The 72,089-nt window shown below is 35.4% G+C and overlaps 1 protein-coding gene and 1 long non-coding RNA gene across 4 annotated transcripts; one reads left to right on the top strand and one right to left on the bottom strand.

The window, feature by feature from the left end:
* Positions 1–18,904: 18,904 nt before the first annotated feature.
* LOC110109669 (two-component response regulator ORR24) lies at positions 18,905–44,076 on the top strand. 3 transcript variants are annotated; one of them, XM_020840855.2, is made up of 7 exons: positions 18,905–19,225; positions 29,247–29,399; positions 29,492–29,833; positions 29,910–29,986; positions 30,157–30,799; positions 30,916–31,142; positions 43,952–44,076. In XM_020840855.2, exons 1-7 carry the CDS (start codon positions 19,099–19,101, stop codon positions 43,964–43,966), a joined length of 1,584 nt encoding a protein of 527 aa, XP_020696514.1. In that variant the 5' UTR covers positions 18,905–19,098; the 3' UTR covers positions 43,967–44,076. The 3 variants fall into 3 exon arrangements, with proteins under 3 accessions (XP_020696514.1, XP_020696513.1, XP_020696512.1); XM_020840854.2 differs by having other exon boundaries at positions 29,480–29,833; positions 30,160–30,799; XM_020840853.2 differs by having other exon boundaries at positions 29,480–29,833.
* On the bottom strand, positions 31,816–32,735 carry LOC114579446. The gene is made up of 2 exons (XR_003700417.1): positions 32,611–32,735; positions 31,816–32,459 (listed from the first exon to the last, which is right to left on the bottom strand). It is a non-coding gene; the product is annotated as an uncharacterized LOC114579446 (long non-coding RNA).
* Positions 44,077–72,089: the final 28,013 nt, after the last annotated feature.

Raw genomic sequence — 72,089 nt, 5'->3', positions numbered from 1 at the left:
AATATTTTATGAAATTACCCCCTATCATGATGGGTTAAAAAAAAAAAATCTTCTTCCTCGCATATCGGCCGCGGATTCACAAACAGATGTTTTTACTTCCATCGCAATCAGTTTTGGAATACCTTCCTCTGAGCTGTGTCGACACTATAATTAGACTGCTTTCATCTTCTCCCTCTCCATGATAATTCTATTAGGTGCTTCAGTTTAGGGGTGTCAATTTCGGGTCACGGGTCGGATTCGGGTCGAATCAAAACTGATCTGGCATAATTCGGTCAATCCGAACTTAACCCGTTTTTGCAAACGAGTCAGTTTTCCAGACTCGAACTCGACCCGCTTCGGGTCCGGTTCAACCCGACACGACCGGAATGACCCGATGCCAACAAAAGGCTTCTAGTTTTTTGGTCCAAAAATGGATCAATATTCGCTTTTCGGGTCAAAAACGGGTCAAACTCGATTTGCCGAGCCAAAACGAGTTTTTAGGTCAAACGGGTCAATTTCAGGTCAAAGGGTCAACCCGAACCCGACCCAATTTTTTGAAATAGGTCAAACTTTGAACCCAAACCCGACTCGTTTCGTGGTAGGGTTGACCTAACCTGAAATTTTCGAGTCGGATTCAAATTGAATATTTGGGTTGTGTCAAATATTGGCACCCCTACTCCATTTCAATCACTAGCTCATTTGATCAATGAAGACTTCTCCAATTCTTTATTTTTCATGTATTTTTATATATTATCATTTTCATTTACTAAATTTTGATCTTTATATTGTTTTTTTCTTAATTTGATGTATTTTTTTAACATAAATTAAACAGTAAAATCAGTTGTTAAATATAGTTAGCCATCATATTTTATCATCTTCATGCTTGGATCATAGTATGAATCATCTAGGTCTAATTAATCCCAATATTTTTTTAATATTTTTGGGCATTTTAATGAGTGGATGTTCTTAATGAGATTTGGTTTTTATCAGGAAGATCGAGTAATGCTTGGCCTGATATATAGAAAATAACAGAAATAACAACTTGCTAATATTAATTACTTTTTTTTATGTAGCCTACAGTAGGGGTGTCAATTCGGGTCAACGGGTCGGGTTCGAGTCGAATCCGGAACTGACCCGGCACTGTTCGGGTCAACCCGAACCCGACCCGTTTTTAAAAACGGGTCAGGTTTCCGGACCCGACCCCGACCCGATTCGGGTCCGGGTCAACCCGACCCGACACAAATGACCTGGAATTGACCCAAAATTGCAAGTTTTCGGGTCAAAAATTGGGTCAATCTTCGTTTTTCGGGTCAAAATCGGGTCAAACTCGGATTTTCAGGTCAAATATGAGTTTTCGTGTCACTTTCGGGTCACTTTCGTGTTTCCGTGTCAACCCGAACCCGACCCGATTTTTTAAACGGGTTGATTTCTTCAACCCAAACCCGACCTGTTTCGGGTTTGGGTTGACCCGAACCCGAATTTTTCCGGATCGGATTCGGATCGTGTTTTGTGTCGTGTCAACAATTGACACCCCTAGCCTACAGCATAATTTTCTATGAAGTTATTCTAAATTTTATAGAAGTATGCATAAATGAGTTTTTGATCTACAAGTATAATTTTGATGTTTAATTTTTTCTATCTATTGTGCGTCACTATGAGACAAAATCTGCATGAAGATGTTTTATTCCTTTTAATCATATATAGGGGTAACATCATTGAGGTTTATCAATATCAAACAATTGTATTTTAACTCATTATTTTTCCTTTAAAAAGCTCAAATAAATATTTCATCTATGCACAAAATGCGGATACATAAATCGCAATTTAAAAAATTTTAATAATTTTATCAAGAATATGTTTAAAACTTTTTTTGTAGATAGCATGTACCATTTTTGCAATAGTAATTGTTAAACATAGACTACGCACTTAAATGAGTCATGATCGGGTCAACAATTATCTAGTGTCATATAATGAAAAAGAAGTGATACGGCATCACAAAATTAGCTTGATCGGGCACGAATCTCGAGGCAAAAGCTAGTTGGAAACTTAAAAAATTAATTCTGAGAGCACTCGAACTCCGATTTCAACGAGCTTATAGTCAAACTGAGCGTCTCGGAAATACGAATCCAACGACACCAAGATCAATCGAATCCAAGCCCAAATAAGTCTGAATCAAGGGCTCAAAGCGCTGTCGGAAGGTTCAAACAGAAAATTGAGTTACCAAACAATCTCCGATTTTGACGAATTTATACTCTAATCGAACGGCTCGACGAGATGAATCCAACGAGCCCAAGACTGCTAAATTCCGGCATCATTAAGGCCTCCAAATGGCCAACGAACGGTGCACGATCGAAGGGCTCACTATCGGCCGTCCATTCGAGCCACTCCTTATTCGCCCTTGATCTCACACCTATTTACGGACCATGCCACTCCAGAAAATCTATAAATAGAGCCCTCATTCTTCACAAGTGAGGACCCAAGAAAGAAGAGAAGAGGAGAAGAGAAGGAAGAGGAGGAAGAAGCTCCTCCTCGATCACCGCCGGAACCTCGCCGGACCACCGCAGGAGCCTTGCCGGACCACCGCCGAAGCCTCGCCGAACCACCGCCGGAGCCTCGCCGGACCACCGCCGTAGTTTCTCCGCACCACCATCTCAAGGCTTGACGTTTAGGCCCGATGTTCAGGCCCGATGTTCTACTGAAGGTCCGACATTCAGGCCCGACGTTCAGCTGAAGACCCGACGTCCTGCTTAAGGCCCGACGTTCAGTCCCTACGTCCTGCTGAAGACCCGACGTCCTGTTTAAGGCCTGACATCCAGCTGAAGACCCGACATCCTGCTTAAGGCCTGATATTCAGTCCCTACGTCCTGCTGAAGACCCGACGTCCTGCTTAAGGCCCGATATTCAGACCCTACGTCCTGCTGAAGACCCAACGTCCTGCTTAAGGCCCGACATTCAAACCCGACATCCAGCTGATGACCCGACGTCCTGCTTAAGGCCCGACATTCAGACCCCGGTCTCCTGTCGACTACGGTCTTCCCGACCTCCGTCGCATACTATGGTCATTCCGACCTTCATTAACAGACAACGGTCTTTCTGACCCCAGTCTCCTGCCGACTACGGTCCTTCCGACCAAACGAACATGTATATGTAACTCCTACCATGTAATGCAATCTATATGATGTACATTTGCTACATCAATCCAAAGCCTTCTCCCAAGAAAGGGCCTCATTTGTAATCGACTACAAATACTAGTGGATTCATTCAAACTGGGCTTGGCCCCGTGATTTTTCCCCCTTTCAGGGGTTTTCCACGTAAAAAACTCTGGTGCCTCTTAAGAATGTTCAGCCCCTCTCTTTTTCTGTGTGTGTGCTGGATCTTCGTACAACGCTAAGACGATAAACTTTATATTCTCTACCGCCGCGAATACTCCAGGACGCAATAAGAAGTATTGGATTTTATTCCAAATAAAATTATAATACAACATTATTAAAAAATACAAAATAAAATGCAAAGCTCTTAATTTTGTTATGTAGCTATTTTAATACAATATAAGAACTTGTTTTGAATTTTGTCTTATAAATATTTTTATTTTTTATAAGTTTCCTCCTCCCCCAAGAACTAGAATTTTTATTACATCCGGTGTCCTGACGTAGCTCTACGTTCGGATGCCAATAACATGTCGCCACGTGCTCCTACTCTTTACCGCGTGGCCCGACGACCTAACCTAGACCGGAACCCGGTATTGCTATATTCGTGTATTGCTAGGTATTGCTTGGTATTGCTAGGTATTAACAAAAAATACCACTCTATCAAGACTAATACCTAGCAATACGAAGCAATACCTAGCAATACCGAGCATTACTTAGTAAAACCGGGGTATTGCTTGGTATTGCTCGGTATTGCTAAGTATTGGTCTTGATAGAATGGTATTTCTCATTACCGAGCAATACCTAGCAAAATTCCGGTCTGCACAAATCAGCCAATACATAGCAATACCGGATCAATGTCAAGGTCGGGTCGTCGGGTAACGCCGTAAAGAGTAGGAACACGTGGTACCATTTTACTGGCGTCCGAACGTAGAGCTACATCAGGACACCGGTTGTAATAAAAAATTCCAAGAACTAAGTCTAGTTCCTCACCTCGTGGTGCTCGCACCTGTCAATAGTAGATATAAACTTGCATATCATCAAATATGATTATCAATCCTAATAAATACCAATTGGTTCAAGAACAATGTCACAAGAAGTTGCACTTTTTTTATTGAAAGAATATATAGAATTGTGTACTGCTGAGGGAGGAGGGGCAATTGCCCCCCTAAAAAATTAAAAGTCTTAATATAGAAAGGGTTATTTGCAATAAATTAAAAAAAATAATGTAATTGCACAATAATTAAGTTATTGTGCTTATAATTTTATTCTCTATAAACCTCTTGTCCAATTATTTTTTTTAATTTTGATAAATTTAATAATACATATTGCTAAAACTTTCATTGATCTACTACTCTTATTACTACTATTTTATTAAAATATTAATGCATTTGTCTTAAATTGGGTTATAGTTGTTGTCACAATTACTTATAATGATAATTTTATTTATTTATTTTCCTTATAAATATTTTGAATTAATTAAATATTATTTAAAAGCATAAATTTTATTAATATACATTTAATGCATATGCAATTATTCTAGTAATGATAAGTGTCCAAATTAGAAGCTAATGAAATTTAAACATCTCTAGATGGAAAGAAGTAATGGCATCTCTCCCATTATTGACAGATTGTTCTGCGTATATAACGCACTAAAAAATACCCCTTGCATCAGTTAATGCATCTTATCCAACAAAATTGGAAAGGAGTTTCTGATATAAATTTATATAAAAAAAATAAAAATACATAAAATACATTATTAAATGATAAATATCAAAGTTTTATATTGGGTCCTGGTTGGGTACCCACACGCTGTGTGGGCGGGCTTCGCCCACTCGCGCCCACCTTTGGTAACTTTCGGAATGCCTTACCAACCCACCCACTTTTCACACTTTTTGAAAGCAATCTGTCACGGACAGATAGCCTTAAGGATTGATGTCATTTGATCTGACTGCAAACTTTCAAGCTGCATATCAGAATTTACTGTGGTCGCAACGCGGTTCAGTGTTGAGCATTGTGTAGTGGTCAGGATTGCAGCATACGATCATTAGCAATGTAAATTGGTTTATCCTCCAATGTTGCGTACCCAACTATATCCATCCATGAGGCCATGGGCATACCCATACCCATTTGTCGGTGGGTGTGACTATGAATATCCAATGGACGGCACTGATAAATGTATATGATCAACTTAAAAATAAAATATAATATAGTTTTTGTTTGAGTATAAAAAAACAAATTCTAGTGATATTTAATAATTATATTGGAATAGAAATAATTGCTTTTTTTTATTTAATATTTTTTTTAATATTCTTCTATTTCCATTTTATTTTGAATTTATAATATCAAATATGTATGAGGGTATCAATGTAATTTAATACTACACAGCAACAGCAAAACAATATGATAGCAACGGCTTCTTCGAGTAACGGCTGCCTTTCAACGTTCGAAAGCTCTTTTTTTAAATTTAGGCCTCATTTGTATGCCCCTTTTTTGTGCTTATTCCGTCTGCCAACGTCAAAGCAAAAAAAAAAATTGTTTGAAAAACCCGCTTTTTCTTATTTCGTTCTTAATACCGGTGTTTTGACTAAAAAAGTGAAAGCAAAAAGTGAGCGCCATTTTCAAAAACGTTCCGCAAACTGCCCTGGTTTTCTCCTTTTTACCCTCTCACGACACGCAGGAACTCACGTATCCTCTTCTTCGAGCATCCCATTCACCGCGACAAAGGAGGAATCATCAACTCAGAAATTTGTTGAAGATTCCTCCTCCTTCATGCTTTGCTCCTTTCTGCAAATACAACTCCATTTCGAACAGCATCCATCCGATTTTTGGCAACATTCATCATCCATATGTACGCCCTCTTCTATTAGACCAAATACAACCTTATCTCGTCAGAAGTAGGACAACAAATGAGTTTTTTCTGGCAACTGGGCGGTGGCATTAGTGGGTTACCGTCGCTGCCGTGGATGGAATCCAACAGGGATTCACCTTCTCGTTCTGGATAAAGTTACAAAAAAAAAGGATTTTTTCAGAAGAAGTGTTTTTTTTTTTTTTTTTATGAAGTGTTTTTTTTTTTTTTTGGTTGAAGATTAGCGATGAAGTTAGGTTAGAAAAGGATTTGGTAGGTTCATTTGATCACCTTGCATTTTTTTATAAGTTCGTTGACCGAAAAGAGTTTTGGATAGGTGTTGATCGGTTGTTTGAGAAGGTGATACTTACTGAAGTAGATGCTTAATCCTGCAAAAAAAAAAAAACTTTCGAAGAGGTGATGCTTATTGAAGTAGCAGGTAATTCCATAAAGATTATGGTAAAAAATTCTATGTAAAACTTATCAATTGAAGTTGGCAAGGGCTCTACGGCTTATAAATCAAATAAGAAAGATTGTTCTTTTACTCAGTATAAATTCTGTCCTAATAAGATTTATATGGATCTGGATAAATCTTATATAAGGAATGAGCCTTCTTATGGACCTTAGATCTTAGTGAATAACACTAAAAAGAGACTCAGATAAGCTAGTGGAACTTCTAATTTCAAAGAATTAGTAAATGTTAGGAAGGATAATAACAAGTTTCCAACTGGTAGATCATTTATTGCTCTTATTAATGTTGTTCAAGGGGATGCTAAAGTCATTGATACTGATAAAGTTCATTGATGCTAAAGGCATTTCACTTTCCTTATTATATTTTCTTACAATATGTAAATGTTTTTATCTCATTATAGTATTGTAATCAGTATAAATATTATATACCAGATTTCCGATGAGGAATTCGAACTACTACAGGCCATCGGGAGGTCTTCAATAGGAGGCATTCCTCGTTAAGAAGGGTAATAGAAAGGGCATTTGGCGTATGGAAAAAGAAATGGAGAATTCTCCGAGATATGCCGAATTATTCTTTCAAAAAACAACGGCTTATTGTAGTGGCTACAATGGCACTACATAACTACATAAGAAGACATAATTCAAGGATTGATCCAGAATTCGAAATGATTATTTCTTTATGCACGAAGTTACAAGATTATCCCACTAAAAATAAGATTGTTTACATAATTTTCCTTTCAAATTCCATGTTGATTGGGCTCTGATCAGACACTGCTGCTACCTTTAAATGGATTGAAACTTATGACCGTTAATAACATCATGAACTCCACCTGCACCAAGGAGGAATGAAATGATTGTTCTCATCTTCGAAATGATTGTTCCCCACTTCCATAAGATAGGAGAGAACTTTTACCGTAAGGAAATATAACTGCTCTACATCCGGTTTCTTACATTAGAGTTGCTCGCTCCTCTTGCCCTCATGCTCTTGACCTCATCGTCAAAATTTAAGATAATAAAAAATACCTTATTTAAATTTTATGTATATTTTCATTTATGTAATTAGTAAAATTTTTTTGTAAATTTGTGTTCAATATATGGGTAGCTTCGTAATTTATGATGAAAAAGCTGAAGTTGTTAATCGTACCAAACACTATTTATCTATTTTAAAGTTTGAATAAGCACATAAAAAGCAATATAACCAAACAAGATTATCTAATAACTCCATTCTAAAGAACGTTATTTCTGAAACTCCATTCTCTCTACAACCGCTTTAAAACAAGCTTTTTCTAGAACATCGACCAACCAAACGAGGCCTTAATGAAGTGGAAAACCTTTCGTGCATGCATTTCCCTCCATAAAAGCGCAACGGATAAACAAGTTGCTAATAGATCACAGACGACCATGTAGAGAGCACTCTCATTGTGGCAGAATCCTAGCCATCCATATTCCGAATGCTTCTTCAATCTTCTTTTCTCCTGTAATAACTCTGTTTGTATTGCATCATTGGATGAAAGAGAAGATTTTATGGGCTCTCTTTGATTGAAACTATTAATAATACATAGTTTTTTCAAAATAAAGTTAATGCAATATACTTTAAAAATTCAGTTATTTATTTGATGACTAATAAAATAAAGATTAAAAATGTTTTTTTTTTTTAAATTTTATTTGAGAAATTCTAACTTATACCACTTAATGTATTTATTTGAACAAATATGTTCTTTATATTTTTATAATATGTCCAAAAGTTCATTTTACATGAAAATATTATTATGTTAAAATATGAGGAATATTCTGTCATGCTAATTTAAACATCATAACAAAACTATAGGTAAAACTTCTCTTTTTCAAGCATCTTCTCTAGTGGTTATCAAACTCATTTGATCGGACTCACACTCATCTTCGTATAACCTATGTGTCGAAGCTTTCAATAACCAATCTTTTCTTATCCCTTCTAATGCTTGGAAGGGATTGTGTTAGTGTATTTTTTTTATTAAGATTCCAATGTATTCATCATTCATGTCAACACTGGTAATAGGGGTGTCAATAAGTGACACGGCCCAAAAACTCGTCCCGAAAAATCTGGGATAGGGTCAACCCGTTAAAGAAACAGGTCGGGTTTGGGTCTAATTTCTGGACCGTTTAGAATTTGAGTCGGTTCGAGTCGCATTAAGCCATTAATATGATTCGTAGGCCTAGCATGATCCCCCCCCCCCCCCCCCCCCCCACACCCACCACGCCCCCCCCACACACACACACACAGAGGAGCTCTAAGCTCATTTTACAATTTTAGGGTTTCACTTTCACCCTTTTTGTGTGAAAAGAGAGCGGAGGCTGGAGTGTGGAGTGATTAGAGTCCTCGCAGCTCATTAGGCCTTCTGGAGTTCTTGACTTCTCATCGTCTCGTGATTCCTCTAGTAGTATGGTTTCTATGTGGTCTATAAACTCATGAATAACTTTGGTATTTCGGATGTTGTCGATTTAGCGATTTCTATTGAACACGTGAACAATTTTTTTTAGATTTCAATTTTTGATTTTTGATCGAAGATCTATTCTTTTGGTTTTTGACACTTTACCCATTTGGATTTTTGTATTTGAAAGTGAAGTTGATATGCTTTTGGAGATTATGCTTCATAATTTGACTGTTTTAGATGTTTTAGACTTTAGCTAATTTGTTATTAGGGAGTTTCCTGGTTTGTTGACTTGTTATTTAAGATGTTGTTGACATGTAACATGTTGGTCTGGAGATTAGGTTTACTATTGTGACCTTATTATATTGGTCCAAACTATGGAGATTAGGGTTTTCTATCATGGCATAAAGCTGTTGATCTGGAGATTAAGATTTAGTCGTTTACTGTTATGTTTTGCAATTTGCAGTTTATGGTTGCTAATATGTTTTCTTATTATGTTTTACACTTTTGTTGTTGTGAAATCGTGATGACTATGTTATGTTTATACTGAGCTGCTCTATTGCATAGTTGTAAACTTATAGGGTGGTGTAGTGTTGCTGTTGAGATTTGGGTTTGTTGATTTCTATAGTATTCATGTACTAATATTAATACTTGTTTAGTATATTAAATTCATTATTGTGTATGAATTTTCAAGTTTTCCATATCTAATATTCTTAAAATGCACATTCTTTGTGTTTAGATGGAAGATTCTAATATAGTTGTGGCAAGTAATCCTTCTGAGCTAATAAGCATGTGCCTGTTGATAATGATGTAAAAATTAATAGTGATGACTATAACAATGTGTATGTGGGGGAAATTGGTGATGATAATATAGTTATAAATGAAGAATGAATTTAAAAAAAAAAAAGAGGTTGACCTGTACTGTCTTGGGACATTATACAATATTTCCACTCACAAACGTTGGCAAACAACATTGTAAATTTAATAACTATAGGCCAACATACCTATGTGATAGTAAAAATAATATAGGCAAATTGAGATGTCACCTTCAAAACTATAAGAAATAGGGCTCTCATGATATTAGACAACTTATTCTTAAAAGTAACTCAAGCACTTCTATTTCTATGGTTGAAAATAAGTTTGATTATCATGAATTTCATAGCTTATTTATTTCATGCATAGTTATACATGATTTACCATTTTAGTATGTGGAATAGGCCAGTGTTAGGGCATTACTTTGTTACTTGCATCTTAATTTACAATTCGTGTCAAGAAATACTGTACGAAATGACTGTAAGAAATTATTTATTAAGGAAAAAGTTCAAATACAAGCCCTTTTATCTAGTTATAAGAGTAGAGTTTCTTTAATTTTTTTTTTTGTGGAATTCCATCAACATAGATGATTTTATTTATTTAATTATATATATTTTTTATTGACAATAATTGATAGTTACAAAAAAAAAAGATTATAAATTTTGGTTTCATGCCACCTCCCTATGATGGGTTAGCATGTTTGAGAAACACTAATAGCTTTTGCTTGATTTGAAACTTGATAGCAAACTTTTCAGCATTACTCTAGATAATGCTTTAGCTAATACTATTTATGCTGATTTTCTACAACATCATTTGAATTTGAAATAATGGTGAATTCTTTCATATTAGATTGATTCAACTATTGTGAATGTTTGTGAGAGTATAAAATATGTTAAAGGCTCTCAATCAAGAAAATAAAAGTTTATTGAATTTGTAAGGCAAAGTTTGCTTTAAACTAATAGATGCTTGAGGCAATACATACCAACTAGATGGAATTCTACTTTTGTTATGCTAGAGAGTGTAATATACTTCAGACATGCTTTCATGCATTTCTAGTTAGATTGATTTCAACTATAAGTCTTATCCTTCTAGTTTTGAGTGGGAAAAAATGATTAATATCTGCAAGTTCTTAGCATACTTCTATTAAATTACTTGTGGTTTTTTTGTATCAAAGTACCCAACTGCAAAACTTTATTTCCACTATGTCACCACTGCATATGATATATTAAACACTACAGGAAAATCACCCATTTCCGGCGGCCTTTTCCGGCGGAAATTGAGCCTTTTCCGGCGGTTTAGTAATTTTCCGGCGGTTTTTCGGTGGTTAAAATTCCTCCGTAAAAAATGGCACCGGAAAATAAATTCCGGCGGTTTTTTCCGGCTGCAAAATATTCTGGCGGCTTGCCGGCGGTCTAAGACCGCCTGTCAAATTAAAAAAAAATCTATCCCACTCCCAGTGTCGCGTCAGCTCCCCCGCACTGTTGTTCCCGGTGACACACTCCAGCGCAGCGCCAGCGCCCTTGCGCGCTTGTGCCCGCGTCTTCTGTGAGATTCGAACCGCGTCTCTTGGGAAAAGAATCAGGCAACCGACCAATTAGCTGATTGTGTAAACACGTAATATTTGTCAATATTTATTATTTATACTATATTCTTAATTTTTAATTATTTTAAAAATGGAACTGATTAATTTAAAATAAAAATTAATATTTAATATAAAATAAAAATTAACTAACTAATTAATTTTAAAATGAATATTAATTGAATAGTTAATATAACTATTAATATTTATTTGTTAAATCATTTAAATATTTTAAAATTTATTCATTTTTCTTTAAATTTTTAAAAGCCGCCGGAAAATTGGAAAAGCCGCAGGAAAAACCGCCGGTAAATCGATGGAAGAGCCGCCGGAAACCGTCGGAAACAAAACCGTCGTAAAACTGCCGGTAAGTCGCCGGAAAACCGTCGAAAATTTTTCTGAAATTTAAGCCGCCGGAAAGCCGACGGAATTCTGTCGGAAAAGTCGGCCGCCGGCAAGCCGCCGGAAAAAATCGTCGGTAATTAACAATTTTCCTGTAGTGAAATTATGAAATATCATATGGGGAGGAGTATATAAGGATTTGATGATTATTCCAAGTAAGGAGAAATTTAAAGGGGGTGATTAGGAGCAAAAGGCTTTTTGGAAATTATTTGAATCATTATAGAAAGGTTAGCAATTTGCAGTGAATTTATAGTGAAAATTCTTTTCTTAGAAAATTGCAATGGATTTGCGACTGGAATATACGTAGTTTCTTTTGCAGTATACTTGCAGTAGGTTTGCGATGGAAATTCTACAACAAAATTGTGGCAAATTTTTTGTCGCAAGTCCACTTCAAATCCGATGCAAACTACCCTATCTAACCGCCTGGTTGGGCATTCATTTCAATTGTTTATTATATTCTTATCCTCTCTCCTTCATGCTGGACTTAGCTAGGCTTCTTCAATGACTTTCCCTCCCAGTTATATTACCTCCTTTGATGGCGTTCATTCATATCGCATCCAAAGTCATGCTTCCTCATCGTTCTTCTTCGTAGCAACTGTTTCACATTCTTCTCATTCTTCTTCACAACCATCGCACCTCCTTCTTGATCTTCTTTGCAGCCACAGTCAAAGACAGAGCTTGCTCGTTGAGAAGGTATCCATCTTTCTTTCTTTTGCACCCTTCTTTGTCCAAAATGTTGCATCAAAATTCATACCTCCTCAACCATTCTTTTATAGCAGTTGAAATTGAGGAGATGGTTGGCAGCCTGATTATTGCACACGTATCCATCTTTCTTCTTTTCACATGCATCTTCATCCAAACCCTAAATCAACCGCCATCACAAGGTATGCATTTTGATGATGATTACTTCCTTTTTGATAAGACTAAAGAAGGAGTTTAATGTAAACTTCATTTATAGAAGTTAATCTTAGACTGTAATGAGAGGGATGGTGAATTTGGGCTAACAATTCACTAATAAGAGTAACCTTTTAGATATCTTGAGTTTACGGTTCATACTGATGGTGTAATAAATGGAGATATTCTTAGCATAATTCATATTGGATGGTTAAACTGGTGGATTGTATTGGGATTATTGTATGATAGAAAAGTCCCCCTCAAACTTAAGAAAAAAATATATAAGATGTGGTGAGACCTGTTATGCTTTTATGGTACAGAATGTTAGCCATTAAAAGGGATGTGTAATATTAAGTTAAGTGTTACTGATGAGGATGCTAAGGTGGATGAGCGATTTTACTGTTAGAGATAAGATACAAAATGAGCATATTCATGAAATGGTTAGAGTAGCTCAAGTGGAAGAGATAATATTATAGAGAATCGCCTCAGATAGTTTGGTCATATATATGCTCATTTTGTATGGATGAAGTGGAGGACTGCATCTGGCTTATTGTGTGATAGAAAATCCTCCCTCAAACTTAAGGGAAAATTCTATAAGATGTGGTGAGACCTATACTGCTTTATGGTACAGAATGTTGGCAATTCAAAAAGAAGCATAATTTTAAGTTAAGTGTTGTAGAGATGAGGATTCGCAAGTGGATGAGTGGCTTTACTCTTAAAGACAAGATACGAAATAATCATATAAGTGAAAAGGTTGGAGTAGCTCCAATGGAAGATAATATTAAAGAGAGTCGTCTTAGATGAATATGTCACATATATGCTCATTTTGTATTGTTGAAGTGGAGGAATGCATCGAGCTTGTGTTATAGAAAAATGTAGCTCAAACTTAAGAAAAAATTCTATAATATGTGGTGAAATCTACACTACCTTATGGGGCAGAATGTTAGTCATTCAAAAAGAAGTGTGATATTAAGTTAAGTGTTAAGGAGATGATGATACCTTACATTTGAAGAACATATTTAATTCTTAAAAAAATTAATATAAATCTCATTACTTGGTTGTAGGAATTTATAGCTCAAGTGTATTATAGATATTCAAAACTATAGAAGTTGGATGTATAATTGGCTGTTGTCTGGAAATAAGATATCAACAGATGAATTTTTGAAAGAGTAAATTATTTCATTCAGACAGACTGTCAATTACTTTCCTTTATATCAGAAAGAAAGCTTCATTGTATATGTTTCAAACACATAATTAAGCCTACCTCACACCAAATAAGATTATCATTGATCTATATCGTAGAAGATTCATACGAGAATATTGGTATTTGAATTCACATGATGAATACGAGCATCATTTTGACTCTCAGTGTGGCCTATCTCAATGTAGCCTATCTACATGTTCCAACATAGTTGAGAAAGATAGAATTAAGACATTTAAGGACTTAGTTTATGATGCAACTGGGCCATAATTTCAATAATATATAGAAAAGTCCTTGAATAATGAGGCATAAAACTTCTATGATTTGTTATACGCTACCCAACAACGAATTTGGAATGGGTATACTACTCACTTAAAGCTATCTATTACTATGAAGATGTTAAACATAAAGATAAAATACAATATACTCAAAGAATGACTTAATTAATTTATTAGTCTATTTAAGGAGACCAACTTGGTAGATAATATAATTCCAACAATTTATACCATATAAGAAAATTGGTTTGACACCTATAAAAATAGATTGTTAGGTTGTGTTAATAGATACATATTATACTATTAGAATAATTTATCAGAAATGAGCCCCCAGACAGTCAATCACAAATATTTTCAAGTTCAAGAAGAATATTGGTGGATTATCCAGTAATGGTAGGGTACTGAGGAGACCTCCTCTTTACAATCTGCCAGTCATACCCAGCCTAGTCGTCCTTTGCCTACAAATCTTATAAGGAGTCCTCAGTTTCACTCTATAAACCTCCACTTTTTGTCACAAAACCCTACATAGACAGATCCCTTTTACTTGGACTACCGCCAACCCCCCCCCCCCAAACAATCTTTTCAAGGAGTCCTTACTACTTATTGTTATACGCCATACATTCTACCATTTTATTACCTACCACCCCCTTAGCCCTTTGTAGCTGGACCTTCCACTCCGACTGCAATTGGACCATCCATATAAACTGCCACAACATCAACTAAAAAAGGGCTCATATTGATTCATCCTGAGGGTGACACATACATAAATATATAAAGTTTATATTACATATATATTTAAGAAATAATATTTTATAACTAAATATTTTGTGCAAATTTTGCTCGTCAAAGTAGTCCATGTACATGATACGAGATATCATATGGAGTATGTTTGATGCTCCATATGTCTCTTAAAAGAAAATCCCAAAGGAAGTGCGTGACATATGGTTTAAGGAGTTTGAGATTAGTAAGTTGTAATATTATTAACATCTATCCATATTTTAATAATCTAATAAAGAATAGTTTTTATTCTAATTTGGTATATACAAGGAAATTTGTATTGGCTTTTTAAGCATAATACTTGAATCAGAATAAATTTTGAGAAATGCATAGTAACTCACCGGCGAGACATATTCACATGCATTAGGAGGATAGGTAATTGACCGCTTTGGATTACAAAGGGTGTATGGACTGAGCTCAGTAGTAATTGGGGCAGCCCATATTATATAGTGATGAGGGGGTAGAACAGACAGATTTGAGCTTCTGATGTCGAGGGCATGGGTAACTCCCTCTATACTGGGGGCTGAGTTCCACACATTTAGCACAAATGATTTGGTAAGAATTTTAAAAGATTTTTTTTTATGTTTCTAATTATGAAAGATAATCTAAGTATATTATAGAATGAGATACTTGATAAAGAACTCATAGTAGTTAAGTTATATGGTCACACTTGTAAGTGGTAGAGGACCAGTAATTAGCGGATGAGCGAGCGAGGAGGGCATATATAAGTATATAAGATTACAATACTTATAGAAATATTATAAGTTACGATTATACGATTATTAATCTTATGTTATATTTTATAGGATGAGTATGCATGACTTTGAGAGAGCCAGTTATAGTTGGAGAGGGATCCTCTGGATTTTGACTATCACACGTAGTCGCATGTAGTATGTGGAATGCAGAAGGGATGAGCTTGCAGATTAGGCTCATAGGCCTATGCATATGAGAGACAATCATCTTCTTCCATCAACTTCTCTACAAACTACCAGGAGAGTTTGTATAGCCAACAAGTGGATAATTTGACAACAGAGCAAGAAAATATCCAAAATTTATAAGAAGACATTAACATTTAGATATTAAATGAGCTTCAGAGAATAAGAGAGCATATTGGTGGAAATCAATCTGTGCTTGCATCTGTTATCACTCAAAATTTTAAAAACTACATTTTTTTCCTACAACAACTAAGAATTTATGAAGGAGTCATTATAAGCCCAAATCATAAATCTTCTTCTCCATAAAATCTTTATTATTATGTTTTAATATTCCTAAATTTTTTATAATGTTTTGGGCACTAGAAATTTCCTTAAGAAATTGGGATTAGTTGATACAAGTGAGGATTTTGAGACCGTTAGATATTTATTTTGCAAACCGATTTCACCATTATTTTTTTTTAAAAAAATGAGCTATTTTATGATTTCTTTTTTTTTTTTTTTGGTCTTCTTAAAATAATTTCTATGAATTCTATACTGAAAATTATTAGGATATTATTATTTTATTATTATTTTATAAAGTATCTAAAGTCACTTAAGTTTAAAGTCAATTAAATTCCTTTTATTCATTTCATATGTTTAACAGAAGATTTTTGGAAAATTGAGAAGAAAGTGAGCAGAGAGAAGGAAAGAAGCTAAGTTTTAATAGCCGTAGAGTGGTTTTCGTTTGTCAGCCCAGTTGAAAAATTTGCTTGTCTCAAGGTATGTTACATTTTTCCTATTTTAGAATTCAATAATTTTATATATATATTTTTTTTATCAAATTTATATTTCCGTTATAGAAAAATGAGGATAACTTTATTTTTTAAAAACTTTTACCACGTAACTCTTTATATGCTATAAAAATTATGATAACACATATTTTGAGTATATTTTAGAAAATTTTCACTAATTGATTTTATAAAAATATCAATTTTTACCAACTAAATTTTTTTTTTTCTGATATCTAAAAATATTACTTCATTCAATTAAAGCTTTAGAATGATGTTTTACACAAACTCTAGTAATTTGGTTATAATTGAAAATTATAAATTTTTGCTCATCCAAATTATGCTTTAATTAATAAAATGCATTGAAAAATTTATTATGAAGTGTTGTAATGTGATGTCGGCTCTAGTGGGCGACCGAGGTAGAATTATGTTATGCCAACACTAGTGGGCGGTTGATGTGAGATTCTATTATGCTGGCTCCAATGGACGACCGAGGTATGATTCTATTATGCAGGTGGGATTTTGTTATGGAAGTGTTGTTATGTCGGAGCCAATGGGCTACCGAGATAGGATTCTGTTATGAAGTGTTTGCTTATAATTCAGTTCATTTCAATATTTATTTAATTTTAGTATATGATTCAACATAATGTTCTCAATTCTTTTGGTTTTAATTATTGATTTCTATTTTATGCTATAATAGACTACCGAGTCATGTTAACTCATCCCTAGTTTTGCTTTTATTTTCCGGTCTGATGAAGGGTAAGGAGTGAGCTGAGTAATTTGGATAGTAGACTCCGATCTATGTTGTAGGAATATTTTGGTTAGTTTTGATTTTTTCAGGCTTGTCTTTTAGTTTTTTTTATGCTCTTAGTTGCAAATCTCTATTATAGATATATTTCAGATTATATATCTTTTGGATGATATATAAAAAATCATGTTGAGATTCAGTAGTATTTCATTTTATATTGTATTCAATAATGGCTCTATGTAGTATATAAATTAGAAGTTTTATTTTAGTACTTCTCCAACCAGATCTTGTGGTCACTCATGCCATAATCAAACACGGTATGACCATTGTGGTATCGGGTCATATCAAGTTGGGATGTGACAGCATTAGCCGTGCAAGAGAGTGAGAATAGAAAACTCGCTTATATTGTATGTAAAGGATTTTTGATGCATTTTATTTCTTTTGATATATAAGAACTATTGATACTTTAGCAGCATTGTAGTAATTGTAGAATTCTATGAAATGGGGCTATCTATTTGAGCAATTGGAATGTGATTGTACAAAAGCGTGTTTCTTATGTTTATTTTAGCATTACTTGTTGAAATATTAGCATTATTAACTATGACTTTAAACTGCTTGGATAATTTTTGTTGAAAAGCTCAATAACTAATTGTATGAGCTTTTTTTTTATTTATGCTATAGGTTTCTGGCGGATTTGCCATGAAAATTTTGCTGCGAACGTTGAAACGACGAACGAGTATTGTATTTTGTGATGGAACAATCCGTCTTAAATTACGAGGGATTTGTTGGGGGAATATCCACCAAAAATTCATGACGACATTTCCACTGCAAATCCATCGTAATTTGCGATGGAATTTGCAACATTTGAAAAAAGGAAGGCGTTGTTTTCTTCAATATAATTCCATCGTAAACCCGCCACAAATTATTTGCGACAAATCCCTTTCGTTGCAAATACTTGTGCGATGTGACTTTTATAGTCAGAATTGAATCCAGTACAAACTGAAATTTGTGATGAATTTCGCTTTCTTTGCGGCAAATTTTTCTGCCCAAAAACCTGACTTTCCTATAGTGAACGGTGATGTAGGCTTTGAAAATGCCTTAATGAATTTTATTAGATAAGATGTCTAAAAGTTAAATTTATATATTTTTTTATCGTCTATGGGCTCCTCAATCATGACAAGAACAATGCCATTTTTACATCTAATAAAGGTAGACTTTTTGGATACTCATTGAAAATAATGTGATTGAAAAAGTTATCAAAATAAAGATATGATATTCATTGAGGAGAATATCATAATGTGATTGAAATTTCTTAAAATCTAATAGGCATGCAGAAAAAATTTACTTTATATCATATTTATTTTTTATTAAATATTAAAAAAAACAATGTATAATATTTTATATTTCATTTACTTTTAATTAAATATTAAAATATATAAAATTTAAAAAAGTAACCTATAATATAGCCATTTTATTTCGGAACAAATATCCGTTAAATAGCTTCTACATTTATTTCCACGTGAAAAATTCACTCCCGCCGCATAAATGGAGCACAAGCCACGTGTTTCTACATGAGTTAAATAAGCCACCTGGCTCGAGGGGCAGCATCCGTAACGTTAGCGCGCCACAGCAATGTTCTTCTCCCCCCACCCGCGGTTCTTCCCCCCGCCCCCTGTTTCCAGAAATGGAAGCAACAGCATTCACTTACCAAACCCCGTGATGAGAGATAGAGAGAGAGGGAATGGGCGAGAGAGTGGGAGTGAGCGAGTGATAGAGAGAGAGATAGCAAACGGTGAAAGACTGCGGTTTTCTAGGGTTTTTATATTTCTCTTCGTTCTCTGCTGTCGTACTCTCTCTCATGGATAAATGCGAAGACTCCATGATTGCCCGCGGGTTTCCCAATGAGTTGCGGGTGCTAGCTGTCGACGACGACGCCTTTTCGCTCAAAATGCTTGAGCGGCTCCTCCTTGAGTGCGGATACAAAGGTCCGGATTTTTCGAACTTCTTATGTTTGCTGATTGATTGGCTTAGTAGTTTTCGCTTAATCTTTGCTGATTTGTCTAGTTTGTTGGTAAATTATCGTATTTGGGTTTGTTGACGTATGGTGAATTACTGTAGTAGGGACTAATGAGACTTAGGTGGCAGAGTTAAGAAAAAATGTAGGATTTTGAAATTTCAGCTGTTTGATGGGAGGAAAAATAAATGAAAAGCAATTTGTTGTGGAATTTGAAACATCTCACTTGGGGTCTATGTGGTTGCAAGTAATCCTATTCTAAAGTAAATCAAATATATGACTTCTGAAAATCTTGATGTTTAAGTGGAAGTAAATAAAATGCAGAGTAAAATTTTAATTTATTTGGAATTCACTATCTAATTCATTTTCATTTTACTTGGAATCCATTTTATTTTGGCAAATGCTAAATACACCGCTAGTGTAAAGCATCGTACGCCATCGATGTCGTTGTCCGTCTCTATTGCCAGCTGTCGCCTAGAGTCACTCCCATTTGTTGCCCACCACCACAGACACCTATGGCCTGCCACCATGACCGCCATCACTACTGCCAGCCCGCCTTGTTGCCAAATTTTATATTGAATTAATTTTTCTTTAAAATAAACACATAAAATAAACTTATGCATTAATAATAACATAACCAAAGAATTCAAAAATATTTTTAATGTATTATATTTACCTTATAATGTATTCATTTTATTCTACATTCTTTTTCAATAAAACAAACATATCCAACTGGCCAACTTCTTTAATCTTGCTCTTTGAGATCACAATGATCCCTTAAAAGTACAAATCACAAGCTCTCTCAATAGCCACAAATACAAATACGAACAATATAAGGTATTAGAGAAACAATAAGACAATATCAAGTGCATGGCCGCAAGGAGAAATCTCACAATGGTTTTTTAAATCAAGCAACAACTTATCTCTCCAAAAAAAAAATTTCTATCCCACCTCTCTCACTAATTTGTTAACTTTCTCCTTTCTCACTAATTTGTTAACTTTCTCCTTTCTCGTGCTCTTTTTAAGATGAGAAAAAATATTTTTATATTTAGTGCCTCTAGAAAAATCCTAATTCAATAATAAAAACAAAGTTCTATGTGATTGTACAATAAGATTTATATCATACAGTATGATTAGTTCAATCTAAATCATATCCCATCGGCTCTTAATTTTAGTTGTTTACCTAGACTAATTAAGAAAACCTATCACATAATATGATGTGCATCATTCAGTCATTCATTTAAAATTTGAATTAATTTAATTAAAGTAATTAATTTGGTGGTTTAGCTCAAATAACACTGATCATATAATATGATTTTTATTGTATAGCATGATTAGTTCAATTTTTGAAAGTTTGTAATTAATACAAATTTTTATCTTATTTAGGAATATAGATTAATACATATTGTGTATTTGTACATTACGATATAATCATATAGAGGGATCCGTTATGATTTGTATTAATATTAAAAAAAAAAACTTATTTTGACTTAAACCTTTTGCACGCGTGTGTGCGCACATTATCTTGTAATATTTAAACCTGAACACATATAATAAAGATTCATTAAAAAATAAAAAATAAAATTTTGATTCCTTACTTGAATTATTCTGGCTAACTTGATTTCCCCAACTTAATTGAATTTTCAATTGCTTTGTTAACTTTAGCTTCAAATAATCTTCAAATCTTGTGTCTACCTAGAAATGTACTTAATATTGTGAATTCTCTACCAATGTATACCTACAATGTTAGTACTAAACATCTACAACAAATATATATTAATTAAAAACAGGTTTATCAAATTATGTTTGTGATCATTAAGCACTATAAATATACGTAGACTCATAGGTAGCAGTAATTATCCAAATATGCTATATGTACTTTACATTATTTAAAATACCCCTGAACTCTAAAAACTTGCCACCAAACAACCCTTAGTGAGGGTGTTGAACCATGTGTTTTTTGTAGCAAACATAAGTTCTTTTATAAGCTAATTGAATATTAGTTAATGTATGATTCTTGTGGATATAAAGATTTTAGTTTCAACAAAGCGATAATAGTGTCAGCAAATAAAGGATGCACCTTTCTAGAGGGCCAAAGGCTTGCCTTAGTGAGGAGGCAATCAAATAGGTTTTCCTGCCATTGGGACAACTTGTCGAGGGCCATGGACTTACCCAAAAAGAAATCTATCTTTAAAATTAGCTCTTTACCTCTACTTGTGAATTCATTTTAGCAATTGTGTGAGAAAAAATGCTTTTAATACTTCATTATGTTATCACTATATGTGCATTTATATGTCACTTGCTTTTCTTTGATAGCTTAAGTTGCTTGATGATCCTTATCTTGGTATTTTGTGATCAATTTTGTTAAGAGAGACGACTATAACAGTTTTTTAATAGTCCTCAACTACTAATATTGAAATGGCTTGTGGTGCTTTATCAATTAATACCTAACAATTGTTGTTTTCCTTGCCTTTGGAAAATTTCTTTGGATTCCTCTATAAGACTTCATGTGGACAGTTCTGATTTGCTCTTTATTCCTCTTGATTTATGGTCAATTGGATTCACAATTCTTCTTGCAATTCTAGTGTCCCATATATGATTTCTTTATTTGCTTCTTGTTAGATGATGACTTTTCCTCTTTAGTGATAGATAATCTTTGGTTGTGTAAGTTATACTTGACTGTTAGCAAGGCTTCTACTCCATGAGAGAATATAAAATGCATCTATTTTATTGAAGATAACATAGTTAGTTGTAATGCCCAAAGCCCTGCAGGCAACATCTATCTTATTGAACTCGTAAGTTCCACTTTTGAAGTCCGACTCTGCATGTCCTCAAGGCGGGGATTGACAAGACTTCCACCTTGTGCTAAATTACCACAATAATAATTTGAGCAGAATTTTCTAACCAAGCAAGTTTGCAATCAAATATTTGATCTTGATACTCACAATGATATTTTATCTTATAAATGCAATTGCAAGTCTTAATAACATATCCAATCCTCTACAAACAAACTAGCAAAGTTGATAAGGTCAAAATCAATAAAATGAAAGCATTCAAACACCCCTATGATGTGCGCAGTCATCATGCATCATAATCAAAGGGGTCAACTTCAAAAAAATTAATCTCTCATTTTTAAATACAAATAATTCAGAGACTCGCCCCCCACTTAGGGCTGCAAACGAACCGAGCCGAGCCGAGTATGTGAGTGTTCATGTTTGTGTTCATTTAATATCAGCTTGTTCAAGTTTGGTTCATGTTTATTCGAGCTTTATTGTTTGTGTTCATGTTTGGTTCATTTAAATTTATGAGTGTTCATGTTCGGTTCATTTTCAGTTCATGTTCGTTCGTTTAGTGCTTATCGAGCTTGTTCGTGAACATATTTAACGAATTTTTTTTAACTATCAAACAAACACGTTCATGAACATATCTATGAACAAACATATTTATAATAAAAGCAATTGTCTATGTAACAAAGGCAATGATTATTTATATTTATTAATTTTATAGTCAAATATTAATTATTTTTATCGATTTTATTCACGAGTTCAAAATCGAACATGAATCGAGCTTTTATCGAGCTTCTTATTGAACTTGTTCACGAACTTCAAATGATGTTGTTCGCGAACATAAATGAGCTGAACGCATTAGTGTCCAAGTTTGTTTATTTAAGAATCGAGTATTTAAAATATTGTTCAAGTTTGTTTGCTTAGTTAATTAAACGATCACAAACGAGCTTTAATCGAACCGAACAACGAGTAGCTCGTTGAACGTTTGGTTCGCTTGCAGCCCTACCCCCACTAATTGTCATGTTGAATGTCAATATCAATAAGAGGGAATCTTATTTTCATAATGCCCCCAAATTCCATAGCTAATCATTTCAGGCTTAAATTCTGGTAAACATTTAAAATCAAATATAATTAAAAAAAATTAAGTGAAATTAACTGCCTCAAATTTTAAGTAACAATCATCCACCCTTCGCAATTATTTTTGTGGGTGACAAATTTAAAAATAACTTTTAGCTTATTAAGAGCTCATATATTGTCAAACGTATCACTGTGTTTACTCTCAAATAATCTCTCTTTAATAGGACATGACATGTGTCCTCTAATCGATTATTCTATCGCCAAATGATACTATAGAAAAACCATTATGATCGGGGCCCTCTGACTCAATAATTGTCATAAAATTGCATCATTAAATTACGGTTATGGCCAGAGCCGATAAGCACTCTAATGGCTTAAAAACCTTTGAGTTGTTAATCATAGAATGCACTTGATAGGGAACAAAGCTTTCTATTAACTATAATTGACTTAAAACTATCTCCTTAGAAAAATATTCACCTAAGGTCTATAAAGTCTCCTTAGACGATACAACCCATAGCTACCAATAAATATTTTTTGGTTAGCTTAGGTGAACTATCTTTTTTGACAAAGTAGACCGAGGTCCATGAGAACTTGGGGCGACATGGTCATACGATCTTAATTCTCTTAGGAAAGCCAATTGTGAATTTTAGGAGCCCACAATTAGTTGTCATTTTCTCCCTCTATGGAGCACCCTCTCCACAACCACTTCTATGTCCCGGATAGCGCATGCAAAGGATGTAAACACTTCATAAGCTCTTGGCCCGAACCCAAACCCAAACTTGAACTCGCCTAATCCATCCCTTAGGGCAAGAAATCAATCTTTTTTAAGTTAGTGTGAATTTTTTTGCATATTATTATTATTAGTTTTTTATAAGGCATAATATCTCCTTAATTTTTTCTCTTACCTTTGTTCATTTAAGTATTATCCATTATGATACTAATTAAGTAAATGCAACCACAAAAGCTTTCAAGATTATATGAATAATAAAGAGGTGCAGCTGTAGCAAAGATAAAGGCAAATACAGAACAGAGATAATTTGGAGAATTGGAATTGTAATTGTTACAACTGTAGTTACTATGAACATGGTATTTATAATAACAGAGTAACATGAGGAGATTAATGGCTAAGATTTAAAGTAGGCATCTAATGAATACCGCTAAAGTAGGTCAAGTCCGTTGAGGAGCAGGGGTTAGTGGAACAGCTTTCTGCAGATAATGATGCCGCATATGCCTGATAACAAATAGATGAGAGATACCATAAGTATGTTGAGAGAAGAAATTAATCAAATCAGAAATGAAGTAAAAGAGAATATCCATTACTCTCCAACATATAGAGAAACAGATCTAATGGGCAACTCCATTCTCCCCGCTACATGTGAAGCAACACCATGTGCATCCCTTATAATTACAATCACACCTCATGATCTTACTTCAATGGATTTTCATTTATAATAATTACTTTAAATTTTATTTAACCAAACTTGCTTGCTGGTGTTATGATAGCGCAGTTTGAAACTCTTACCACCATCTGTGCAAATAACAAGGTTTCTCTTTGAGTTTTCATTGTAATGGAGTATGAAATTTATACTTGAGGGTAGAGGTTATGAAGAGGATTATTCCGGAATTAATCTGTTGCAAAGAAGTTGAAACTTCACTTAGTTTGGCTTGGTGACTAGCCTTTTCTTCCGTTTGGTAAGCTTCAAAATTATCTTGTGTTTTCTTTTATTGCACTCAAATTAGCATTAGCTGTTGTTTTCTTCCTCTCCCAAGCATCCTCAGTGATGGGGACATCAGCAGCGATTTCGACACATGTACCTCCAGGAAATGCCGGAGATCGACGGCCACGATCATGATCTATATTTCCATCATTTTATGTAGTAATTTATTTTTATTTCATGTTTTTCCGTTTTTGCCCTTATGAGTATTTGATAGTTATTGTAGCCCAAGGGGCATTTTAGTACTTTACTTTCTTTGTCATTTTGAGGCCTATTTATATGGCCATTTTCTCATGTAATAGTTTAGTTTTTGATGAATGAAAATTTAACATTTCATGTTCTCTTTGTGAGTGCAAACCTCCACGATCTCTTAGTGAGTTCGTAGGAGAAGCTAGATCTCTTTGTGAGTTCTAGGTTCTTTCTTGCTCTATTATTCTCTTTCATGTCTCTTGACCTCATCGTCATTGTGGGGATTTGGATTGGAACCTCTTGAGGAGGAAGTATTTGAGGCAATTGTTTTTCTTTTCCCTTTTTTCTCCCTGCCTCCGGCCTCTTTGGGACCAACCAAGCATTTGGCCGCCGGCCCCTCAACCCTCTACCGCCGGCCAGCAGCTGTTGCCGGACCACCCAGCCACCGGTGGCCCTCTCTGTACCCCAGCCGCCGGTCTCCTCTCCACGCCGCCCCATAACAACCTCCAAACAACCCACCGGTCACCTGTTGTCAAAACAAATTCAAATTTCACTTGTCAATCGTTAATTTCCTTTCCTTTTTACAAGTTCACCTAGTAGAAAAGTGCCTAATTATTTCCCTAGGCATTTATTGGTGAATTCCAACGTGCCAAGAGAAAAATCCTTTTTGGAAACCTTCGTATTTTAGCCCAAATCTGAAACTGAAAATTCATATTTTGTATGACAGTTATTTATTCTTTAGAGGGCCCACTTAATTAAAATTAATTGCCCTCTAAGCTCCCCCTCATGGCCGGCCATCCTTGGCTCTTTTCTCTCTCCAATCCACACTTTAATCAATAATTAAATATCTCCTAAATACCTCCCCATCTATCACGGGATTTCAGTTTTTTATTTCAAATTTGAAATGTGAGATTTGAAAACAAAGCTTCCCTATTTCCTCTAAATTAAAACTCAAATCAGATTTCAGCTTTCTTTCCTCCCACTAAATAACATCTCTTTTCCTTCTCCCTCCACCACCCCAAGACCGGTCACCTCCTTTTCCCTCTCGGGGACTCCTTCAACCCTAGGCAAGAATGCATGGCGGACCCCGAATTTGAATGGGGACTTGTGTTCGACGCTCACGGCAACCTCGACATCCAACGATCGCCGTTCTTCGATGCGGGATTTGATTCCGACGACGATACCGTTGGAGCCTACTTGGATCGGATCCTACCGACTTTCATAATCGTCATCGACAAAAAATGTCCCGACTCCGAGTGGATCATTGACGGCCGCCACCCGCTCCTCCACATCCGGCTTCTTTCCCGGCGACGAGTCCTCTCAAGATCACTTGTCTACTAGTAGCATCGCTAAGCCTACTTACGATTCTCCTCCGCTAGCCACCACTTTCAAAACGAGTGACGGACCTCAAGGTGAATGATTTATATCTTAAATTTGGGGCTTTGTCATAATTGGCTATTTGCATTACCTAGATCTTTGGTTATTATTTTGCAAATTCTAGTAATCTCAACGTGTAATCTATTGATATTGCTTAATCTTTCAACGCTATATTCTTAAACTTTAACTTGAGCAAACAAAGAGTTATTTGGTATCAAAGTAAAGTTCATCACTTCTATTAATATCTTAATTGCAATTCTTGTTTATCGCATCTTGTTTCACATCACTCAGTCTCTCCACAACCCACCCCAATAGCCCAAGCAAAACTTCTATTCACTTTGGAAGCTCTTGGCCCCAACCTCCCACACAAAATTGAGCCCTCTTAATCCATCACCTTCTTGCCTTCACTCCTCTCACCACCTAACCACAATCCCTAGATCTTATTCCACATCTTAGGGGCTATTTAGCTAGCTTAAAAAGGAATGTAATGTAAAATTAATGCAGTGTATTTGAAATACCTTGATTTAGTTTGGATGAATGTAAAATAAATACGGAAATTAATTTTTTTGTTTGGTTTGAAGTAAAATAAATACAGTGTAAAGTCCAAAGATAGGGTGGTTAGTGGCGGTGGCAGGCAGTGATGGCAACCAACGGCAGTGACCAGCGCTGATGGTGGCTGGCGGCAATGGTTGCATGAATGTAAAATAAATACGGAAATTAATTTTTTTGTTTGGTTTGAAGTAAAATAAATACAGTGTAAAGTCCAAAGATATGGTGGTTAGTGGCGGTGGCAGGCAGTGATGGCAACCAACGGCAGTGACCAGCGCTGATGGTGGCCGGCGGCAATGGCTGCCAGCCGTGGCAGCGGCGACAGCAGTAATAGTGGCGTTTAGGGATGGAGGTGGCGGCAGTAGGCGGTGGTGGCGGTCGGCGGCAGCCGGCAGTTGGCAATGAAGTTCTAGTATATTTGGAAATCACGCAAATCTGATGAATTTCAAATACACCAAGAATAAATTAGAGGAAGAATTCCAAACACACCAAAACTTTACAGTATATTTTGGTTTACTTCAGATCAACATCAATATTTTTCAAACTCCTGCATTTAGAATACTTTACACTCATTTTAATGTAAACCAAATAGCCTCTTAAACTATTCTTAATTGAGCCCTAGTCTTCACCAAAGTTGTCCCAAGCTAGATTTTTCTCTTCAGCTAACCCATAATCCTTTTCCACCCTTAGGTCTAACACTCTGAGCCTCCTTTTTTTCCACATCAACTCACCACCATCATAAAACCATCAGTTGCACCTCATTTATCTCACCACTAGGCGCCCTACTATCTATCAATTTTCATTGCTTGCTTTACCTGATTTGCATGATTTATTTGGCGTGCAGGAAGAGATTACCGACTCTTGGTTATGCTAATTATAGGTCCATTGATGATGTAAACATGAGATATCTTAATTTCAAACCGTATGATAAGGCAAGACATAATTAAATTTTGAAAATATTCCCACAATAACCTTCAAGTACTTTAATAAATTAACTGCAATGAATTAAATAAGTTAAATGTTGTTGAATGCGATAAATTATTTGATGCAACGCATCAAATCATCCATAAGCAAAGCCCTATGATGGTTGAAAGTTAACTGAAAGGTGGCTCTAAGTTGGATCTTATCCAAAGATCCAAGCTCATTTTGGCTGGGCTTTTCTAGTTTAAAAAATTTTAAATTGAAGAGGTGGAACCATTCAAGTTATTTTGTAAGGCTTTTCCAATAAATCAAGTTCAAACTCCACATGAATCAAAGAAGATTTCAATAAATTTTATGCTAGATCCAGGCAAGGTTACAACAAATGTTTGTTTTTGTGTGAAACTTTGTGGTTGAGCACTTGAATAATCTTTGTAATGAGGTTTTCTTCTTCTTATCCTATTATTATCTCTCTCTCCCCTCCATGCCTAAACCCTAAAGGAAGAAATCCAGAAATCACCTGAAAGCTCTTGGCCTCGCCATAGATCCTAAATCCTAAGCTTCTGAGCTCTCAGGTTTCATCCTTACACAAACCCTAAGCCAACACCGCTACCTCCACAAGCCTCCAGACTCCAGTAGCCTTCCCTCTCCATCTACAAAGTGTTATTTACCCTAAACCTTTATCATGCCTCTTGATCTATCCCCTTTTCCAATCATTACCCGAGTCCCACATCTACCTTAGTTTCATAATTAACTTCCTTCATCAAGGTAACCTCTAGGCCTCCACAATTAACCCACCCAAATCTAGCCCTAGCCTCATTCCAAGTCCTCAAGTGTGTACTCAATGATCTTCTATCTTTAGAAGAAAGATCAAGCAATTCCACTATAAAATCCACCACCACCGTTCCACTATAAATTCCACCACAACTCTACTGATATTGGCTGCAAGTTCTTACCATTTAATCCAATCTAAACAATCTAAATATTTTCAATAAAAGGATGATGAAACAAACTTGATGCTACTGAGATTACAAAACACACAAGAAAAAGAATGATAAAAAGCTTGTGGATCTCATAATTGTGCTTGGATATATTTGTTTTGAAGTGGTGAGCTTGTGTGATAATATTTTTTAGAAACGATTAGAGGTGACAGTTTATTTTCTTTGATATGAATTTGTCAGGTAAATTGAATATTTTGAAGGTTCTTTTGGGCATTAAGAATTTGAGCAAAATAAAGTGAAAAAACTGCTGAAAATCTCAAATCAACGAACATTGATTTAGAATCAACTCATAAATTACTTGTAATTCATTTCACTTCCTTTACTTTCCCCTAATCATAACATTGCTCAAGTATTCATAAACAATCTTAATTCTTTTGCAGTTACCATTGCCCAGCATGCACATGATGCTTTGAAACTGCTAAGAGAGAACAAAGATATATATGATCTTGTGATTAGTGACGTTAAAATGCCGGACATGGATGGGTTTAAGCTTTTGGAGATTTTGGGCCTTGAGATGGACTTGCCTGTAATTAGTAAGCAAATAACCCTCCAAAATAATTTCATTCTCTTGTTATTTTATCACTGTATATCCTAGTACCAATTTCTTTTGCAGTGCTCTCTGTAGATTGTGATTTTAAGAGTGTGATGAAAGGAATAATGCATGGAGCGGTTGACTACCTTCTTAAACCTATACGGCTAGAGGACATTAAGGTCATCTGGAAGCATGTGGTCAGGAAATCATTAAAGGAAAAGAAAGGTTCTTATGATCTTTGGAACAAACTGGATCATGCAAGGACATCACAAGATGTTCCGATAAAAGATTTCAAGAGCCATGGAAAGGAAAGAGATCATGATGACAGTGATGACTCTGATGATGAAGCGACTGCACAAAAGAAACCTAGAGTTACATGGACCGCTGAGTTGCATGCTGAATTCATCAATGCTGTCAACCAACTAGGGCTTGATCGTTAGTAAACATTCATGCATTTTATATTTTCCATGGTTATCTTTTGTAATCTTAAAACCATTCTTCTTTCTCTCAGGGGCAGTACCAAAGAAAATACTTGATATCATGAATATCCCAGGGCTTAGCCGTGAGAATGTAGCCAGTCATTTACAGGTTAGGCAAAATACCAACTTTTCTTAAGTGCTATAAATCTAAAAATGGTGTTTTGCTTAGTCTATCTTAGTAAAATTTGTTCATTCCAGCTCTCACTGATGTAGCTTTGCCTTTCCTGATTATTCATAATCTAGTTACATGGTCAAACTAAAGCAACTTTTTTTTGGCAGAAGTATAGGAGAGGTCTTAAAAGGAATGGAATGGGACTTAGCGAACACTTCAATACTTATGCTGGCACAAGTGTATATGCTGGGAGCTCAGATTTCATGACTCTTAACAGTCGATGTTCAGCCATCAGCTTCGAAAATTTTGGTGTCAATGGATGCAAAACTATGCTTGCACCTTCCACGTACTATCCTGCTCAGCAATTTCCTAGTGGCCGTGCTACCATGCAACCAACATGGTTTACTCATCCTTTTAACGGTCAGAATGATTTGAATCGAAAATATGCAAATAATACAAAGTCAAGCGAAGTGATAACTGGACCACAACATTCAATTAATCCACAAACAGACCAATTTGTAACTGAAAACCCAGGTCTTATACGAAATTCCTTAGTGATGAATGCACCAACTCAAGCATATAATGACTTAGGCTTTCAGTCTTTCCTTCGAAGGTCAAATCAACTGAATTCTTATACACAGACTTGTCAACTTCCTTTGCCCGCTGATCTAAACTCTTGTCTAAGTTCAGCCAAACAACTCGGATATGCAGAAGGAAGTCCAAAAATTGGCACATTGTTCAGCAATATCCACTTGGAAGGATGTGATTCGGATGACAACTTGTCGATGGAGTTGAATACAATGCTTCCCTGTAAGTAATTTAAGGCCAGAACATTAAGTTGTTGGGTTCATTTTCCTCTATAATGTTCGATGCAGCCATCAACTTTGATTGTTTTCTTTGCGGATAACCATCTCTTCTTCATGCAGCGGAACAAAAACAGCAGCAGTTTAGTTCTTGCTCTGGGTTAGATGTAGAAATGGGAGCAATAAATGACACTTCTTTGGTGGATGCTTACAGCAATATCAATGAAAATCTCAATCAAAGAAGCCCTTTAAATTTTACAACTGTTTCTGCAAGGAGTTCTTCCCCTGAAATTATTGCATGTTTAAATGATGTTGCATATGAAGATGATCTTCATGCAGCACTCAGGCAGGTATGTCGATTCGTTCTTCTAAGGGAAAAATCATTTTCAACTCTAACCAATGCGTTCATGGGTTTTCTTTCCTGGAAATGTCATATAAGGCATGCCTAATTTCTAGTTTGTTAAATTATACTTATTAAATTATATTTTAAATTATACTTAGTAAATTATAAAAATATTGTTTTCTGCTTCCAAATTTAATTAGTTCATGCTCCATTAAGTATGCTATTAACTCTATTCCTATATGCTATTAAGTATGCTATTAACCAAATGACCAAATCTTTTCCAAAAATAATAATGCATGTTGTTCTATATCTCCATGAATCTAGGAACTTTTGCTTGCATTGTATCATTTGGTCTACGTACCGGAACTGATAACATTCGAGATTATGCAGGATTATACACGAAAGATCCTTTTTTGGCTCTCTCTTCAGCCCTATGTCTCTTATCCCTAGGGGGTCTTCCTCCACTGGCAGGTTTTTTCGGAAAACTCTATCTATTCTGGTGTGGATGGCAGGCATGCCTATATTTCTTGGTTTCAATAGGACTCCTTACGAGCGTTGTTTCTACCTATTATTATATAAAAATAACATTCTAAAGATTCATAATTTACTCACATTATAACCCCTCCACATTCTTTAGAAAGTATGAACAAAGTGCACACTGCTCAGAGAAAAAGAACTGGTGAATCAAAACCAGATGCATCTTAATTATTTAAGGTATCATTCTGAATAACTTAGCCAAAATATGCAAAAAGAGACAATTAGAAATATACATTGACTACATTGTAGTTCCCCCTATGGATGCCCACCAAATTCCTAGTCCAATTTACAGTAACTCAAAGAAGTAAGACAAATCAAACAATGTTCGTCAAATTTCTTGAAAAAAAAAATGAATTTAATGTATCTTATGTTCATAAAAAACATATCTTTAGATCCGCTTGTTGTATTTGTTAGCATACGTCAACCTCTGCTGCACTAAAAAGCCAAAGGGACCACTAGGATGCTCAGCATTATCTCTGCTCCTCTGCATATAACGCCTCCATACTTAGACCGAACTAACGGCTCTGCATTATCTAACAGCATGTCGGTTGTCTTCCTATATTACTCACCATCTAAGATTTACTTCAATATGAGAGTTTGCATATTCAGCTACAGTATTCATAACGTTCTCCTCTTCTATGCATCTGAGTTCTTCAACACTTTTATAAAATCTTTCATGGTATCAGAGCCTGTGCTTCACCGCTCTTAGACCTACTCACATTCTCCCATCCTCTCTTCCAATGGCCGATCAAGCTTCATCAGCTCCGATTATATCAAACTCCTCTCCCTGCAGCCATGGCAGAAATGATGATACATGCGCCCCTGAAGTTCCTTATGAACAACCTCAAACTCATTGTTCATACGCCACCATAAACAATTACACTATTTAGAGACTCCAAGTATATCAACTTTTCTTTGCCAGTGGTTTTGAGAAATACCTCACTAGGGAGCATGCATGTCCACTTGAAACAACTTCTACCGGAGCAGCCTCAGATCACCGGTTGTGGTTACTGATTGATCAAAACCTCATCTCGGCTCTTCTCTCAACCATCTCACCAGCAATCCTTCTCTATATACTCTGTCTCTCCACTTCACACGACATTTGGATGACCATTGAACTTCGTCTTCAGCCCACGAACGTGTTATTCAACTCAAAAGCGAACTTCATCGTATTCAGATGCATGACGCACTATAACCCAATATCTTGCTCAAATCAAATCTCTAGTGGATAATAGAGCTGTTGTCGGATCTCACATTGATGTTGAAGACATCATTATGTACATACTCAACAGGTTGCCTCCCTCATACAACTCTTTCAAGACTGCAATACGCACCACCCTGGAAACCTTATACTCCCTCTTATGTAGTGAGGAGATCAACCTTCAAGCTGAGCTACAGAGAGATCTCATCCCTCCTTCAGACACCTCCGCTCTCTACTCCTCCAGGAATTCGGCTCGTGGCTGCTCCTCACATCAGAACCATGGCAGAGGTCATAACACCCAGTTCTGCCGCCCAACAGTCAATGTCAGACCCCCAACCTCTTCTACAGTACTGACTCAACGCCCTTTATGTCAGATATGTGGCAAAATTGGGCACTCCACTCTATTATGATGGCATTGCTACAACCCACAATACGCCCCACCTTAGTCTTCGTCCATTCGTGGCATGTTCACTTCCCACAGCCTTCCATTAACATAATAGGTTCTAGACTCGGGAGCTTCCAACCATCTAACAGTAGATGTCAACAATCTCCATCACTCACTGCCTTATCAAGGAACAAACTTTATTTCAGTAGAAAATGGGACATCCTTACCCATTCAACACAGCGGACAAGACCTTCTTCCACTCTCAGACACCAGCTGTAAGCTTCTTCTTCATCATCTACTTCATGTTCCCTTCCCTCACTTTCGCACAGCCTCCTTTCTATTCATAAATTAACTTCCGATAATCCTTGTACCATTTCATTTAATGCCACCGAAATTTATCATAAATGACTCTCAAAATAATCATGTTCTAATTCGTGGCCGTAGTCGTGATGGCATCTACCTCATCTCAACCAGTCCACAACCCACCTCGCTCACTCTCCAAACAAAGCTGGCCTCAACATCTCTCTGGCATTCTCTCTTGGGCCATCCCAATCAGCAAGCCATCCGCAAGTTATCTCAGTTCATTCCATCTTTATGTCTGTCGTCATCTCATGTTTTATGCAAGTCTTGTAATGTGGCTAAAAGCCACTAACTATCTTTTAATTCTGATTTACATAGTGCTTCTCAACCTTTTGCCCTCATTCATTCAGATGTTTGGGGGCTTGCTCCTGTTTCTTCCATTTCAGGTTATCGCCATTATGTAATTTTCATAGATGACTGTATGCAATATAATTGGCTCATTCTTATGATTTCAAAAGCAGAAACTCTATCTAAATTTTAAGCTCTAACAAAACTCATTCAAGATCAATTCAATAAAAACATCACTGCACTTTTGATTCGACGCAGGTGGCGAATTTAGCAGTCATATGTTCAAGAAATTCCTCCTCGATCATGGTATCACCCATCAATTCAGCTGTCCCTACACTCCTGAAAAGAATGGCGTTGTCGAACGCAAGCATCGTCATCTCCTTGATACCACTCGTACCCTCTTACATGCCGCTACACTGCCCCTACATTTTGGGCTGAAGCGTTGCTCACCTCAAACCACCTTATAAACAGGTTATCTTCAAAAGCCATCAATCTTAAAATTCCCTATCACTTACTCCTCAACAAATTTTCGGCTTACACCCATCTCAAAATATTTGGTTACCTATGCTTTCCCTGGCTCCAACCACTTGCTCCTAGCAAACTCCATCTTCGCTCCCATGAGTGTCTATTTCTAGGATACTCTCCCTCCCACAAGGGCTATAGGTGCCACAACATAAAAGCAATAAGATTCATATCTCTCGTCACGTCGTTTTCCATAAACACATCTTTCCCTACAATCATTCAACCATATCTTTTACCAGCTCCCACACTCCACCACCTACCTCTCCATTTTTACTAATTCCCCATTCCTCCCTATAGACCCCTTCTCAACTTCCTACACCTTCCCTCACACTATCAAATCCCTCCTCTCCCAACCAACCACACATGCCTCCAGTCAACTACAGCCGACTCACGGACAAATACTGTAGTTGCCTACGAGTGCTGAAGGTCAACACACAATTGGCGTGATGAATGGATTGATGTGCCTTCAATTGCTATAGTTTCTAGTTCAAGGGAGTGGCCACTATTTTTGAAAATATAGGGCATCATAATGGACACAGTCATCAAAGGTTGAAATGATTGATTCTTTATTTAAGCTGACACCAAAAGAATGATGATGAAGACATCGTTAGGTAGTTACCTATTAATTTCTACTTGAGTTTTGGGAAGAGAAAATCATATCAAATCATTATTTTCAAAGATGTAATGAGTGAGTCTCAGTTCAACCAGATTTCGAACATTGAGTTGAGGCTTGTAAGTTTCTTAGTGAACAGTCTTCATGAACTCAACATGTAACTTACGGGCAAATATCGAAGCACTACGACAAACGCAAATTTCTACGAGCTACAGTAGAAAATATGTCATACACCCTGCGTGCGCCTATAATCAAAATATAAAGTAACTATATCAGGTGTAAATGCCGATGAGTTACTGTGGGAAACTCATCATGTATATGACAGGACATCTACAAGCATCTATAAATGCAAAGAATGAGATTCGTTAGTGCACTACAATCCACCTGTAGAAAGCAACAAGTAATGTACGACAGTCTATCTATATAAAACGGGTTAACACAGGACCACGATAGACACGAACATCTACGAGCCGTCGTAGAAGACCCGCTAATACTATACAAATACCCCTCATATGTGCACTACAATTTGTATACACAAACACCGAGAAATGTATGTACAATCATACACCCGCATTGGCCCCGGCAAGCGTCTTGTAGGAACACACGTGACATCTAGGGATACTGTGTGGGTCAATAAATTTGAACTCAATCCTACTAAACAGGTAAATAAGAGTCGACAAGGTTCAGTAAATAATTATAAAATGCTCCCAAACACTCGCATGGCCATGAAGAGCGTGTTGTAGGAACACATGTGATGTCTAAGGATGCTACGCATGTTAATAAATTTGAACTCGATCATCTTAAGCAAGTAAATAGGAGTCGACAAGGCTCAACAAATAATTATAAAATGCCTCCAAACACCCATATGGGCCCCGACGAGCGTGTTATTGGTATACATATAATGTCTATGATGATGCGCGGGTCAAAAAATAAACCCAAATTCGATCTCAATCCTTCTATGCTGGCAGATAGGAGTCGACACACCTTGAACCATCAAACAAATATACAATCACGATATCGACCGACATATTTGTTTTATACATTCATGTAAGGTCTTCAAGATTGATAACCAAGAAAATTCATTCAGAGGCATAAAGCCTATAAAGCCCGATCCTCTGTCAACAACTAACAGAGTCGATATGGTTCAATCAATAAAATACAATTTCCCATAAAACACCCCAATGATGGTTATGTTGAATGTTTATATCAACCAGAGTGGTCAATTCCAAAAAATTCAAAATACTCCCTAAATACTCAAATGCCCAATACTTAAAATCCAAAAATTCTAAGAATCATTCAAGTTTAGAATATTTTAAATTGAAATAATCCATAAAATCACTTAAAGCAAACCTATCCACCCTCCGTAACAGTTTGTCAAGATGGACAAATTGAAAATCACTTCAACTCACAAAGAGCTAATGTCTAGTCAAGAATATCATTAGGATTCAATCTCAAACAGTTTCCTGCCAGCAGAGACGTGGCATGTGTCCTCTAATCGACGTTTTTTTCCATCAAATAGCACCGCAGGATAAACGGTTATGACCGGGGCTTTCTAAACCGAGTGGTTTTCCGTCAAATGACACCACTAAGTTACGGTTATGGCCAGAGCCCATATGCTTTCCAATGTCAACAAATCCTTGAGATATTAATCAATAGGATATAATTGATAAGGTACAAAGCCCTCTGTTAGCTAAGATGAATTCTGATAGGAAATACTTGAGTTCGTAAGTAACCCTAAGGTAATACTTGAGTTCACAAGCAAAACTAACCCAAATCGGTGAACAAACAGCGACTAGACTGCTGTCCACAGCAGGAAAATAATAGCAAACTGCTGTTTACAGCAGAAATCCAGAGGAAAACTGAAGGAAAATTCAAAGCAAGACTTGTATTCCACTAGACGATGAGTAAAATAGAAAAGATACAATTGTTCTTCAATCCAAGAGGAAGAACAACTCTCCAAATCTCTGGTAATGCCAAGAGCCCAAAGCAAAAGAACCCTAGATCTCATATTACAATTTAAATTCAAGATAATCCTAATTCCCTCCTATTCCCCTAATTAACATCAAAGAAGAATTACAACTTACCTAATCAGCCATTACATTTAAATCTTTCCTCCCAAAGATTGCATTAAACCCATTATGGGGCCCACGGGAGTTCCGCCCCCCTCTCCCTGTTTCTTCCGCCAAACAAAAAACCTAGACCGGTCCAGGTTGGACTAGACCTGGACTGGTCCAGCCTGCCCCTCCTAGGTCGGCGTAGGAACAGGCGCAACATTACTCCCCTCCCCAAAACTCACCTTGTCCTTAAGGTGAAAAGAGGGAAATTGTTCTTTCACTCTTTCAAATGGTTCCCAAGTAGCGTCGAAATCAGGTAAATCCTTCCATTGAATCAACACTTCTTTATTGCCCTCTTTATCATATCTTACCCCTATAAGCTCAAGGGGTTCTAAAGCCACTTTCAACTCCTCCGTCATTGATGCTAGTAACTTTACACTAACTGCATGCTCTCCTAGAGCTCTCCTCAGCTGTGACACATGGAATATCGAGTGTATGGTAGCGGAGGCGGGTAACTTCAGACAATACGGCACAGCACCGATCTTCCCCAATATCTCATAAGGACTAAAATACCTCGGAGCCAGTTTCTCGTTCTGCTTGTTAGCCACTGATTTCTATTTGTAGGGCCTTAGCTTCAAGAACATCTTCTCCCCCACTTCAAATTGCATGTCCCTCCTGTGTGAATCCGTCTCTCTTCATAATTTGTTGTGCCCTCTATAGATGTTTCTTCAACTTTTCTAGCACCTTGTCTCTTTCCTTCAAGTACTGCTCCACTAACGACACTGGTGTGCTTCCCTTCCCATAATGCACTAGGTGTGGGGGGTCTCTGCCATACATCACCTTGAAAGGCGTAATTTGAGAAGCAGAATGGTACGAGGTATTGTACCAATACTCGGCCCAAGGTAACCACTTCGCCCACATCCGCGGTGTTTCTGCGGCAAAATACCTCAAATATATTTCCAAGCTCCGGTTTACCACCTCCGTTTGTCCGTCTGTCTGTGGATGGTAGGCAGTACTTCTCTTGAGAATCGTGCCCTGCATTCTGAAAAGATCCTTCCAAAATTGGCTAAGGAACACTTTGTCTCTATCAAACACAATTGACTCAGGAACCTCATGTAATCTCACCACTTCCTTGATAAATGTTGCCGCTACTGATACTGCGGTGTAAGGATGTTGTAAGAGAATAAAATGGGCATACTTGCTAAGTCGATCCACCACTACAAAAATGACTGTGAATCCCTCTGAGCGGGGGAGGCCGTCAATGAAGTCCATAGATACTTCCTCCCATATTTTGTTTGAAAGTGCTAATGGTTGAAGTAGCCCTCCTGGTGCCATCGCCATATATTTATTTCTCTAACACACCTCACTCCTTGCCACCTTCTCTTCCACATCCTTATACGTCCCCTTCCAGTAAAGCTCAGCTGTCAGCCTTCTATATGTCTTCTGTACCCTTGAATGCCCCCCAACAGCACTGTCGTGAAATTTCTATAGTAAGTGGGGAATGTGTGTTGATGTTCGTGGCATCACGAACCTCCCCTGATGTAACAACTTCTCCCCCTCCAAATAGTACCCTGAATGGCTACTACTATCCTTCCTCAAGTCTCTTTTTATTTTCTTCAGCTCCTCGCTCTGAAGGTTTTCTTCTTTGATGGCCCCCCAGTTAACCCTCAGTGGTACTGAGACTGCCAACTCCTGAATTTCCCCAACACATCTGGATAAGGAATCGGCCGCCTTATTTTCCACCCCTGGTCGATACTGGATCTCAAAGTCATAGCCCAAAAGCTTTGACAACCACCTCTGATATTCCTCGGTCACTATCCGTTATTCCAACAAGTATTTCAAACTCCTCTGGTCCGTACTAACAATGAAGTGTCTTCCCAAAAGATAAGGACGCAATTTCTAAATGGTTAGGACGATGGCCATCAGCTCTCTTTCATATAATGACTTCAATCGAGCCCTGGTCGATAACACCTGACTGAAATAGGCTACAAGCTTGTGATCCTGCATCAACACTGCTCCCAAGCCATATGTTGACGCTTCAGTCTCTACTATAAAGGTCTGGCTGAAATCTGGAAGAGCTAACACTAGGACCGTCGTCACGGTTTTTCTTAATCTCTCAAAGCCTGGGTTGCCGCCTCTCCCCATAAAAAATTGTTCTTTTTTCAATTGCTCAGTCAAAGGCCACGCGATGGTACTGTAGCCCTTCACAATCCTCCTGTAGTAACCAATCAGATATAGGAAACCCCTCAACTCCCTTATGTTCCTAGGCCTTGGCCAGTTCTGCATGGCCTCAATCTTGGACTGGTCGACTGTCATTCCCTCTTGAGACACCACATGTCCCAAATATTCCACCCTAGACTGGGCGAAACTGCACTTCTTTAGGTTAGCTTTCAGCTGATGTTCCTGTAGTATCTTCAGAACCTCCTTCAAATGCTTCAAGTGCTCCTCCATTTGGTTGTACACCAAAATGTCATCAAAAAAGACCAGCACAAACTTCTTGAGATGCTGCCGGAATACTCTGTTCATCAAAGAATGAAAGGTAGTAGGGGCGTTAGTGAGCCCGAAAGGCATCACCAAGAACTTGTAATGCCCCTCGTACGTCCTGAAGGCCATCTTCTGAATATCCTCCTCCATTCTGATTTGGTGGTAGCCTGACTTCAGGTCCATCTTAAAAAATACTACTGCTCCGTGCAACTCATCAAGTAACTCGTCAATCACCGGAATAGGGAACTTATCCGGTACTGTCTCCTTGTTCAAAGCCTTATAATCCACGCAAAATCTCCAACTCCCATCCTTCTTCTTGACTAATAGGACGGGGCTAGAGAAAGGACCCACGCTGGGTCTGACTATTCCTGACTCCAACATCTCCCTGATCAGCTTCTCGATTTCATCTTTTTGAATTTGAGGGTAGCGATAAGGTCGAACACTAATTGGTGACACTCCATCCTTCAGAAGGATTACACGCTCCTGGTCTCTGGGTGGTGGTAAGCCCTGAGGTGGCTGGAACACCTCCTTGAACTGATGTATGAGCGGTTGCACCACCAGTGGAATGTCTCCCTCATCCCCCACACTCACCCTCTACAAGAGCTACAGCTCCACCAGATATCCCCCTCCCACCTCCTGTATGAATCTGATCATGGATTTGAGAGATACCCCAACCTTGGTCAGGCCAGCATCACCCTGAATCGTCCTCCTTCCTCCCATCACCAGTTCCATCCTCAATGTCCCCCAATTGATCTTGGTCTCCCCCAATGTTTGTAGCCACTTCATCCCTAGGATGACGTCAGTACTCCCCAATTCCAAGGGAATGAAGTCCTCTCTCACCTAGATCCCCTGAATCTTCAGCACTACCCCTCTACAAACTCCTCTACCCATTTCCACCTTTCTCGTGCCCATCATCACCCCATAGCCTCCTGTATCCACTAACTCCATCCCCATCAGCTCAACGATCTGGGTGGAAATGAAATTGTGGGTTGCCCCACTGTCAATCAACACCATCACCTCACGGTCAACTATCTTTCCTTTCACTTTCATAGTGTGACTCGGAGTGAATCCCACGACAGAGTTCAGAGAGACTTCTGTCACATTCAGGTGCAACTTCTCCTCCTCCTCCTCTTCAGATCTGCTCCCAACTCCCTCCTCGTCTTCCTGGTCTTCATAGATAATGAGAACCTGAAGAGTTCGGTCCTTGCACCTATGCCCCGGCATGTACTTCTCATCACATCTGAAGCACAACCCCTTTGTCCTCTTATCCTGCATCTCCTTCTTTGTCAGCTTTTTTAATCATCCCTCATTTCTCCCGCCAGTTTTCTCTTTTGGTGCTTCCTTCAGACCCCCTGGAGCTGCCCCTTTTGATGGTAAGAATGTGGTAGTCATCTTGTATGATCCCCCTAAATAGTTCCCTCGAGCTCCTCTTTCTCATTTCTTCTAATCTTCCACCAACTGCGCCAGCTCCATAGCCTTCCCTAGGTTCCTCGGCTCCAGCACCCTGAATGTTGTACGTATCTCAGGTTTAAGCCCCTTCATGAAGTTCCCTTCCAGGGCCGACTCTGAAATGTGATTCAATCTGCTAGCCAAGTACTCAAACTTGTCCCAGTAGTCTGCCACAGTCCCCTTCTGAGTCAAAGCAAAGAATTGCTCATAGAAATCTCCTCCCCTGTCATCTTGAAAAAGCTCCAATAAGCAATCTTTGAACTCTCTCCAGCTCCGGATGGGCTCCCTCCTGTCACGCCACTGAAACCATGCCAAGGCTTTTCCTTCCAAACACAAACTCGCTGCTATCACTTCTCGTCCTCTGTCAACCCGTTGACAACAAAGTATCACTCCACCTTGTAGATCCAGCCATGTCCGTCTTCACCCTCAAAGACGGGCATCTTCAGCTTCCTCACCCGTTGGTCTCCCCCATTTCCCCTGAATCCTCCATAACCTCCCATTCATCAAAAAAGAGGTGCTCCCTAACTGTCACGATCTTCCCTCCGACGGTTATACCCGAAACCTTCATCGTATTTCCCTCTGCTCCTTTCAAAATCAGCGCCCCGGCGATGAAATTCTTCCCTTCTCTCGACGAAATCAGTACCCCTCCGGTCATTTCCCAAACTCATCTCCTCTCTAGAAAATGGCTCTACAGGTGGCATACCGTCCTCCCCCTCAATGACCTCCACTTCCGGATTTCTCCTCCCCCTAAATGGGTTCGGATTTCCTTCTACACCATGGCTTCCGGTGGTCTCTCTTGCTTCCGATGTCGTAGGATTTGTCTTCAACTCCAATAGTTTCTTCAACATTTCTTCCTTAACTGTGAATTTCCCCTCTATCCTTTCAATGTTGGAGGTTATTTGAGTTTGAAAGTCAAAGAACTTTCCCTCCAAATCTGATTTTAGTTGACCGATCTCGCCTTCCAAGACCTCTACCTTCTTCCCGGCCATCTATCTTCCCAAGAATCATGAAAATCTTCTTCCGGGAAAAAAAAATTCGCTGAAATTTCAAGATTTCAGCCGCCGACGGTCCCAAATCGATGCTCTAATACCAATTTGATAGAAAATACTTGAGTTCGCAAGTAACCCTAAGGTAATACTCTAGTTCGCAAGCAAAACTAGCCCAAATCGGTGAAAAAAACACCGACTAGATTGCTTTCCACAGCAGGAAAGCAATAGCAAACTGCTGTTTACAGCAGAAATCCAGAGGAAAACTGAAGGAAAACTCAAAGCAAGACTTGTATTCCACTACACGATGAGTAAAATAGCAAAGATACAATTGTTCTTCAATCTAAGAGGAAGAACAACTCTCCAAATCTCCGGCAACGCCAAGAGCCCAAAGCAAAAGAACTCTAGATCTCAAATTACAATTCAAATTCATGATAATCCTAATTCCCTCCTATTCCCCTGATTAACATCAAAGTAGAATCACAACTTACCTAATCAGTCCTTACATTCAAATATTTTCCCCAAAAAATTGCATTAAGCCCATCATGGGGCCCACAGGAGTTCCGCCCCCCTCTCCCTGTTTCTTCCGCCAAACAAAAACCTGGACCGGTCCAGTCGGCCCCTCCTGAGCCAACATGGGAACAGGGGAAACAAATTCAAGTTTGTCCCCTTAGACAAACATCCACCTCAGGTCTATAAGGTATACCCTTGGACGAAGCAACCCATGACTGCCGACAAGAATCCTTCTATCAGGTTGGGTCGACTATCTCCTTTGACTAAGTATACCAGGGACCATGATGGCCCGGGACAATGGAATCAAGGGATCTTGATTAGGTCCATTATCCATTCCCCCACCATCTGTTTTAAGTATAAGATGTTGAAATTTTTATTTTAAAAATTCAATCTCACATCCCTTAAACTCATGCTGCTACTATATGCTAGATAACATGCATTTCTATGTATCTGATTGATGACTAGCCTTAATCGAAAGTTCTCTCTTGTGATCGAGAGGGGTAATTAACTATAAAGGCTAGCGCCTATAGGAAACTAGAACTCAGATCATAAAGTCCTCGCAAAATGAGGGTGAAATCTTTGGGTAGTGTCTTATCTACAAACCCAGCTGCCTTCCCAAAGTTTACCCTGTAACTTAATCCATTAAAACTCCCCCGAAAAGCAAGCGGGGAGGCCGGGGCCGAATTTTTGGAGCCCACATTAATATATTATCAAACTCAAAATGAAGGTGACTCGAACTCTATTAGATGGCAAAAACATGTCTCAGCATCATGTGATTTGTCATGGGCCAACAGAACTTGATCAACATTTATCAAAACGTAACATCAACCCTTGGGCTGTAGAAGAGATGAAATGTACTGTAAATGTGACCATACAAAACTAATTTGCACAAAGTCTGTAAAGATGTTTCATGATTGACAAGGTCTGGCAGTTCCTTCAGCTTATATTCTGTGCCCCACATTGAACTTTATATAATGTTATTAGCATGATGGGATATAATTATGTCTATTCAACTCACATATTACATTGCCATATATAACATATAGATATATTAAATAGCTGTGGGTTCAAAAGATTCACAACCGAAGGCAACAGAGCGCGCAGCTTATGTGTAGTACTGTAAATTTCATCTGTAAGTCTTGAGCACAAAATCTCAATTACTTGGAGCCTCAGGTTTCATTTGGGACTGTTTTTTTACTTCTTAAAGCAATTTTTTTAGTTTGAAAATTAAAATTTTTATACTAAAAAATTGTTTTAAGAAGCAGTAAGAAAGTCATCCTAAACGAAGCCTTGGTCATAGGTTTTGCTATTATGCTGTTGGGAATGTCTTATTTCTCTTGTTGCAAGTTAATGTTTCTTATCAAGTTAAATATAAATATCAGCATACGCTGACTTGTCTTCTTACTTTCATTTGATTAATCCAGTTTAGTAGATCTTAAGTTTAGAAGCCTGCTGCTGGAGAAATCATAAACTGTGGCTGCTCTTCTGCCATTCTGTTTTTCTTTCTCAATATCCGGTTGATTCGTGAATGATTTAGCTTTATATTAGGTAAGTATTGTGCCTCAACTGTGAAATTAACTCTGATCAAATATTTTTCATTCATCTCTTAATTTAGGTAAGATGTTGAAATTTTTATTTTAAAAATTCAATCTCACATCCCTTAAACACATGCTGCTACTATATGCTAGATAACACGCATTTCTATGTATCTGATTGATGACTAGCCTTAATCGAAAGTTCTCTCTCGTGATCGAGAGGGGTAATTAACTATAGAGGCTAGCGCCTATAGGAAACTAGAACTCAAATCATAAAGTCCTTGCAAAATGAGGATGAAATCTTTGGGTAGTGTCTTATCTACAAACCCAGTTGCCTTCCCAAAGTTTACCCCAGAACTTAATCCGTTAAAACTCCCCCGAAAAGCAAGCGGGGAGACCGGGGCTGAATTTTTGGAGCCCATATTAATATATTATCAAACTCAAAATGAAGGTGACTTGAACTCTATTAGATGGCAAAAACATGTCTCAGCATCATGTGATTTGTCATGGGCCAACAGAGCTTGATCAACATTTATCAAAACGTAACATCAACCCTTGGGCTGTAGAAGAGATGAAATGTACTGTAAATGTGTTTAGGTTTGTTCGAAACATAGATCTGAGAAAGAGGCTAACATTGAAGATGTTAGAAATTAGGAAGAGATACCTTTAACTTCTTTAGAATATTGTCAAGTGTATCAAATATTTATTAATGATGCTTCATATTATGAAATGAACATTTATATTATTATGATACTCTTGTGCATCAAAAAATAATTTTATGAATTAATGGGGCATAAATTATATTTTTTATAGTTTTAAAATTATTTTTTATTTAAATTTATTATTTTAAAAAGGTAAAATATAATATGATTAAAAAGTTATGATTTATTGCTCTTTATATTCAAAAAGAGTTGATTGATTATTTCATTATTAATATAATCAAATATTTCTTTTTTAATAGATGATTAAAGTATCATTCATTTATTGATCTTCAATTATAATTTGTAGTTGATTTATTATAATAATTATAACAGAAAAGATCTTTAAATTTGTGTTATATTTATCTTAAAATAAATTCTGAAATTTTAATTTTATCATGATTAATTATAATTTTTGAACATAATTTATTTAGAAATAAAAGTTAGAGCTATCAGTTATAATGAGATTAATGGAGTAAAAATTATTAATTAAGTTTTTATTATAATAAAGAATAAATAATAATATTATTATTATTAAAATTAAAAATTAAAAAGTCTCCCCATGACTCCATTTTATACTTGGATGGTACTTATTATACTTAAATTTAATTTTCAAAACTTACCTAAATAGTATTATCTTTTTATTTTCCCTTAAAGTATGAACAATGAATTTTTTTTATCAATAAGAGTTTTACCATTTAAATAGAAACTTTAAAAGGTAAATAAGTCATTTTGGAGTAATTCCTTTTATGCCCTAATCTTTTCATTTGAATGACATGCATGAAGTGTATTGTACATATTGAATAAATGACATTAACACCCTCAATTATTTTCACATATTAAGCATAAAGGGGATTTTGCTTTTTTCTTACTACTTATCTATATCTTCCTTTGTTTTACACTTGGTTGGCATGTACGGAAATTTAACTAATGATTTTGGAATTAATTACATTATCACCCTCATCATATTTTATTTGTGACCAAATCTTGAAGGAAATTTTAGTAATTAGGCTTAAGGTGAATATCTTGCTCATATGTGAAGTTATTACTAGTAAGAACGATGATATACTTTTGACTTTTTTTAATTTAATTGGAAAATTAAATTAAGCATCGATATTACATAGTCAATTAAATATTATCTAAAAGATACTTGTATTTCTTTTATTATTTTTGTTATATTTTTAACTTTTGTTTTTTTTTATATTTTTTAAATTTATATGATGCCTAGCTTTTTTTTTCACAAAATTCTTGATTCATCAAAGGCATGTTGGTATGGCACTAATTGTAGCTACCTAATCAAATGGATTTGACCAAATTAAGCTTGACACATATCCACATGTCCACCAAATTGTAGGCTATAGGTTAAATAAGCATCTAAGTATTGCAATTGGTTGTCCTTTGACTATATTTATGTTATAATAATGTTGAGGTTTGGTAGTATGTAGGTAGGCATGGTGAATCACACATATATATTATAATCAATAGCATTCTTTTAATGTTCTATCTTGTCTAATATTGAATGAAGTTTGTATAATATAAGTTTATCTATGGTATACATTGAGTGATTTGAACAAAGAGCATAAAGAGGGCCATTTTCATTATTTTACTAGCACAAATTAAGCATTTTTCTACTTTATTGTTTATGAAAATAATGACAATATAACTATAGAAATTGAATTTGAGTGCTATTTTGATTCAATTTTTTATTTAATCAAATAGCCTAAAGTGATGAATAAAATCTAGTTAAAAGTGAGCATATTATTAAAATACTCTTGCCTAAAATATTTTTTCTATTTTAGTAAGTATGATAGGAAAGAAATAAGTATTATTAATAATTAACATAAAAGAATTTTATAATTGGTAAAACTTAGGGTCTGTATGGGACGAATGAATATATTTTTTTATAAAGGTGATTGCAAAGCTAATGTGTTGAAAGTAATTTTTTTAAAACTGTTGTAAAAAAATAACTTTCTGATACAAAACTTTTAAAAAGTAATTAAAAAATTGTAGCCAAACGAAATTTTGGTTGAAGCCTAAAAAAGCAAAGTAGAAAAAAAAAATTATCTCAAACATATCCTTAGAGTGTTCAATTTTTCATGATAGTATTCATTGCATGTAGATAAGTGCACATAGGTTCAGTAATTTTTTAGGATTTTCTTTTTTGATTGGTTTAAATAAATTAGATACATGAATATAAACATAAAATACAAAAAACAACTAATCTAGAACTATTGATCAGAGATCGAGTAGCTCTGGGTCTTATGTTAAGCACAAAGTTACTAATAATTATATCTCATCTTATATTTTATGAAATCATTTGATTGCAAGAGCAAAATGGAGTGGAAAGATGAGAGCTACCAAATTGTTTAAGAAATTTGTGTAATCTTGCATTGTGTGCCTTATTTATAAAATCATAAAAAAGGACCCATGTGTTAAATAAGAAAGCGATTACAAGTCTATAAAGGATCTTAAGCCAGCTAATGCTCCAAAAAGCTACATAGAAGAAGAAAAAAGACAACGTTAACCTATAAGGCCTAAGAATCTATTTTGGATACAATAAATGAAAACAAAAAAGAAAACCAAAGTACAGAGGGAGCAGCACCCCCACAACAGAAGGCCACAAACCAACCACAGGAACAACATATGGAAGTGAAGTGCAAGATGACCACCCAACAACCCAAATAGAGATCACCATCTGCAAGGAAAAAAGAAAAAAAAATACAAACCAACAGAGACCCGCAATAAAAAAATAACCAATCCGCCATAAGGTAAGCCAGCCAAACCAAATCAACAACAAAAGAAAAAGAAAAAAACCTGCCACCCAAACTAGCAAAAACAAAAATAACAACATTCAAACAGAAGCCCATCACCAACAAGGGAAGAAGCAACCAACACAAGGAAAAAAAATATTTCTTTTTTTTTTTAATTTCTTCAGCTTCATTTACCAACCACCTTGTAAAAGGGTTCATCATCGATTCGAGCAACATTCAAGCCATAGAGATCCTAAAAATCCTCCCCGAGTTCTCTATTTTCCTCCCCCACATCCCAATTAGCTGATGAGTCACGATCAACTAACCAATCAGATTGAGGCATACAATACTTGAGTTTCAATGATAAGTGAGCAAGCAAAGCATAATTAGAAATGATAAAAATGAGAACATCTATGAAAGGGATATTATCATTCACATCCGCTCTTTTTAACAGCATTGACTAATCATTAGGATCTAAGGAATTAGCAGTTTCCATAGAAGGCTCAAGAACATCCACCCGATTGACTTTACATTCCAGTCCAACCGGTTCAATCACAATTTCTTGATCAATAGAACGGTTCTGAACTAAGGGGCTACAATCAATTTCCGACTAGGCAAAAGCATTAGTAATTCCCTGCCGACCCAAACCATCATCAACAAAGGGCATAATCCCCTCATTTCTAGAAACCTGGTGCTCATCAAAAATCATAATATGAGAAATAATTAAATCATTAGAGATAGGAGCATTAGTATGAATAACATCCAATACATTCATATTTCCCTCATTAGCCAAATTAATAACATCATCAGACAGTCAAACAACATCACCAACATTAATCAAAGAATGATTTTTAAAATTATCCACGACAATATTCTGAGGAACGATAGTAGAACACCCCTTCGAAACATGCTTAGTGGTAGCAATATCAACATTAGCTAGCGGCTCAGGCACATTAAACATCAATTAAGTGGGCATGTAACATAGAAACCACCAATAAGTTTAAGGTTAAAGAAAAATCTATGAATTGAGTAAAGAGTAGGTCTATGTCTTAGAAATTTTCCAACCAAATCAAACTCAAAAGGTGCCTCCAGAGCAGTTATCTCCTCCTCCGAAATCCATAACGTGGGTAAAACACGATGGGTAGTGAGTGATTTTCAACTCAGGAAAATCGAAGGTGCCTATCTGAATAGAGCTTCTAAGAATGATCGAGATTTCAATTACCGACTCAAAAAGGCTAGATCATTCGGTTGATTAACCATCATTCAGTCGAAGAACGACTGAATGTGGAAAAATCATCAGAAAACCCGCAAAACAATCAACAGGAAATGCAGAGAAAAGAATCACGAAAGAAGAGAACTTCCTTGAGAGTGAAGACCGCAACATGAGCCATGATGCACCGAAGAGCGTGAATATTACTCATCTATTTCATTGTCTCTCTCGTGATTATAAGTTTTTCTCCTTCTGCACTATGTGTGCCTTGTAACCACCATGATAGAGAAGGCTTAGGGTTTGAGTTTTATACCTAGTTTAAAAGGCTTTGGAGCTTCGTTTTGATCTTACACTTGAACCTTAAGATCAAGAAGTAGCAACAAGCTTCATATAGACTTGGAGTGGTATGCATTAATGTATAGACAAAATTTTGAGTGAGCTTGGGAGGTGGTTTGGTCATTCTACAGGTTTTGATGGGAAGTTGAGATTGAGGAACTCTTAAGGATTTTTTAAGATGGTGGAATGGAATGCAAATTATAACTACTATAAAATTTAAACATTAAGGAAATGAAATAATATAAATGTTTTTTTCATCAACGTCTCTCTACTGTGAAGCTTTCGAGGCGATTTCTAGGGCTTCTTCCGGCGATCGTCTCCGGCCCTCCTGGCTGGGCTTTTTAGTGTGGTTTTGTTCATTTACTCTGATTTTAATCCTCTTGTTCCTTTTATGGTTCCTATTTTGTAGTTTCTTCATGGTTTTTATGTGGGATGATGGCATCCCCGTCATCATCGCACCCGATAACTTCAGGCACTAATGTTAAAACTCGATCCTTTAAGGAAGCCCTAGTGGGTGGGGCTTCTTCTGCCCCGAAACTCAGGTTTGTTCACTCTTCGTATAAAGGTTCTCCTGCTTTGATTTTTAAGGATGTTGTTGTTGAACAGTTGGCCGCCTCCTATGCTCTAACTTTGGTGGGTAAATTTGTGATGAGGAGACCTAATCTTGATGTTATTCGAAAATTTTTCAACAGTCTTAAACTTTCTGGTTCTTTCCATGTGGGTTTACTTGATCAAAGGCATGTAGCTATTCAACTAACTAATGACCTTGATTATAGTAGAATATTTTCTAGGAGATCTTACTACATTCAAGCTTGTCAGATGCGGTTACTAAAATGGGCCCCTGAGTTTGACATTAGGGAGGAGTCGCCTATTACTTCGGTATGGTTGGCTTTTCCGAATCTAAGACTTCATTTTTTTAATCAGCAAATGTTATTTGGTTTCACTTCTATCTTTGGTCGACCTCTTCAAACGGACCAAGCGACGGCCTCTGTTTTCAGACCGTCAGTCGCTAGGGTGCTGGTGGAGCTAGATGTTTCTAAAAAATATCCTTATGAAATTTGGCTTGGGTCTGAAATCAAAGGTTATTTTCAAAAGGTTGAGTTTGAGAATTTACAGATTTTTTGTTCTTTCTGTAAAATGCACGGTCATGCTGTTAACGATTGTTTTAGGAAATTTCCTAATCTGCGTAATAAAAGGGATACTTTAAAGCAATGTAAAGAAGCTTTAGATAATGTTAAAGACAATACCATTCCTCTGGATTCTGCTATTAATGCACAAGATGGTAATGTGGTTCTTCCTTTGGAAACTGAGGCTTTGAATGAAGAGATCCTGGTTAACCCGGGTACTTCTATTAATGGGCAAGAAGAGGATGTTTCTAAATTAAATGTTGCTATCAATGAAACTCATAATGTGGTTGATTATGATATCGATAACATTATCATTGATGGTGAGCATAATGAGGTTAATAATCCAAGTTGCAATATACAACATTGTCCAAAGGATTATAATGCTTTGTATAATGAGAATGATGTGTAGGAAGATATCTCTTTATATGTTCATTTAGTTGGAGAAGAGGATGGCAACAATAGCTTGGCTATGGAGGAAGGTGAATTTGTACCTTTGGTTTCTCGTGGCCATAATTCTACTTGTCTTAAAGATTTGGAAGCTAAAGGTGATGCAAATTGGGATGAAGATGGTAAATTTATGGAGGATGACTCTCCTACTTTGCTAAAGGGAACAGGTATTGATGGTAATACTATTTCTTCGCCTAATTTTGCTAGTGATGCTCTCTCTGATTCTGAGGATATGAATATGGAAGCTAGATGCTTCACTAAAGATGATCATGATTCTAGTTTTATTAAATTTCAAAGTAAAAGGGGTCGCAAGCCTAAGCATGTTACCATACAACCCGCAAGATCAAATGTTAAAAATACTAGCTCAAATACTTCCCAATAATTTCTTGTCTTTATGTTTAACACCATTATTTGGAATGTTATGGGAATTGGATGTCTTTCTTCTAGGAATCGTGTTAAGAATTTATGTCGTATTCATAATATTTCCATTCTTGTTTTACTTGAACTACTTGTATCTTCTTCTAGATTGGATTATATTGCTTCTTATCTTGGTTTTAATCATGCTATATCTAATATATCTAATAAAATTTGGGTGATGTGGAAGAATAATATCAAAATTGATGTTATTGGCAATTTTTTTCAGGTTTTGCATTGTAATATTAAGGTCTTTAACTTTCAATGATGTGCTTCCTTTGTGTATGCTGCGTCCTCTCTTTATATTAGAAAAGTTTTGTGGGAACAACTTAAGATGTTCTATAATGTTTGCCAGCATCCGTGGTTGGTAGGTGGGGATTTTAATGCTATCTCTAATTCTTCGAAAAGCAGTGGTGGTGCTTCTCCTTCTTCTCGTTCCATGAATGATTTTAATCATATGATTATGTCCTTCAATTTGATTGATATTGGTTTTGTGGGTAATCAATTTACCTGGAATAGGGGTCATCTGTGGAAAAGATTGGATCGTATTCTTTTTAATGATGCTTGGATCAATGATATTAATGTTACTACTGTCCATCATCTTAACAGAAATTTGTCTGATCATTCTCCACTACTGATTACTATTAAGAATTCCCCTACTAATGCTAACTCTACCTTTAGATTTCAAAACATGTGGTTACTTAACAGCTCTTTCTTTGAAATTGTGGATCATAACTAGAATGCGCATATTCATCCTGATAACTCTATAGTTGGTATGAATAGATTATGGTTTAAACTTAAACGGTTAAAGCAAGTTTTAAATTGGTGGAACCATAATGTTTTTAAGAATCTTTTTACTAACATTCATATTGCTGAAAATAGTGTTCAGTTAAATGAAATTGCTTGGCAGAATGACCCTTCTGATGCCAATTTGTCTAAGCTTCAGCAGTTTAAGATTGATCTTGTTAGTCTTCAAGTTCAAGAGGAGACTTACTGGAAGCAGAAAGCTGCTGTCAGGCATCTGGTGGAGGGGGACAGTAATACCAAGTATTTCCACGCTTTAACTAAGAGGAGAATAGTATTAAGAACATTCAAAGAGGGGATGATTCTTATGCTATTGATCAGGGTGAGATTTCTTCTTTAGCAATTCAATACTTTAATAATCTGTTTAATAAAGATTTTATTCCTATGATACTGACTGATGCTTCTTTTATTCCGAAGATTATTTCTACTGAGGATAATTTGTTTCTCTATGCTCCTCCTTTTATTGAGGAGGTGAAAAGCAAGCTTGACTCTATGAATTCTGATTCTGCGGCGGGCCCGGATGGTTTTACGACTCTCTTTTTTCAAAAGTGTTGGCATATTATTAAAAATGACATTTTTTCTGCTGTGTTGGATTTCTTTATTGGAAATCCTTTTCCTAAGTTTTTTTCTTCTACCTCTTTAGTTCTTATTCCTAAAAAGAATAATGTTTAAACGTGGAATGATTTAAGTCCAATCAGTCTTTGTACTTTTTTTAACAAATTGGTGTCCAAAATTATCTCTGATCGTATTTCTATTTTGTTGCCTAAGATTATTTCTCCTTTCCAAACGGGGTTTGTGAAAGGTAGGGCTATCACTGAGAATATTCTTCTTGCCCATGAATTAACTCAAGATTTGGATGTTAAGAATAGAGGGGGAAATATTATTCTGAAACTTGATATAACCAAAGCTTATGATAATATTAATTGGGAGTTTATTTACTACATGCTTTATCTTTTCGGGTTCAATTCTTGTTTTATCAATCTTATTAAAAATTGCATTGATAATGTTCATTTTTCCATCATTATGAATGGTGCTAGACATGGGTTCTTTAAATCCTCTAATGGTTTTAAGGCAGGGTGATCCTATTTCTCCTGCCCTCTTCATTATTGCGGCTGACTTTCTTTCTAGAGGTATTTTTAATTTATTTGAGCATAACCCGGAGCTTTACTATAAAACTCTGAAAGGTTTTCATGTTTCTCATTTATGTGTTGCGGATGATTTCATTGTCTTCTTTACTAATGCTACTATTAATAGATTCAAGAAATTGTTGGATTTTTTTAGTAATTTTAAATTAGTTAGTGGGCTATCTTTTAGCAAACATAAATGTTGTTTTATTTCCTCAAAGAATATTTCGAATACAAGGATTTTAGCCATCAATCATGCCTCAGGTTTTACTCACTCTAAATTACCTATTAAGTATCTGGGGGTTCCCCTTTTTAGAGGTAGAAGACATACTTTTCTTTTTGATTATCTTATTTCTACTATTCAAAATAAACTCCTATCTTGGAACTCTAATTTTCTAAGTTTTGGTGGTAGACTTACTCTTATCAAAAGTGTTATTTGTGCTTTACCCGTCTACATGTTTCAAACCATCTCTCCCACTAAAGAAGTGTGCAGCAGAATTCACAAAACTTTTAATAAGTTCTTCTGGAAAGGTACTTCTCTTAATTCTAAAATTTATTGGGCGTCTTGGGATAATTGTTGTGATGTGTTTAAGGAAGGTGGTCTTGGTTGTAAGGATCTTTTTGATCTTGCTAAGGCATTTTCTTATAAACTTTGGTTTACTTTTCGTGCTAATAATAATCTTTGGTCTACTTATATGCATTCTAAGTATTGTATAGGTCGGCATCCTACTAATATTGTCTCCAAACAGGGGGATTCCAAAGTGTGGAAAAGAATGTGCAAAGTGAAGTGGGAGGTTGAACCTCTTATTTCTTGGGGCCTTGGGGAAGGTAACATCTTTTTTTGGCAAGATAAGTGGCTTGGAAATGACTCCATTGATTCTGCTTTAAATTCCTCTTCTAATGCTCTTACTAAAGTTAAAGAATTTTTTAATAATAATGCTTGGGATTTTGATAAGCTTGCTAGTTATCTTCCCGAGTCTCTTACTAATCGTATTTTACTGGTTCTGATTAATGTCTTTGTCAAAGATACTATTTTTTATAACCTTTCGAATGATGGTGCTTTTTATACTAAGAAGGCTTGGAATCATTTCAGGAAGAAAGGTAATGATGACAAGGTCTATAATATGATTTGACATAAAAGTTTCCCTTCTACAGTTTCTGTCTTTATGTGGAGAATTTTACATAAATTTATCCCTATGGAAGATAGACTAGTTACTAAGGGTTTCAGTATAGCCTCTAAATGCCAATGCTATTTTCATAGAGAGAATTTACATCATGTTTTTGTGTCGGGGCCTGTTGCCATTAGAACTTGGACTTTCTTTGATGATCTTTTTAAGCTATATTGTTTTAATGCTCATAGTACTCTTCGTAATTTACTCAATTTGTGGTTTATTGCTTTTAAAGGTCATATTCGTAATATTATTCCTTCTCTCATTCTTTGGTTTCTTTGGTTAGAAAGAAACAATTCGGTTTTTAAGGGTATTAAAATGAATCATCTAAATGTTATTGATAAGGTGAAAGAGAAGACGATGGCTTTGATGGCTGGCAATCTGATTAACATGAAGAGTTTCCATAATTGTTATTCTGCTAGTAAATCTTTAGGGATTAACTGGGGTCGGCCTATATCTATTATTAATGTTGATTACTGGTGTAAGCCTCCTCCCAATTTTTATAAACTCAATGTTGCTATCAATTCTGTGAATGGTAAGGCTGGCTATGCTGGACTTATTAGGGATTCGACTGGTGATTTACTGGCTGCTTTTGCGGGTCCGACTGAATCTGATCATATTAACTCTAACTTATTTAAGGCTATTTTGATTGGCTTACATTTATGCATCTCTCTGAATGTCTTTAATTTGTATATTGAGGTTGCCACTACAGGTATTTTAGCTACCTTGCGTGAGCTAATTGGTGTTGATGGCTCTCATAATGAGTTTTATATAATTAGGGATATTAGAATTTTACTGAATCAATTTCAGTATTAGCTTTCTCAGGTTGGTAGTTTGGGTAATTCGTCAGCTTCGTGGTTGGCTAAATGGGGTCATAATTTAGACTATATCACTGACTTTATTCCTGATACTATTCCTCCTTACCTTAAAGGTTTAATATATCTTGATAAATGTTGTAATCCTTATGTTAATCTGTAATTGTATTAGCTGTGGTGGTTTCTTGTTGTATTTCTGCTTTTATTTAGGTGTTCATTCCTCTTCTTTTTGCCTGCTCCCTGAGTTTCTCTTCTTTCACTCTATGCGAGTATTGGATTTTATTGTGGTGCATTGGTGCTGGAAGGCGTTGGTGTTCCATAGCATACCTTTCTTGATGTTTCTTCTAATCTGGGTTAATGCATCTATGTGGAGCTTGTGTTTTCTGCTATTTTCTTCTTCGGGAATTACCTTTTTTCTGCAATGCTTATGGGTTGTCGGACTAGAGCTATGATGTGGTGGGTTTTTAGGCTGAAGCTCATGCTGTTAGTTGCTCGCCATCTTGGGGGTTTACTAGTTGGTTGGGTTGGATGTTTAGATGTAGTACTCTGGGGATTATTTGTATGATTATTTTGGTTTTGGTGGCATTACAGGTGCTGGTTGTTCTTATCTTTAGCCTTTTGTGGTTGAAGGTTGGTGGCTTTTGCTTAATGGTCGTTGATTTGGTTTTTCCTATAGAGCCTATATTCCTTTTACTGATTATTATTGGTATCAGTGGTGAGTTGTTTTTCCTGTGCCTTGTTATGCCTCCCTTATGTTGGATTGAGCGGCTTCTGGATTGGGCTGATGATGCCGATTTTGAGAATTTCCTGAGCTCTCACAGTCTAAATCTTAGGCCTTACAATAAATGGAAATTTCGGAAGAATTTAAAGCCTTTTGTTGTTATTTTTCAATCCTTTGATCTTTATGTTGTTAACATCCCTTTTAGCTATAGTTTTTCTTCGTATTTTGTCTATTTTTTGCAGATGCAGCTATTTGCTAAGACTATACAGGATAATATCAGACTGCTTTCAATGCAAGGAGGTTTCTCTGCATCTTTTTCCTAAGGACCATTTTTGGAGATATTTTTTGGGAGGAGCTCATTTTGGACCAGTCCAAGAATTTTTGTAGAAAGATTATGTTATACGACTCTTTCATCTTTCTTTTTTGGATGCTAATCCTTAACATCTTTAGCTTGTTTTTATTTTTTCTTTTGCTATTTCTTTTTGTTTGGGGATTATTTGGCTCCTAGGTTCTTTTATGTTAGTTTTGCTACTCTGATCATTTGTGATCCGTTAATTCTCTTTTCTCTTGTGTAACCCTTTTTGGAAAAATTACATAGTCCTTAAAGGGATATCAAGCTCTCTACCGCTCAAAGAGCTACAATCAAAATTAAAAAGAAAACCTAAGAGCCTGAAATCCCTACTAATCAAAATTACAAAGTAACCTAGTAACATTCTAAGTTCCCAAAAACAGTGGGAAAAGAAAAATATAGTCAGCAGAATCTCACAATCAGCACACGTACCACCCTGCACAAAACGAGCGCGATGCTCCAAAAACCTGCACAACAGGCAAGCAAAGGTACTAGAGAAAAGAATAAGCCAACTGCCAAAACCAAAATTTAAAAAAATACACAAAAGGAAGAAGATACTCCCTGAATACCCAAAAACCCAGCCAAGGAACAGCTCAACGGAGGGAATGCCAGCATTGGAGGGCCCAGAACAACACCACCCCGAACAAAACCCAGGAAAAACCAGAAAGCTCAAAAGAAAACAGAGGGAAACCAATAAACTGTAGCTGAACCCGGGAGCAAAACAGAAAAAACTACGCCTACTAGAAGAGCAAGGCACCAGATTAATCCCCCAACAGCACCACCAGCAACAGCAACAATAGCCCAGCACCCAACAAACCGAGAACAAACAACCCCAACCAAGACTGGCCAAAAACAAACACAGGCACCAGAAATAAAGAAGGCCAACCAGACAGAAATTACAAACCCGAAACATACGGAATTTTACTCTTATCCAAGTTAATCAAACCTTGAATCTGCACAGCCAGATTCAAGAAAGTAAAATCTGCAATGTCATTAAAACTGCTGCCAAACCGAGCCATAGCATGGGCAACCAAATTAACCTCAGAATTGACAACATTAAAAGAACAGTTCATGGACTCTAATAAAAACAAAATGTTTCTGCGGGTGTAAAAGAGGGAATGCCCACAGCTGCTACCATCCACCCAAAAAAAAACTTTAAAATCAATGTTAAAATTGCTCTCCACGACAACATTATTAATATCCAGGCTAAGACAAAGAAAAAGACCATAATGAACAGCCAGCAAAAACCCGTTCAGATTATCAACAGCCCCAGAATTCCCAGCAAAACCCATAATATACTGCCCATACGAGTTCCTGATTAAGCCACCAATGCATCACTTATTCCCAACCAAAACAGTATGAATATTCAACTTAAAACAATTGGAATTAGGACAAGACCAAAATAAAATCCTATTAACCGGGGAATGCAAGGGATCAGCATGGCTAATCCCAAAAACCTCAACAGTAAAAGAAACCTTATCAAAGCTCTTGTAGGATAAAATATTAGCCGAGAAAATAGCAAAAACTTTCTCCTTAATTCTAGCAATAATACTTTGATGATTCATAACAGTATTATTAAAACGGGAATCGTTTCTAGCTAACAAGATAAACTAAACAATAAGAAGAGGGATAACATTACGAATATGGCCCTTCACACTAACCATCTAGTCCTCAAATAAATTAAACACTGAACAGGTAGGACCCCCACAATTAACATGAAACAAATCCTCAAAGTAATTCCAAGCCTTAATAGCAATAGGAGAAGAGACAAACACATGTTGAACAGTTTCTAAGTTAGAGCAGCATTGACATTAAGAAGTGATAAACAAACCTCTATTCTTTAGCAGATCATCCGTAGGAACAAACTTCTTAAGGATCCTCCAATTAAAGACAGAAACAGTGGTCAGAATGCTCTTGTGCCACATCATTTTAAAAGGCTTGGAAGACAATTTAATGTTTCTAAACACATTCCAAGCTTGTTTAGTAGAGAAAAGACCATCTTTAGTAAAATTACAAAGCAAAGCATCTTTAGCAAAATGATTAATATAAATATTAGTAATCAAGTTAATAATAGAATCCGGAATAACAGCAGAAAGCTTATCCACATCCCAACCAGTATCCAAAAAGAAAAAATTAACTCTAACCAAACTCAAAGAATTAGAGGTAAGGAGAACATCAATAGAGGATCCATTAGTCCAACGATCTTGCCAAAAGAAAACGTTACCCTCCCCAAGACCCCAAACTAAACAAGGTTCAATTTTCAACTTAACCTAAACCATACGATGCCAAACTTTAAAATTACCATTAGAATAAAAACAAATGGAGGGATGGGAATCCCCATAGTACTTGGACCTCATGAAGTTAGCCCAAAAAGAACTATTAACCCTTAAGTTGTACCACAGTTTAAAAGAGAAAGCAGAAGCCATATCAAGCATGGACTTACAGCCAAGATCACCTTCCTGAGTAGTCCCATAACATTTAGACCAGGATGACCAATGAATTTTAGAATTGCTAGAGGAACCCCTCCAAAAAAATTTATTAAAAAATCTATCAATCCTCAAGCAGACCAACTTAGTAGGAAACAAAACTTGAAAAGAGTAAACCGGGATAGAGGCAAGCACACTTTTGATAAGGACAAGCCTACCACCATAACTCAAAAAATTAGAATCCCAAGTAACCAACCTGTTTTGAACCTTAGAAATTAAATCATCAAAAAGAAAAGACTTCTTTCTACCTTTAAATAAAGGAATCCCTAAATACTTTAAAGGCAAATTAGCTTGGAAGAAACCCATAAAATCCTTGATGTCCACTATCCTATTATGCTGAACATCCTGAGAAGTAACAAACCCACTCTTACCTTTATTAAAAATGAGGCCACTGACAGCTTCAAATTGGTTAAATAAACCCAAAACTTTAGAGATACCGTTCTTAGAAGCGTTCATAAAAATAATGAAATTGTCAGCAAAACATAAATGAGAAATATTAATACCACCCAAAGTTCTATAATAAAGTCTAGGAAATTTACAAAACAAATCAGAAATCCCTCTGGATAAGTAATCCACAGCAAGAATGAAGATCGCCGGGGAGATAGGATCCCCTTGCCTCAAACCATGAGAAGATTTGAAGAACCCATGACAATTACCATTAAGGATAATAGAAAAGAAAGGGCTTTCAATACACATGCTAATAAGAGAAATAAACTTACCATCAAAACCAAAAAAATTTAACATTTTATAAATAAAGTTCCAATTAATGTTGTCATAAGCCTTAGCAATATCAAGTTTCAAAATCATGTTCCCCCCTCTAGTTTTAATGTCCAAGTCCTGACAAAATTCTTGAGCAAGCAGGATGTTATCAACAATAGCATGCCCTTTAACAAACCCCATTTGATTAGGAGAAATGAGATTAGGAAGAAGTAAAGCAAGACGATTCACCAAACTTTTCGAAATTAATTTATAAAAAACAAAACACAAGCTAATAGGCCTAAAATCATTCCAAGAATTAACCTCATTACTCTTAGGAATCAAAGCAATAGAAGTAGTAGAGAAAAACTTAGGAATGGGAGAACCATTAAAAAAATCAACAACAACACTATAAATATCCTCACAGACAAAATGCCAAGTATGTTGAAAAAAACTTAATAGTATACCCGTCAGGCCCAGCCACCGAATCAGCATTCATATCAAATAAAGTATTCTTATCCTCTTCCATAAGAGGGCACAAAGAAAGGGACACATTCTCCTCTTGAGTCAAAATATTCGGAATAAACGAATGATCTTCAATATCAATAGGGCAGAAGTTTTTATTGAGATGATTTTGAAAAAAATTAACAGCAAGATTAGTTATCTCCTCATCATTCTCAGTAACTTGTGGATACCATTAATAGCACGTTTTTTATTAACCAAAGCATGAAAATACCTAGTGTTATTATCCCCTTCCGACAAATGTTTCATCTCAGCCTTTTGTTTCCAAAAAATCTCTTCCTGACATTGAAGTTTACTGAGGGACATCTTAGCCTCATTAAGGACAGCACAATTAGCAACCGTAGGATTGACTTGACAACATTCTTCCAGACTATTAATCTTCTCTTCCACATCCTTAATGTTGGAGAAAATATTTTTAAAAATATGCCGGTTCCACCAATTAAGAACCATTTTTAACCTTTTTAATTTAGCCCAAAGCCGAGCAATACCACTAATAGAGTTGTTCAGATAAATAGACGCCAACCAATTAGTTTGTACAACATTAAGAAATGAATCATAAGTAAGCCACATGTTCTGAAATCTAAAACGAGAATGCAAACCCACCATTTTACAATTAACATTAATGAGCAGAGGGGAATGATCATAAAGGGTACGACTCAAGTGCACCACCTTAGAAGAATTAAAGACATTAACCCAAGCATTATTAAAAAGAACGCTGTCAAGCCTTTGCCAAAGATGAACCCTATTCCAAGTAAATTTGTTGCCAGTGAAACCAATATCAATAAGGTTACAGTTCATAATCATATCATTAAAATCCTCCATAGATTGAAAAATAGGATGGGGTCCCCCAACACGCTTAGAAGGAGTAGTAATGGAATTAAAATCACCACCCACCAACCAAGGTAAAGAGAAAATACTATAAAAATTCTCAATTTGCTCCCACAAAACTTTCCTAGCAAAACGAGAGGAAGCGGCATAAACAAAAGAAGCAACACATTGAAATTTTAAGGATTCAATATTACAATGCAGAACTTGAGCAAAGTTACCAATCACATCAATCCTAACAAAATCTTTCCAGAACACCCAAATTTTGCTAGAAACATTCATAAAATCATGCTTAAAGCCCAAAAATTTAGCTGTAGCAAGAAGTTTGTCCATAGAAATAAGAGGTTCAAGCAGAACAAGGACAGAAATATTGTGAATACGACATAAATTTTTAACCCGAAGTCTAGAGGATGGGCAACTGATCCCCCTCACTTTCCAGATAATCGTGTTAATCATAAAAACAAAATTAATGGGTAGTATGTGAACGGGTATTCCTAGGAGAATGCAAAATAACATTTCTAGGTTTTCTACCTTTCTTCCCACGGCTCTTAGTAAAGCTAAGATCATTATCCATTCTAGCATAACATTTAGCATTTATTTCAATTTCCGTATCAGTAAAAGCATCACAATTATAATGTTCAGATAAAGGAGAATCGTTGTTCATCTCACCAACTGAACGATCCATAGCTGAACTTTCAGCTTCCAAAAACAGCACACCATCCTCCTTAGTGGAGACATTCAACTTTTTGTTATCTGACAAAGGATTTTGAAGAACAACATTAGTAAGAGGAGACTTAACAGAAATAACAGAAGGATCAGTATTAGTCACCAGAGAAATGTCATTAATAACATTAGCATTACTGCCATTAATAATAACTCTCTCCAAAGAGTTAGAAGAAATTGCTTCCCCTTCATGTAGGACAACAACCAACTCATCAGAGCTTTTCACAATATCAGCGTTAACCCACTTTTGTTGATCTAGGATGCGGTCATCACCAAGAAAGACGGGACCAGTCGGTGAGTGATCAGCTATATCTTCATTACCAGAGTTTATAAAATCCGGGTTTTTAGTAGCAGGTATAGTGGTGATAGAAACAACATTTTCTTCCCCCTTTTTTTCACCAAAATCAACGCTTTGAACCAGAACAGAAACATCATTAACCATCAATAAAGGAGCAGGCACCTGTAGCACATTACTTACACCATTCTCCTTAACTTCATTCACTTTAGGCACATTTTTCTCCTTACGTAAATTAGGACGTAAACGAAAGCATTCGTTTATCCCATGACCATGCATCCTACAGTGAGAGCAAAATACAACTAAGTTTTCAATTTCAACCTTTTGGAAATAGTCGTTCATCTCCGATCCTAACCAGATTTCTTGCGGATGTTTTTTAGTCACATCCAGCTCTACTAATATTCTGGCCACCGACGGTCTCGAGAGAGAGGCAGTGGCTTGGTGTGTCTGTAAAGTCTGACCAAACACAGATGCAAGGCCAAACAAGATATGGGAATTAAAAAAATGCAGGCAAAGATTAGGAAAAGCTAACAACACAGGAGCAATGGGGGATTCTTCCCTCACATCAAAGTCCGGGGACCATTTAAGGAGTCTCATTTGGCAACCCTGAATATAGTAGGAGCGACGAGAGAAGATGTAGCTATAATCAAGATCGTTAGACAATTGTATAGCTATATGTTTTGAGTCAAGCAAACCAACAGTAAAGGATCAAGATAGTTTCAAACTGTAAAAATTTTTTCTAATAACATCCAGATTGGGCCTACGAAGCATAAACTTACCGACAAGAGTGAAAGAAAAAGGAGCAGCCAACTGTTGAACCACCACATCCTCAAATAACAGAGCATGACAACCTTTAAAAGTCGAGTGCACAAATTGAACTTTTGAAGAAGACGAAGACGATCCACCGGAAACAACATCTTTAAAAGATCTAGTATTACCAGCTAGGGCTGTAGCAACTCCCGGGGTAGACGACGTCAGAGCCGACATCGCCCCCCACCCCAACTAAGAAAAAACAACCCCCAAACCACCAAAAAGCCAGACAAAAAACAGGGGAAGGAGGTAGAAAAAAACAGGAAACAACCGATCCAGAGAGAAGAACAGATCCAGAGCGAGTTTACCAGAGGAAAGACTAAGCAAGGATAGCCAGACACCCGGACGAAACCAGAGCAAAGGTCCTCACCCCACAAAACGAAGATATCGCCATAAAATCGCCTCAGAGACACCCGACCTTTTTTAATTCATTTCTGATATAAGTTATACAATTATATAATATTTTGGATCTACAAAACAAGTTGAATTTAACGAGACTAAATTAAAATTTATATTTTGATTATTTATATAAACAACATTATTAATTATTAATCAAAATTATAAATTTTGCCTATAAAAAGACTTCCAATTTCTGTCTAAAATTGTAACATGTTGTAAAAGGAATTGAAAGTAAATTTTGATTATATTTATAGAATTTTTTACTTATTAAAATAATTTTAAATTTTATTTGAGCTTATAAATTTTGTTGGTTTAAGTTTGTGCATAAGCCATCATTTTATAATTGTAATCTTAATAACTATAAAGACTCTCTTAGACCGAAAATTTATTATCGAGTACCTTTTTACTCTCAATCATCTTCTTGAATCCTTTATAATTAAATTGTTGATTTGATGTCATTTTAAGGTCCAAAATGTATGTAATTACTTACTCAAAAGTCTAACCACTTCAAGATAGTAATTTTAAGGTCCAAAATGTATGTAATAACTAAAATTGATTCAAATAGCTTTCAAACAAACAAATTTTAGTCAATGTTGAGACAATCTGTGACTACAAATTTTGATCCATGGAACCCTAATTAATTAAATTTTAACCCCATATGGCCCACATTATTGTTTAAGCCCCTTGCGATCAAAATTGATTTGAATAACATTCAAACAAAATTTAAACATGTGATAAAATTTTGAGTTATGATCAAATATTGTTTGAACTAATCAAACATTAATTAATTTTATTAGAAAAAAAAATTCGATCAAGGCTCTGCATAGTTTCAATAAGATTCGAATAGATATTGTTAGAAAAAATTATAAAATAATTAAATTACATGTTCAATTAAGGTTCATAGAATATTTGAATAAAGTTTAAACTTGTTAAACAACTAAGGATAATATTGTATAATGCAATTATAATGGCTATAGCTCTAAGGTAAGCATAATAGTATATTAATATTTAGTAAGAAGAACCTTATTAAATTAAAGCAATTATATTATTTTATAGCAACATATTGAGTACTACAAGTAAAATAGTTTGAAGAACTTGTTTATATGATCACTATAACACAGCTAAGTCATTTTAAGAGTCTAAATGTAACCACATCTATATTATTAGAAAATGTGTTCATTAAGATCATCAAGATATTATCTTAGGGCTTCTTCTTCTTTTTCTTCTTGAAGAATGATGCATTGATAAGAATTGTGTATTGATTAATAAGAATTAAATAATTCACTATTAAGAATAAGCATCCCTTATATATGACAAATTATTTGTTTAACCAATTGAAGGGTGCATATAAAATAAAATAATAAAAACAAATTGAAAGGTGCCACAATCTTTTCAAATATTGATTTAAGATTTGAATATCATCAATTGAGGATCATGGAGGAAGATTCTAATCTTGAGACTGTTTTGAAAACAAAATTTAGACACAATGAGTTTTTGATGATGCATTTTGTTCAAACCAATGCATCAATTAAGTTTATAATTTAAAGAGCATGTGAAATTCATTAAGTAAAAGAAGTTAAACATGCATCAATGCACTTTTTGGTGTAATGGTTATTATTTCATTTTTGAAACTTCGCAGTTAAGCATGTTCATTCCGGAGAAATTTTGGGGTGGGTGACCTCTTGGGAAGTTACACCAATAGTACAAAACCGTGAGGCCCTTAGGCCAAAGTGGACAATATCTCGATAGTTAAGAGTTTGACCAATTATAAATGGTATTAGATCAATACATTAGCTGGAAGATATGAACTAAGTATCATACAATACAAAGTGTTACATTATGGGAGCCACCTCTTGAACATTGTATAGAATAAAGTGCTACATGACGGAAGCTAACACTTAAACTTGTAGGAGCCACCTCTAGAATCCTATCTACATGATGGATAATTTTGGGATAGGGATACTAACAAATATGTCAATTATTTAAATGGGGGATATTGTGAAATCCCTTAAGTAAAAGAAGCTGAACTCTTAAATATCGAGAGCCTTTGGATGTAACTATTAGAATTTCATTTAAGAAACTCTGTAGTTAAGCATACTAATCCTAAAAAAAAATTGGGATGAGTGACCTCCTGGGAAGTTACACTAATAAGACAAAACTGTGAGGCCTTTAGGCCAAAATGGACAATATCTCAATAGTTAAGAATTTACGTGGCTATTACAGAATATGATATTGAAATAATATTGAGATCAAATTATTAGTAGATTGGGAGGTGCATTTAAACCTTTTAGTAGTTAACATGAGGTCATACCTCCTTGACATTTGCAACGAAGCAACAATAATAGCCACTCCTTCAACCATAATAACAAACATATGGCAATAACTTCTTCGCGTTATATAATCACCAAGCTCCATAAGGCTACTTCCATTTGGTACCTTAGTAGTGGTTAGTAAATAAGCATAATAAGATAACTAGTAATTAGGAAGATAACATATTTTCACTTCATATATTTTTTAATTTTTAAATATTTTTTTGAACAAATAAATTAAGCACTAATAATACATTTGCAATTAATTATTATCTAAAATATTATTACATTTCTTATTATTTTAGATTTTTTAACTTTTGCTTTTTTAAAATTTTAGATATTTTTTGAAATTTAAAAGATGCTTAGACTCTTCCACAAAATTCTTAATTTCATCAAAGGCATGTTGGTATGGCACTAATTGTAGTCACATAATCAAATAGATTTAACCATACTAAGCTTGCCACATATCCAAATAGGTGCAGGATATTGGTTAAATAAGCAATCAAGTATTGCAATTGGTTGTAATTTGACTCTATATTATAATACGTTGAGGATTTGGTAGGATATGGTTAGGCATGGTGAATCACATATATATTAAATCTATAGGAATGTTGTAATGCTCAATCTTGTCTAATATTGACTAAAGTTGTATATTATAGATAGATATTATCATTATGAGCATTTTGATATGATCATATTAAAATTTTACAAATTAGTTTTGTATGTACGGTGTTTTAACTGAAATGATCAATATAATGCCATGTATAAAATAAGTATAAGGGAATGTATAGAATAAGTAAAAGTTATTGTATCTAATTTAGATATGAAACACATAGCAAGCATAATAATGTAATATATTTGACATAACATGCATCTGATACAGTTTACATGACATGCAAAGTAATATATATGTTTGACATAACATGCATTTGATACAATTTACCATCACATGTGCACACTGTTGATAAGATAGTAATGATCTACATGTTAACTACACTGTATACCTATATTATACATGATGCATGTTATTATTATAAATGATGAATATATGATATGACATATATAAGTAATTATAAGAAAGGTTGACTAGTTATTGACTAATTCAGGTTGGTTGGATCAAGATATTATGTATATAAAGATGGGCCGGCAGACTTTCTTTTAAAAATAGGTTTGTGGTGTAATCTCAATACACACAAGATTGAGAGTCACAAGGTTACAAGATACGCCTACGGGTAAGAGTAACAACTATTACAAGAAGCCACCTCGCTATGATTTAACCATATATGATAAGATATGACAAAATACAAGAAAATATCATATAATTAGCAAATGCCCTAACTTGCCTGAATATGATACTATATGCATATGACACAATTATATATGATTAATCATGACATAATATATGACATGCATAAGTTATATAATATACATGATACACATGATATTGACATATGATATGATATAGAACACATGAAAAATTATAAATTGCATTGTTATATACTTATATGATATATATTACTGATATATAATATAAACGTTATATGATATTGATGCACGATTTATACACTTGACATATATTACATTTCTACCAAAGTGACATGACATGCATAGTGATAGAAGCACTAAAATATAATGATATATTACACTATTGTTCATGACAAGGCATAGAAATGGCATATATGTACTAACAACTAATAAATCATAGATATAACTACATTGATTATTATAATATTCCGCACATAGCACTTCTTATGATACATCAGAATAGAGTTTATTCAAAGTTACTAATGTCGAGTCTTGTAATTAGGTTGTTAAGCCTAAGTGAATATCCCAAGGCTACCAAGAGGGGGGGTGAATTGGTACTTTAAAAAATTTAATTCCCCTTTGAATTTAAGTTTAACTGAAATAAACTAGTAAAAATCGAGTGATTTGATGATTGAAGTCATTTTGTGAAGGAAGAAAATAAACTAATTCACTAATAAAGTTTTATCATTTTTAATACTGATTATATTGGTCCTTATCTTGGATGTAAAAAGTTGAAGGAAAATAATTAAAAAAAAAAAAATTAGGCCCCCCCTAGATATATTTTATGGCTCTGCCACTAGTAGTAAGTATAGTGATAGGTTCTAGTGATAAATTGGGCTTCTGCTAATTATGTGGTTTACATGATTTCAAGAAAGGGTAAGGATCCAATAGAGTGAGACTTATTCAGATTGATGGTTTATATATTTTATTTTATGTGTTTTATTTTGTAATCATGGATGTGTAAATGATAAATTGATGTGATAGAATTGTATTATTCATGACTATATATTGTATATGATTCTTTTGTGGACAAGATGTGAAATGTAAATGTATATGCTCTAAATTTAAATGAAAGAGTGTTTCCACTATATTCATTTATTCACATATGAATTATTATTAGATCATCTCCAACTGAAAAACTCATTTTCCACTCCAAAATGCAATAACACTTCAAAATGCATTAACTTATCTCCAACCGACCTTCATTTCTTAACACCAAAAAGAATATTATGTATATATTCTTTCTCATATTTTTATATTTACTTTTAATCATATATTTCTATTTATCGGTTTTTTGAATTAGGGCTACTTATAATTTGTTTTAACAAAAATAAATCATATTTCATAAATTAATTTGGAATACAAATATATTAATGTTGTATCTTAATTGTGCTATAACATTTTATATTATTTAAAATGAATGAACTATTTAAAATAAGTTAATTATCTAAAAAATATTTAAAATTAAAAAAAATGCATTTATAAATTATTAATTAGTTATTTATACACTATAAAAATAATTATATATATTTATTAATGATAAATTATTTTTACATAACTTATTTTTAGATATAAAGTTTTAAATTAAATTTGTTATATAACATATACATGCAAAATATATTTAATCATATAACATAAATTAATAATAGATTATATTTAATTTATAAACTTATGTTAGAATTATATTTATATTAAATATGTAATATAAATTAGTAACATAAAAATTAGCATATTTAATCAAATGTAAAATATATTTAATCATATAACACAAAAAATTAGCATGTTCTTATGAGTGTAAATTCTTATAATTATGAGATTTAAAATTTTTTGCTCTTGTATAAGATTTTAAAATATATATTTTTTTCATAATTATGTAAGTTTTATGTTTTATAGTTTTTTATTTCGTTTAGTTTTTTTCTCGTATTTGAAATGATAAGATTATTATTATTGTAGTTTTATTAAATTTCAATAATATAATTATTTATTATGTCATCATGTTTGACTCTGATTCGACCGATCGAACTGTGAACTTCTCCTTCTTTCGATTTGTTGTCCATTTTGGTTTTCACAACCTTGCTTAATAGACTAAATTTAATAACCTAATTTTTTTTAATTTAAAAAAAATGCATTGGTGAACACTGGCGTCGCACTGTTCAACTCACAAATATAGTGTCACGTTTGGCATTAGGATGGAGCAGCTTACGGACGACATACGTGCGTATCCCAATTGTGGCTCAAGTATATAACATGAACATTTAAAAGAGGCAATTCTTTAAAATAAGATCACACTTAATACTAAATAAGACAGCATTGATCTCATCTTTATTGAAATCAACTAGAAGTTGATGCTTGTATTCCATAGTAAGAGCATGTTTCTAGGAATTTGATTAGAGTAACGAATCTCATTGCCATTGTCCTGATTGAGAAGAGAAGTAAAATAAGCAATAGCGGCATTTGAAATATCATTTTGAGAGCAGAGTTGATTAGCATGTTAGGTGATTTCATTAATGTGATTCTTGTTAGCTCGACATTTATTTCTTTGATAAAGGTATTTCAAGCCATCTTTCCCTTTTCTAACTAGTGCCATCAACAAGAGCTCTTTGATTAATGAGAGCATTTTTGAGAAGTGAACGATTCAATGGCTAGCTCTCTGGTTCCTGGAATCTTCTTTTTTGATTTTCTTAAGATTGGATATCAAATTGGATATATAAGAAAAGGAGCTTCAATTTGCAGCTTAAAACTTAACATTGTGCAATTTATTACCAGAGGCAAAAAGAGAATCTCCCAAAATCACATCTCCTTCATCTCGAGCTTGTCTGAGTATTGACGCGCTTCGTCTAGCATTTTGATCTTCCACTTTCAATGAAATTCATCTGTTTCAAGCTCACCTCGACCTCGTCCGAGTATCGACGCATCGCTTCACATGGCATATTGATCTCAACCATATCAAATATTCCGATAAGATATGTATCGTCTTTATGAGAAGTTATTATGTGTGGTGTCCGGAGGCATCTAGAAGCCAATCAGGACGTGGTGCTTTGGATGACATGGCATAAAAAAATTGACCTCCGAATGCCTTGGGACACCACATATAATAATTTTTCCCTCTTTACACTATGCATCGTGGGTCGGAGTTTCCTCAACTTCTTCTCGTAGTTTTCATCTAATCCTTATAGCATTTTGATCTCCTATCTTTTAGTGCCCATAAGATCTATTTTATCTTAGAATCTAATAAAGGCACGTTGGCTCAGTTTTTTTACTGCTTTGTGGTGTGAAGAAACTGATAAAATACATTTTTGACCGTTTGGCTATGGACTTTTTAAAAGCAGAATTTTTTTAAAAACTCTTTTTTCTAAAAATCAAACAGCTGTTTTGATCGAGCGGGTGTTTTTCCCGCTTCCCACGACTTCTATGGGCGAAATGTCCAGAAAGGATACACCATAAATTCCAGTCCCCCCACCCACCCCCCTCCTTCGTTCGACTTCCAATGAAATTTGCATCTCGTCCTTCTCGACCTAGTCGCATCTCTTCCAGGGAAAATCGCGTCTGCTCTATCTCGATCTCATATGAGCATCTGCGCATCGCTTCGTCTAGCATTTCGATCCTCCGCTTTCATCGAAATCGTCCATCTCGACCTCTTCCGAGCATTGGCGCGTCGCTTCGTCTGGCATTTTGATCTCAGCCACATCAAGTATTCTGGTCAGATCACTGTCGTCATTATGTTATGCATCGTGGTCGGAGTTTCCTCAACTTCATCTGGCAGTTTTGATCTAATCATTATAGCATTTTGATCTCCCATTTTTTGAGAGCCCATAAGATCTATTTTATTTTAGAATCTGATTAAAATAAATACTGAGTTGATCAAAGATTCAAGTTTTTATTATCCAAGAAGTGGTATAGTTTTTAAAATATCAATCTTAACTACTCATGATGATTGCTAGCACATATCAGCGCCTTAATTTGTGCTGCACTTCCTCTGCGCCTTTCTCAACATACATTTAAAGGTATTATTATCTGATTTATAACGGACTTCTATGGCTCTCATCATTGGATGAAGTCTTAAGTCTTAAAAAGGAAGTTCTTGTTTTCCTTTAGTTTTTCTAATGCAGATTTCAAAAGAACCGAATTGATCTATGGATTTGTAGTGAACTTATGCTTCAACCCCAATTTGTAGTGAACTTATGGTTACTTTTAGTTTTTAAGATTCCATTTTGACAGCTTTTTGAATGATTTATAAAACAGTTTTTTAGTAGAAAAATTTATATTTCAAAAAATATTGCATTAAAAAAAATTAATTTTGAAAGCAATAAAAAAGTTATCCCAAATAACACATTAATTTGATGTGGTGATGAGGGGTAACCCCTTTACTGGTGATTCCGCTTTGCGAACAAGCTGAAAATTCTTGTTCATGTTCTTTGGCTTGTTCATTGTCTAGTTGAATTGAACACCAAGAATTTTTAAAATTAATACTATAAACAATAAAATAGAATATTGTAAATTTAAATACTATATATTTAGTTTAATCGAGTAGGCTCTTATCCATGTTTTACTCATTTAATTATCGAGTTGAAATTCTTTTTGAAGATGTGAACACGACCAATTACCGAGTTAAACACAAATATCTATTGAGTCCACTAATTAAATACTGAGTTGATCAAAGATTCAAGTTTTTATTATCCAAGAAGTGGTATAGTTTTTAATTTAGGTGTTTTCTTAATTACTAATTAGTTGCTAATCTAACTTGTCTAATCCTTAAAGCAATGGTTTATTTGAAAAGTGGTATTGTTTTGCTAGCTTAAGGCATTCCTATATGCTTATTCTTCTATTTTGTAGATTTAAAAACATTTAATTTTTGTATTAAAAAGCTGTTTTAAGTAGCAGTAAGAAAACTGTGTCAAACAAAATCTTAAACTAATCATTTTAGTACTTCAAATAGTTAATATTTATGTTTGCTAGGATTTGTTAAGGCAGCTTCAGCTATCTATAAAAGCTACTATTGAGTAAGAATATTTTTAGAAGTTATGGAGCTGTGAATGGTTTTCAGTTTTAAGCTTAATTATAATCATCAATTATTTTTATGAACATACAAATGTTCTCTTTAGTCTTTACTACTTGGGTTGCTTCAAGGCTATGACAGTTTTTCAATTGATTTGCATTTGGGCTTTTTTGTTACTAATTTACCTTTTGCAATCTCCCTGCTAATTATTTTTGCTTGAGCAAATAGATGAAAAAACAGAAGGATGATAGTGCACCTGTAAAATGGGAATGAAAATTATTTAGGCAAATTTTTAATGGTTATAATTAAAAACTTATAATATAATTAAGTATTCTAAACACATTTAAAAATAGTCATACAAGTCCGGTCAGTGAAAAAATTTAAAAACACTGTAGCAAGTTGCACGGCCTACTTGTTACAATACATTATTATTTTTTTTAAATCAATTTTTTTTCAAAGAAAAATGTAAATTTTAATAAAGTTTTCCTTAAAAATTATAATTTAAAACATATAAAGTTTTTTAAAAAAATTAAATTAATTTCACATTCTCATTTTGTTAAGTTTGATTAGGGTTTTAAAAATCAAACAAAATCGTTCGGTTCGACCAGTTCAACTTTGAATCAATAAGATGGTTAATCCGATATGGTTTATGAACTGGCTTTGCTTTAAATCGGGATGACCGACAAGAAACACCGGT

Source organism: Dendrobium catenatum, unplaced genomic scaffold (assembly GCF_001605985.2).
Source record: "Dendrobium catenatum unplaced genomic scaffold, ASM160598v2 fragScaff_scaffold_390, whole genome shotgun sequence".
Classification (NCBI taxonomy): Eukaryota; Viridiplantae; Streptophyta; class Magnoliopsida; order Asparagales; family Orchidaceae; genus Dendrobium; species Dendrobium catenatum.
This window is presented reverse-complemented; position numbering and strand designations above follow the sequence as displayed.

Excerpts from the sequence above, each read along its gene's own strand:
- LOC110109669 (XM_020840853.2), top strand. The coding sequence starts at position 19,099 with ATGGATAAATGCGAAGACTCCATGATTGCCCGCGGGTTTCCCAATGAG. Across the intron at positions 19,226-29,246 it reads CCTTGAGTGCGGATACAAAG|TTACCATTGCCCAGCATGCA; the intron begins GTCCGGATTTTT and ends ATTCTTTTGCAG. Across the intron at positions 29,834-29,909 it reads CAACCAACTAGGGCTTGATC|GGGCAGTACCAAAGAAAATA; the intron begins GTTAGTAAACAT and ends TCTTTCTCTCAG.